This window comes from Humulus lupulus, chromosome 2 (assembly GCF_963169125.1).
Source record: "Humulus lupulus chromosome 2, drHumLupu1.1, whole genome shotgun sequence".
In the NCBI taxonomy this organism is placed as follows: Eukaryota; Viridiplantae; Streptophyta; class Magnoliopsida; order Rosales; family Cannabaceae; genus Humulus; species Humulus lupulus.
The window spans coordinates 244,960,170-245,032,258 of NC_084794.1; the positions used below are offsets into that span (position 1 = coordinate 244,960,170).

At 44.2% G+C, this 72,089-nt stretch overlaps 1 protein-coding gene and 1 non-coding gene across 2 annotated transcripts in view; one reads left to right on the forward strand and one right to left on the reverse strand.

The window, feature by feature from the left end:
* The window catches only part of LOC133815327 (meiotic recombination protein DMC1 homolog), a 2,992-nt gene extending 651 nt beyond the window's left edge, over window positions 1-2,341 (reverse strand). The window contains exons 1-11 of the mRNA XM_062248182.1: window positions 2,187-2,341; window positions 1,977-2,059; window positions 1,540-1,631; window positions 1,378-1,449; window positions 1,230-1,268; window positions 1,035-1,092; window positions 871-916; window positions 695-740; window positions 407-468; window positions 202-268; window positions 27-119 (exon numbers count right to left, since the gene is read on the reverse strand). Coding sequence (XP_062104166.1) covers window positions 27-119; window positions 202-268; window positions 407-468; window positions 695-740; window positions 871-916; window positions 1,035-1,092; window positions 1,230-1,268; window positions 1,378-1,449; window positions 1,540-1,631; window positions 1,977-2,059; window positions 2,187-2,203 — 675 coding nt within the window. The 5' untranslated portion in view covers window positions 2,204-2,341. The remainder of the gene's footprint in view (window positions 1-26; window positions 120-201; window positions 269-406; window positions 469-694; window positions 741-870; window positions 917-1,034; window positions 1,093-1,229; window positions 1,269-1,377; window positions 1,450-1,539; window positions 1,632-1,976; window positions 2,060-2,186) is intronic.
* A 29,325-nt stretch (window positions 2,342-31,666) lies between these two features.
* LOC133820799 (small nucleolar RNA R71) lies at window positions 31,667-31,776 on the forward strand. Its single transcript, XR_009887199.1, has one exon. It is a non-coding gene; the product is annotated as a small nucleolar RNA R71 (small nucleolar RNA).
* The last annotated feature ends 40,313 nt before the right edge of the window (window positions 31,777-72,089 follow it).

Here is a 72,089-nt window from a genome sequence, read left to right on the forward strand (position 1 = left end):
GGCAATACTTTAATTAATATTCTTACCAGAAGTCTGAACGGTTCTTCAGACATTTTAGCAGCCAGACCCAGAAGCAGGTTATACTGATGTTCGTATGTGTATGCACGAGCATAGATGATCTTTGTCATAGAGAAAGTAGACACGATTAGTTCCAAATACTGTACTCCTAGTTATCGATATTATATTGAAATTGAGGCTTACGTTGTCAAGGACAGCTCCTGGGTCCATACCAAATCTTTCGGCAATGGGGATAATCCTGTCGGGTCGGCTGAAGGTGCACGTGGTTGAGAAGAAAACATATAACACTAGTGGCCTGACATAAATAATTATAAACTGAAGAGGAACGAACCATATATTGCGTACTATACTTGAATTGCAAACTGGTAAAAACAACTAAAAAGGATACAAAGTTCCTTCAGTGTCAATGTAGGCAACCTTTCCATTTCCTCCACGCATGTTAGTAGGAAGCTGCAGAGATTATAGCTAGCATAATTAATTTCGTGGTTTTTCATTCTACTGGTTAATTAACCTATACCAAGTTTTACTTATGGCATAGCACTCATCAACCCTCATGATCAACTTTAAAATTTAAACACAACTCCAAGTGTTATTTTCTGAAGAGTTCAGAACATTGTTTTACCATAAATGTAAGACTGGCTACTAAACGACCAAAAAAAACACGAATTTCTAGTACCTGTGTCGAAACACAGAGAGTATGCGCAAGCTGTGTTTTCCCAGACCTGAACCAATGTTAAAAAGATGAAGCTAAAACTATCAATTTTCGTATTAACTAAAAACAGTGATTAATTTCTAGCCAGATAAAAAAGAAAAGCATTTCATTTATGGAAGAACAATGTGCCATGTTCTCACCGAAATTCCCCAAAGGCTTCGGTTATTGATAGCGTTTCGATCCCACCTTCTCACAATTTCGAACATATATATTAATTAATCTTCTCTTTTGCTAACAAAAGCTAAAAATCGTCAAAAATTAAAACTCATACACAGCCATGGAGGGACCAGTAGGGCAAAATTACCTCCTAACAGCTCATCAAGGGCTTGGCTTCCAGTTGTAATGCGAATAACTGACTTTCTCTGCAAGCAAAAACAGTAATCCAAGTTCATTTGGACTCTCAGTTGAGCATAGTTCAAGCTGCAGAATCTAATACGTGCTCACGAAGAAGTTTTTCAGCTTGAGAGAAATTTAGGATGAAAAGATACACTATACTTACCCTGAGCAGAGCATCACTTCCAGTAATGTAACCGAAATTCTGCAAAGAAAAAAACAAGTATATGTGCATAAATTGATTCCTGAGCTATATACCACATAAACTTTAGACGGTAGAAATTATATAGTTCGAGATTTCGAAGAACACTAACCACTATCTTCTCTGCAGCTTCACAGATCTTATCGACTTTAGCCTCAGATAAGCCTTTAATTCCCGTTAAATGCTGCAACAAAGATCATTATGAATTAAGGAAAAAAAAAACGCGCCAAAACACTGACAATTCAAACTATTATAGTTCCGAAAATAACTATACCTTCTTCGTATGCATCATCAAGCCATTGCATGTGTAAATCCCTGCATCTTGAAGCTTCTTCACGTCTCCAGCATTGATTCCTTGAGCGATCACTGCACAGAAGCACGATCTATGAATAGAAATCAACATTTCTTGCCATTTAAGTTTTATAAACAAAATCGCTGAATAGGTAAACCTTGTTCTCTCATAAAATTGGAATTAAAACACACACAAAAACGATATAATTTGAAATTAATGGGGGCAGAGTTATATTGGCTTAAATCCACATCATTGATGAACTAAGGTTGAAATAATCAATTACCGTAGAGCTACAGAAGCGTAGGTTTGTCCATCGATTGACAAATGAGAAATTGCTCACAAGTTCAACTCAAAAATAAGCAACAAAAATAAAAAATCGAACTAGAGTCTAGAGATAGCTTAAGAGTTGAGAAGCTTACGCTTATCGATCGCTTCGAAGAGGTCTTCTTCGTCATCAATATCTTCTCGTTCCACAAGCTGTAACTGGCTCTGTTCTTCGGACCTGATCGTCATCAGAAAAAGAGAGTAACTTAGCAATTAGAATTGCATTAGAGAATCGTAGATCGTCGCCATTAGAGCACCATAAGATCGAAATTGAAAGGATTTTGAAGAAAACAGAGTAGTCTTACTTGAGAGAGGAGATCATCTTCTTCACAGTGAAAGAAATATCTGGAAATTTGAATTCGTACGGATGTATCTGATCTCAGAGTGAGTGTAAGATGAGAATGAGAGAGCATGGCGGTATTTGTTGGGCGGGAAACGGAGAAACGAAGTTCGTTAAGCTGAGATTGAGGAGAGCCTTTTTTGCGTGTCCCTGATAATTTTTTTAAAATTAGTTCATCCAATGGCTCTGATTTTGCCACGTCATTCATCTTCAAAGATATAATTTTGTCAAATATTTAAGTAATATTACCAAATTCTTACAAAAAAAAAAAACAAAACAAAAGATTACTAAGGTTGCTTTGGTAAATTTTTTTGTTTTTAAATTTTTTAAACTAAAAAAATAAAAATATATTTTTGTTTTATGTTTTTTATTTTTATTTATGCTTTTGGTAACTGTTTTTGTTTTTTGTTTTTTTAAAATAAAAATGCCTTTGGTAACTTTTAATTTTATTTTTTGTTTAAAAAATAAAAAACATATTTGGTAAATATATTTTCTTAAATGTTTATTTTTTTTTTATTTTCTAAACTAAAAAATAAAAATATTTGTTGTGACCACTATTTTTTATTTTAAAATAAAAAAGATAAAAAAATTATAGTAAAAAAAGATCACCTCGTTCTTCTCCTATGCTCTGGCATCTTTAGAAACAGTGCTCTGGACACCTCGTTCTCAAACTTCTCAATAGCTTTTGCGTATACTTCTCCACTAATTCCATCAATTTGAATATGTAATGTGATGCAGATGTTGCCATTGATCTCTTTAGTAATTCTATCTTTCGCTTTACAGTTTCATTATATGTTGCCAATGCATTTGCCAAAGCTGATGAGAACTTTGCTCTTTTTATTGATCGAGAGTTCGAAGTGGCTGTTGGTTTACCTCTTCTTTTGCTACCATCCTCATCAAAACCACTTTTTTCATTCCTAGTAGAAGGATTTATCTACGTTGCATCATCATCATCATTATCTTTATCATTAGAAAGACTTTGAGTTGAAGGATGAGCATTGGAACCAGTTGCAATAGTATCACCAAAGATAGTGCATAATTTCTCATAAAACTTACAACTTTTATTTCTAAATCTTTTAGCAGACTTATTAACATACATGAAATGAAATTATATTGATAAAATATACCAATACCTATTAAAATAAAACAAGCATAAAATTCACTTTAAATAATTTTTACCCAAATAAGTTTATCACAAACTTCTTCAGTCGCATTAACTTCTCCAATCACTACATTGTATCTCATACTAGTCTCTTTCAATAAAGACTTAAAATCCTTATGCTTTTGCTTTAATTGATTGTATTGTTCCTTAGTTACATATCACTATAATTTCTTTTTGTTTGTGCACAAAGCTCTTCCTTTATATATTTCCATGATTGCTTTGTAAAGGTTATGGTATTCTTATTTCCCTTTAAAAATTCATCTTCTATAAGTTCAATAAAAATTTCTTCATGCATTTGAGTCCAAACAGAAGCCTCATCATTATTCTCAATAATAAGAACTTCATTATCAACACCTGCCATCTAGGTAAGACTTAAGGATTCAATAAAAATTCTAAATGCAAACACAAGACTATTCCTAAAGAAACAACCATTTCAAGAACAACAATAAGAAACTAGATTTATGTCATATATTTGTTATCTAAAAACTAACATCAGGAACAAACTAGATAAAATATTTAAAATAAACACAACAAAAATAAATTGCAAAGACATGGAAAGCATGAACTTTGAGCCATGGAAAAGGATATGATAGTAAAAAAAGAAAGCAAATAAAATAATATAAGTAAAAGGGAAAATACTAGTTTGGCCCTTACGTTTTTCCTGAATACTCGATCGGTCCCTATATTTTGTTAAATGATTTTTTAGACCATGTGTTTTACAAAACAGATCATAATAGCATCATGGACTTGATTTTGGTCAAAATATTTTTCAATGTGACTAAAATACCCTTATTTTTTATTAATGAATTAAATTATATAAACTAATTAATTATTAAATTAAAAATGAATAAAAATATGATATAAATTTAAAAATAATTAAAAAGTATATATTTTAATTACCCCCTCAAACAATGTCTCTCTCTCTCTCTCTCTCTTTTCTTCTCCCTCATTCCAGCCGGCCCTAATTTCTTCTTCTTCTTGCTTGCTTGGAACCTGCAACCTTCTTCTTCCACGACCTGCAACCTGATACTTGAGCTTTGTCAATCGCAGGAACTCCATCTTGCAGTTTTGGTCAGCCACGATCTGCTGGGGAAACGGCTTGCGACAGGGCTTGTGATAGGCTAGGCGCAAGGCCAACAGGGCTCGAACAAGGCTAGGCAAACAGAGGACAAGATGGGCGATGTCGATAAGGGTTTCGAACAGTGGCGGAGAATGCAATCTACCTGAGTTTTTGATGCTTGAAAGCGGGTTTGAGATGTTCAAATTTGACTGAGTTTGTTTTTCTTCTTTTTGCCTAGGAAAAAAATATGGCTATGTGTTTGTGTTTTAGAAATCTCCTTGTTTGTTTTGTTTTTTATTTTATTTTTTTGTAAATCTTGAATAAATTTGAATTAGATTTTGTATGTAAATCTGGAATAGATTTTTTTCATGAAGAATGTGAAGAAAACATTAGAGCTTTCGAAAATCTGGGTTTACCACTATTGTGGGAGAAGAAAGAATACATTGGGTACAAGTGTTGGTATAAACTTGGCTCTGAGTTTGGATTTATAAATCTGTTGACGCAAATTTATGGGATTTGATATTTGTTGTGGAGAGATTGTTAATGTGTGTATATTATTGATTTGAGAAGAAGAATAAATAACAAATTTATTTTAAATTTTGAAATTTGATGATAAATTAGGAGTTTGACTTTTTTGTTTTTATTTTGATACGATGAAAACGCAAGTCATACACCGTGCTTCTCCAGATTTCATCATATCAAAATAAAAACAAAAAAGTCAAAATCTAATTTTTGTTTCAGATTTTGCTTTTTACTTTGTTTAATTTTTGTTTTAGATTTTTAAATAATTAGGTTTTATTCCTTTAAAAAAATATTTGGAATTAAAAATATTTTTTATTTTAAAATCAATTTATGTTATTTTTTATTTAATATTTATTTTTAAATATTTAATTAATTCATTAATTAATAAAATTTAGGGGCATTTTGGTCATAATAAAAAATAAATTGACCAAAATCTAGCTCAGGTACTTATTTGCGAAACATAAGGTTTGATTTGTCATCTAACAAAACATAGAGTCGATCGAGCATTTTGGCAAAATATATGGGTCAAAATAGTATTTTCCCTAAGTAAAATATTTGCAAATGATTGACTTTTAATTAATTTAACTAGCACCAATAGCCAAGAACCATCACTTTTATGACCAAGATCGGATTATAGACTCCCATTCAATCCAACGTGCATAAATAAATTATGAAACAAAAATAAACCCAGATCAAATCAAACCCACCATAACAGAATAGCAATCTACTTTACCATTTATTTATTTGAAAGGGGTTTAACATTTAGGGTTAAGACTAATGATATGTGCACCCAAAATATGCACAAAAACATTACACACAGTGATGTAGTGAAGTGACACTATTTTTTAAAATAGTGGATCCCAATTTTAATAAATGTGAAAGGTTAAGCTAAACTGCCACGTTACTCTGTGTAATGTTTAGGTGCATATTTTGGGTGCACATATCATTACTATAAGATTAATTGCAGCTAAACAACTTAATTTTTTTTGTTTCTTATAGTTAAATACCTAAATTTTTTTGGTAGCAAAACTACCCAAACTTTAAATTTGTTACACTTAAATACCTAAACTTCATAGTTTATTACACTTAAATACCCAACAGTTAAAAATTTAATATAAGTTAATTTTAAATTATGAAATGTTATCCCCGTTTCCTCCCCACACTCGCGGCTCCGTACATTGAGTCCATGGACCATCGTGAAGGGACCTAAGGCCCAGATCAAGCCAAATAGATGGGGAAGGAGTGAGTCCTGGTGGCCCGAATATAAGTAAGCCCAACATTGTCTCGGAATGTAAGTCGGGACCACAAAGTTGGCACGTTTCATCTTCCCGAACCCCTTGTACGATGTCGTCCGGGGAGCAATAAGGATATTGTTTCCTCCAAGTCTAAAAATGGACCGGAACGGTAGCAGATGAACCCGGGCTCTGGTAAATGGACCGGGACGGTAGGGGATGAACCCGAAATCTGGTAAACGAACCAGGGCTTGGTAAATGGATCGGGATGTTAGTAAACGAACCCGGACTAGGCGACTGGGTTAGGCGTGATACATTGCTCCCGACACTGACATCACCCCGAGAAACACGAAGTTTTGTCCCCACAACTAACCTGCAAAAGAGGTTACATACGGAATGCACGCCGTTATTTCAGAACTGTACTGCCACTACTCTGACGGATCCTATCCCTCAGATCTCCTTAGAGGCCCACGCGAACCAGACTAAAGCTGCGTATTGTTGTCAGTCTTACATTGTGGTTATGCTCAAGCCGGCCCAATGGGCCCTGATTAGTGTATTTAGTTTAATAAAATCATTTGTATTAAGCCTCCATCAGTGAGCAAATAGTGTTTATACCTTTATTGGGCTCGGATTAGTCCGGCCCAAATCCAGAGCACTCAAACTACCTATAAATATGAACAATTGTGCACTATAGAAAGGATCCGATTTTTCTCTTGTAAGCATATACTCTGCTCAAATTCAGAGAAAACTCCATTACTAAAGCTTCTTAAGCTCTAATACAACAGACTCGTGGACTAAGGCTCTTTAACGCCCCAACCATGTAAAATCCCTTGTGTGATTATCTCTAATCCTTTTTTTTTAAGCTCTCTTATTGTTTACCGAGTTTTTCGGAAACGAATACAAACAGAATAATAAAAAGATAAGAACTGTAGAAGTGCTGAAATGTAACTAAACAAACAGTGTTTTTACGTGGTTCAGGCGTTAACAAGCCCTAGTCCACGAGTCGATGTTATTATACTTGGAAAAGGTTACAGTAAGATGGCTGGTGTACAAAACTTCACACACTCACAGTGTTTCTCTCGGGTTCTCTTGAAGAAGATGAAGCTAGAGAGATTTTAGTAGAGTTTTTGCTATGTGATCTGTTGGCCCTCCCTCTTCTTGTAAAATGAAGGGGTCTTTATAGCTAGGGTTTCGGATTAGGGTTTTTCTCTACGTATATGAGTCTTAATTACACCAGCCATAAATAGGGGATACAATTACTGTAGTAGCATGGCTACAAGACTCTATGTGGGTATATTTACGTGAAAGTATGGGGAACACACAAAGTCAGCCGTCTTTTCCAAGTTGTCAGCGGAACAGTAGGCGAAAAGGTACCCTTAGGCGTGCTGGGATGTGCGCGGCTTTGACCTGACGGGCGTGTCAAGCGGGATCCTGTGTCAGGCGGATATCATTCCAAATATGCCTCCTCCAGCATTCGACCGTTTGGTTTTGTTCCGTGCGAGGCACGGAACTGTTTCCGCGGAGACCACTCGAAGAGCTTCTCCTGGAAGGGGCTTCCCCGAAGGATACCCCTTCGGGAGTCCGGGAGAGTTGACGAGTTTCCGTGTTGTGTTTGCTTGGAAGAGTAATCCGGACACTAAACAGGAGAGGCGAAGCCATTCTGTCCATCCGCGAGCTCTGGTCACCTACCGTGAAAGACATCGATAATTCTGCTTCCCCGAGGACATCAATCTAAACGCTATCCGGAAATCTGGATAACATTTACCCCCCAAGGTCACGGAGCTTTGAGAGATCCGGGAGCTTGTACAGTCCTCCGGGTATTTCGGTCTCTTAGATTAGGCGAGGGGCCACCTCCTGTGTTCCCGGAAGGGTTCCTTTTTCCCGCCTGAGTGTTAGTATGAAAAAGAAAGGGAATTTCTTCTGTTTGAACTCAAGTACTCAAGTGCGGCAAGGACCACGTGTCATTCTGGGAATGGTTCTGCGACCAAGACGTGTGCGTGAGGCGACTGGTTGAGTATGCGTGCGTCAGTCATCTGAGTAATGATTTGACGGTTTTTAATGGTACTCCGGGCCCGAGGTGGTGTAATGATGGGAAATAAATACTTTATTCCCATCCGAGGAGTCATAAATAGGATCGTCGCTTCATCTCCAGCCGTTGGATCTGATGCACACGGAATGGGAAGATCGGGACCGTCCATTTGAGGAATTCGAAACGACTTCTTCCCTGCTATAAAAACGAGGGAAAGGACCTTTCTTCCTCTTTACGCTTTCAAATTCTCTATCTTTCGGATTTTCAGATTTCCAAACCTTCGAACTCTCAGGCTTCCCAGCTTCCGTTCCTCCGAACTTGCCACTTCTTTTGGTAAGGATTTGGAAACTTTTTCTTTTGATTTGGCAGTGGGTTTATTCGCCGAAGTTCCTGGTTTGAATCGCCGTTCGTCTTTGCAGCTTTTACTTCTCGCGATCGTGCTGTGCAGTGATCCAGTTACTCCTTCAACATCCAACTACCCGAATATCAGTAAGTATTTCTACTTTGCTCTTTCCTCCCAAACCTTAGGTTGTTGGTAGTTGTTAGAGTAGAGGTTTCTGCCATTATCGCTTATGTGCATGCGTGAATAGGGCTTTGGTAGGCATGTGATTGATGTGAGTCGATAAGTAGCCTTTTTTGCATGCTTTGGCGATTTGCGTTCGGAAAGTCGTTCGTTGTTTTGCTGTTTTAGGGCATAAGCATGAACGCCTTTAGGGTGTCTTTCTTTGGAAAAACACTTCTTTTGGTGGGCTTAGGCTCGGAGTCTGAGTCTGGTTCCTTGCTGCCCCTCAGGTGGCATGGTGCCAATCCCTCGGTAAGCTCGGTGGGAGCCTCTCCAAGCAGTTTTCGGGGAGGGTCTCCCCGACGCCTTTGATACCACTAGGGTATGACAAGGGTGCTGACTGCTTAGAGTGTTTTCTTCTTTCTTTCTTTTGTCCAGTGACGAACATCTCAAAGGAACAACTCCTTGCTGTGGGGGAGGCTGATTCTGCCCAGGAGAAGGGTTCCCCTGTCGCTGGTGCAAAGGGGAAAGGAAAGGCGAAAGTGGTCGCGGCTAGCCCACCGACTTCCAATAGTTCAATCTGGGAGATGGACCAAAAGCCGAACCTTTTCAGGAATTATGGCATGCTGGAGCTGTATTCCTCCGAGGCAGGCCTGAAGAACATCCCAGGTCTGATGTGGCACCGTCTGTCGGTGCTGGGCGAGTCGGCTAGCCAGAGTCACGAGGGCTTTGGTGCCTGGAGCTGGGCACACATAGTGTGTGGGGCGCACTTGCCCCTAAGGAGTTACTTTGCCAATTTCTGTGTGAAGGCGGGGATTGCCCCCTTCCAGTTGATTCCTCCCAGCTACAAGCTCCTAGCGGGGTGGTTCATCTTTTGCAAGTCTCGGAAACTGGAAGCTCCTACCCCGGAGGAGGTGCTGTACTTCTACGGGTTGAAGTCTCAGCCTATGAGGGGTCATTCAGACAAGGTGGGGTTTTACAGGCTGGAAAGGCACCCGGACGTGATGTGCCCCACCTGTCATACCGCGAGGGTTCCAGACCTCCGGGAGTACTGGTTCCTGACGACTGGCTTTCCGCTGAAGAGGGTGCCAGCCCTATCTTTGGACTTCAAAATCCCTGGTAAGTGCTCCTTTCTCTCCTTTTCAACTTTGTTTCTTTGCGTTTGATTTGCCTTTTGGGAGGATCTCTAATGCTTGTTTTTGAATTTTGCAGAAGTCATTCCGCGGACACCTCGCTGTGCGGAGATGATAAGGAGGTCCAAGTTCTACGAAGGGCTTTCTGAGGAAGAGTTGAAAGTGGAGGGACTTGTGACCTCCGAATCTTTGAGGGAGTATGGTCTACTCGCCTCTTTCCAAAACATCGAGCCGGTGAGTGGCAGGGGGCAAAGTCAGGTGTCTGCCGACATCCGGGAGCAGATTGCCTTGGAGCTGTCCAAGGTGATCAACCAAGCAGCCCGGGACGAGAATACTTTATCTCCTAGTTGGGCGGAGAGGTTCCCCGACCCCCAGCCGGAGGAAGAGGAGATCGAGGCCCGCCACGCCGCGGCTTACCCTAACGAAGGGGCTCCGGGGGCTAGCACCTCCGGGAGAGGTAAGACTAGTTTTCGATTGATCCACACCCCCAGCCTGTCTGAGGTTTCCCGGACCTCTCAGATGGGGTTCGATCCTCGCTTCCTTAGGCTAGATCCGTGTAGGATACCTTTTGACAGATATTGCGATAGGGTAGATGAGCTCCTCGGGTGTCTGAGTGACGGTAGTATTCCAGAAGGTGTCATCATGGTTGACCCTTCTTTCCTCAGCATGTCATTCCCGGACTTCAAGGAGTACGGGAGCTTCCTGGAGCAGGAAGCGGTGTTTTGTTTTGCTCGGGGAAGGCCATCCACGTTTCTCGTGCATGGTCGTCCTTTTCAAACTTTTCTTTTTCTTGTTTCTTGTTCCCTGCTGGCGGGCTTGCTTGTGCTTTTATGTTGTTGATTGTCTTGTCTTCCGCTTATCTTCTTTCTCATTGCTTGTTGGTTCGTTAACCTTGCTTTGTACGTTTCTTGCAGAGTATCCCGAAGCCAAGATGTTGGGGAGGGTTACTTTGCTCATTAAGAAGGCTGCCACCAGCCAAGACCCGTCCACGGGGAAAGGACGGAAGACCAAGGCTGGTAGTGGAGGTAAAGCTGCCTCCCCCAAGAAGACAAGTGGCGAGGCGCAAGCGTCTCCGGGGGTAGAGAAGTCTCCTGCTGACGGGCCTGCCGAGACTATGATGGTCTCGAGTAGCAGCAGCGACGGGGAAGGGCTTGTGTTCCCCGTGAAGACAACTGGGGTGAGCAAGCGTCCCGGAGAAGATGCTGAGGGCGCTAAGAAGAAACGCCTTAGACACTCTTCTCCTGGTCGAAGGCAACAACAACAGCAACGACAGAAACCACAACTACAACAACAGCAGCAACAAGAACAACAGAGACAATCACCAGCGTCACAGCAGCAGCAACAACAACATCCAAACCAGCAGCAGCAACAAGGGCAATTACTTCTGCTGCCGCAGCAGCAAAAGCAACAGACCGGGGCCTTAATACCCCGTCTGCCTCCTCCTCCAGCCCAAAGGGGGTCCACCCTTCCGGGGTCTCCTTCTTCTCAGACAACCAACCTTCCTCTGCCTGGCCTGAAGTTCCACTTCCCGCGGAAGCCAACCAGTTTCCCCGCTGCCCTCCTGGAGGGTGTAAGACGGGCCGATAGCTTTTTGAAGAGGCGGTTAGAGGCGGAGAAGGCTGTTACTCAAGGAAGGGCAGATAACTTGTCTGCCGTGAAGAGAGCTGAGCTGGCCGAGGGGGTGAGATCCCTTCACCCGGCCGGAGCGGTTTTGGATGGTCCAGCCTTGGAGAAGAGGCTGGTGCCTAGGCTCGGACGTGCATTGGCGCCGTTCGGAGCTGAGATGATGGAGGACATGGCCCTAAGCTTGTGCGAGCTCAATTCTGAGAAATGGGCCATCAGTAGCAGTAAGGATCCGCTGTTGCTGACACACGCTGTGAAGCAGCAACTGTCCGGGGTAAGCCGTCAGTTGTTTTTTGGGATCATCTGTCTTTTGGTCTGGCTTTAGCTCATTCTGTTGTCTTTCCTTGCAGGCCTCTATGATCGCGGAACGCTCGTTCCGGGAGGTTGGCGCAGTTCTGGTTCAGCTGGAGGAGAGCCAGCTGGCTCGCCAGGCCTTGGAGGCGGAGAAGCAGAAACTGACCCAACAGGCCTTGGAGGCTTCGGAGAAGATTGATCAGGCCCGGCGCGCGGCTGAGGAAGAGGCGGACAAGAAATATCTTGCCAAATATCAAGAGTACCGGGCCAAGGCAGAGAATGAGTTTAGACAGCGGTCGGATGGGATTAAGGCCGAAAACTCCAAGCTCCGGGAAGAGCTGTCCCAAGCCAGGGTGGAGAAGGATACCTTGGAAGCCCGCTTGCAAGCGAAAAATGATCTCGTCCTTAAGCAGCAAGGGGAATATTCCACTCTTCAGAATAAGCTACACGAGGAGGAGCAACTTCACAAGAGGAGCAGGGATCTCGTGTCTATGCTGGAGTTGGGGATCGCCGAGAAGGATAAAGAGATCGGAGCCTTGCAATTTACTGCCAGGGGGCATGTGACTGAGAAGCAATCCGTGCTGAACCAAAACAAGGAGCAGCGCAAGGATATTGATTCTCTTAAGGGAGAGCGGGATGCCTCCAAGGCCGAAATGGAAAAATTGAGGGCTCAACTAACTGTCGCGGAGGCACAGCTGGCAACTTCCGAGGCGGAGCGCTTGAAGGAGAAGGAGGATGCTGAGGTGATACTGAACAGGACGATTAATATATCGCATGTGGTCCTCATGCATCAACTCTGGAAAGTGAACCCGGAGGTATTAGGCTATCTGGGAGATGATGCCGAAGCCATGAGGGAGAAGCTACTCGTGTGGGATCAAGGCCCAGAGGCGTACGTCCAAACTTACAACATTGACGAACGTGCTGGAGCCCCTGAGGCGGGAGATCCCGGAGAGGCGGGGACCTCTGAACCTTCCCGTGACAAAGTTCCGCCTTCCAATGAGCCGACTCCGCCAGCCTCAGTTGAAGCCGATGCCCCCGAAGCCGCGGTCGTGGAAGCTGCAGTTACCCCCAATGCTTGAAGGGGTTTTATCTTTAATTATTTTTCCTTTTGAGTTTTTCATTGCGGACATATTTGCCATAATTATAGCATTCTCCTTTCCTTTCTGCCGAGTTCTTTATTTATCTTTGCGCTTAGGGTAGACTTTTATACGGTAGAAACTGTTGTAGGGGCGTATGAGGTTTTGGTTCCAACGGCCAAAACCTATGCACTTCTTACTTGAAGCTCTAACGGCTGATGTCTTTTCCCACGTAGTTTCTAGGTTACGAAGGTTTCCTGGTTCCAACGGCCAGGCTCCTTTCACCGTATTTTAGCTTTCCTAAGGCAGATAGCCAATCCCGGGACTTGTAGTTATACTGTTCGCTGGGATTGCTAAGGTGAGCCGTTCCATGGTTTGGAACGGGAGTTCTTTTGGTGAGCGTCGCTAGACTTAAGGTTAGATCTTTGCGAAGCAAAACTAACCGTTGTTGCGAACCTCATGGTGGCTGACTTCAGGGACCTGGCACGGAGCCCTGCGAGGCAAGGCTCGTTGCTGTCGGGGAAATCGCCGCGCCCACCAGGTGTGATCCCGGAGCAGGGGCTTTGCGAAGCAAGGCCTGCTGTGAGTGGTGGATCGACCATGTCTGCTCCTGGAGCTGAAACTTGCAATGGTCGAGGAGCTCGCCATGCATTATTTTGTGAGATCCGGAGCTGGAGCCTGCGAAGCAAGGCTTACAACGATCGCGGATCTTGCCATCTTTCGCCTTGCGGGACCCGGAGCTGGAGCTTGCGAAGCAGAGCTCTACAGTGATCACGGATCTTGCCATCTTTTGCCTTACGGGACCCGGAGCTGGAGCTTGCGAAGCAAAGCTCTACAGCGATCGCGGATCTTGCCATCTTTCGCCTTGCGGGACCCGGAGCTGGAGCTTGCGAAGCAGAGCTCTACAGCGATCGCGGATCTTGCCATCTTTCGCCTTGCGGGACCTGGAGCTGGAGCTTGCGAAGCAAAGCTCTACAGCGATCGCAGATCTTGCCCTCTTTCGCCTTGCGGGACCCGGAGCTGGAGCTTGCGAAGCAAAGCTCTACAGCGATCGTGGAGTATTCTGCAAAGGACTTGTCAGGGAGTTGGGGGTGTTTCGGCGTAGCTCTATGAACGTGCCTCAACCCCCAGTCCTGTCCATCGCTGGGCTACACAGGAGATAATTTTCATGATACATAATGGCAGGCATTTCCATGGAAATTTTCACATAAGCACATAATGCACATAGGACACGTAATGCAAGCATGTTCATGGCAACAAATAAACATAAGCTTAACAATTTAAACATTTCAAACAATTTAAAATTTTCAAACACAATGCTAGCACAATAGTGGTGTTCTGTGTACGTTTTGTTCAAGGGGCGTATGGCTATGCCTTAGCCATGTATACCCCCCCAAGTGAGCGTGGGGTCCGGACGTCTCCGGACCGCGTGGTCACTTGTTAAAACGCAGCTTTGAACATAGGGATGAAAAGTGCAGTAAAAGCAGAGTGAATCTCTCCGTGTTTCATTACATTAGCCTACTAGGCGTGAGTTTTACAACAGGGAGGATTATTTCCGCATTTTTCACTTTTGCTAATTTCACCAAGGACTTCCGACTAGATGGTCCGGGGCCTACTGGTAGTAACGGCGGAGGTGCTCCGCGTTCCAGGCGCGCGGGACTTTAGATCCGTCGAGTCTCTTTAAGTGATACGTCCCATGGCCCACTTTTTCTTGGACTTCGTAGGGGCCTTCCCGGTTGGGTCCGAGGACTCCCACTCCCGGATCCTGCGTAGCAGGAAATACTCTCCGTAGGACAAGATCCCCAACTTCGAATGTACGGCTCTTGACTCTCGTGTTTAAAGTGTCGGGCTATCTTGCCTTGGTACATTTTTAGTTGGACCTGCGACTGCTCCCGGAGCTCTTCGATCATGTCCAGGGACTCCTGGAGAAGGGCGTGGTTCCGGGTAGGGTCGTAGGTATCTTGCCTGTGAGAGGGGATCATAGTTTCTACTGGGATGACGGCCTCGCAACCGAAGGTCATGGAATAAGGCGTGTGCCCCGTCGAAGTTCTCTCTGTTGTGCGATAGGCCCAAAGTACTCGCGGAAGTTCTTCCGGCCAGTGAGCCTTGCAGGCTTGGAGTTTTTTCTTCAACGTGGTCTTTAATATTTTGTTTACAGCTTCCACTTGCCCATTAGCCTGGGGTCTGGCGACTGCGGAAAAGCTTTTGATAATTCCATGCGAAGCACAGAAGTTCGTGAAGTGTTCACTGTCAAATTGCTTTCCGTTGTCGGACACAATTTTTCGTGGAAGCCCAAAACGACACACTATATTCCTGATGACAAAGTCCAGTGCTTTTTTAGATGTGACCGTGTTCATAGGTTCAGCTTCAGCCCATTTGGTGAAGTAGTCTACCGCGACTATGGCATACTTCACTCCACCCTTTCCAGTTGGGAGGGAACCTACTAGGTCAATGCCCCAAACGGCGAACGGCCAGGGGCTGGTCATTAGGGTAATTTCTGTAGGCGGCGCTCGCGGAACCTTGGCGTACCTCTGGCACTGCTCACATTTCCTGACATAATCCACACAATCCTTCTTCATGGTGGGCCAGAAGTATCCTTGTCGAAGGATCTTTTTGGAGAGGCTCAGCCTGGAGGTATGATCGCCACAGAAGCCTCCGTGAACCTCATGGATGATGGTGCTGACTTCGGTTCCGGCAACACACCTAAGGAAGGGTATGGACAACCCCCTGCGGTAAAGCTTTCCATCCATAACCACGTATCGGGGAGCTTGATATTGGAGCTTCCTTGCGTCAGCTTTATCAGTGGGGAGCTCTCCGGTGGTGAGAAATCTGAGGATGGGTCCTATCCAGGAGTGGGAATGGTCGATGATGGCGTTTATCCTTCGTGTCTCAGTACTGGGGGCTTCTAAGTGCCCGATGGGGACTAAGCCATACTGTTCAATCTCCGGGTCCGTTGCAAGCTTGGCCAGCGTGTCCGCGAGTGAGTTCTGGTCCCGGGGGACCTGGCGGATTTGGTAGCCTTTGAAATGCTGCAGTAGGTCGCGGGAGAGAGACACGTAGGCAGCCATCCTTTCGCCTTTCGTCTGGTATTCCCCGGATATTTGGTTTACCACAAGTAGGGAGTCGCTGTATACTTCGATTTTTTGGGCTCCGACTTCTCTGGCCAGTCGTAATCCAGCTAACATGGCTTCGTGTTCTGCCTCGTTGTTGGATGCTGGGAACGCGAAACGGATGGCGCTCTGGAGCTGATGCCCTTGGGGAGACATTAGGATGACCCCCGCTCCAGCTCCTTTTTCATTTGAGGCTCCGTCTACATAGACCTTCCATATGGGAAGTTCCGGGACAGGATCTTCCGGGAGGTCATTCATTCCCGAGCATTCCACAATAAAGTCCGCGAGAGCTTGACCTTTTATGGAAACACGTGGTTGGTAGCGGACGTCGAACTGGCTCAGTTCCATGGCCCACTTAAGCAATCTGCCAGAAGACTCGGGCTTCTGCAAGACTTGTCGGAGAGGGTGGTTGGTGAGTACTTTGATGGTGTGCGCCTGGAAATATGGCCTCAGCTTCCGTGAAGCAATCAGCAAGCAGAGGGAGAGTTTCTCGATCATTGAATATCTGGACTCGGCATCCAATAACCTCTTGCTTACGTAATACACAGGGAGCTGGATACGGCCATCTTCCCGGACGAGAGCGGCACTCACTGCGTGCTCAGTCACAGCTAAGTATAAGAACAACGCCTCTCCTTCGACAGGTTTGGACAGAATGGGAGCTCGGGTTAAATGTTCTTTGAGGTGTTGGAAGGCTGCTTCGCATTCGGGGGTCCACTCGAACTTCTTGTTTCCTCGCAACACATTGAAGAAGGGGATACACTTGTCAGTGGCCTTGGATACGAAGCGGCTGAGAGCAGCTATCCTTCCGGTAACGCTATGGACATCCTTATGTTTCCGGGGGGAAGGCATATCTATGAACGCCTTTATTTTCTCAGGGTTGGCTTCCACTCCGCGGGAGCTGACAATGAAACCGAGGAACTTCCCAGACGAGACCCCGAAAGTACATTTCTTTGGATTCAGTTTCATCCCGTACTTTCGGATCACGGCGAAAGCTTCCTCAAGGTCGTCACTGTGGTCCCCGGAGGTCTTGGACTTTACCAACATGTCATCCACGTACACCTCCATGTTCCTCCCCAGTTGGTCCTTGAACATTCTGTTTACTAGACGCTGGTACGTCGCCCCAGCATTCTTCAAACCGAAAGGCATGACCACGTAACAGTAGACACCCTTGTCCGTGAGGAAGCTGGTGTGTTCCTGGTCCGCGACATGCATCTTGATCTGGTTGTATCCGGAGTACGCATCCATGAAGGATAAGAGTTCGTACCCGGAAGTAGCGTCTACCATCTGATCGATTCGCGGAAGAGGGAAACAATCTTTTTGGCAGGCCTTGTTTAGGTCCGTGAAGTCAATGCACATTCTCCAGGACCCATCGGGTTTCGGGACCAGAACTGGGTTGGCCAACCACACGGGATAGTGCGACTCCTGGAGAAAGCCTATGGACATCAACTTGTCCACTTCAGCTTTGACGGCTTCGGCCCTCACTGGGTCCAACGGCCTCCTCTTTTGGCGAATTGGAGTTGCAGATGGGTCTATGTTGAGTGCGTGGCACGCAACATTGGGATTAATCCCCGTCATATCAGCGTGGCACCATGCCAGGATATCCTGATTATCCTTCACAGTGGCCACGATCTTATCTCGAATGACCGACGGCAGGTTTTTCCCCACCTGAAGGACTTTGGTGGGTTCTCCCGGGTTGAGGATCACCTCTTCGACTTCCTCCATCGGCTCTATTGCTTTCTCGATTCCCACTCTTGGGTCGAGTTCGTCAAAGTATGCCTCCTGAGCACCCCCAGTTTCTGGTAATTCTTCCGCCAAAGGAATGGCAGCAAACGTCTCTTGGACCGTGTAGACGGATCGGACTGAGACGTTATAACAGCTCCGTGCACTTCGTTGGTCTCCTCGGAGGGTGCCAATACGCCCATCGTCGCATGGAAACTTCAAACATAAGTGGCGTATCGAGGTTATGGCCCCACAATCGATTAGGACCGGTCGGCCTAAGATGGCATTATACGCCGTGGGGCAGTCGACCACCACGAATGTGCTATGCTTGAAGGCACAAGCGTCGCTTTCTCCTCTGAGGGTGACTGGAAGTTGAATTTTGTCTAATGGCATGAGTGTGTCCCCATTGAACCCTTGAAGCTGGATGGGGCATGGGGCCAGGTCTGTCTCGGTTAATCCGATAGCGTGGAAGGCCGCTTTGAAGAGGATGTTTACGGAGCTTCCGTTATCGACCCAGATCCGTGAGACCTTCTTATTGGCAATCTGGGCTTCCACCACGAGGGGATCGTTGTGGGGGAAGTGCACATGTCGAGCATCGTCCTCCGTGAAGGTGATGGGAAGATCCATCATTCGGGGACGTTGAGCAGGTGATTGAACCAAGGCGCACATCTCCCCGGTGTGTTCTAACTCCCTCAAGTACCTCTTCTGGGAGTTGCGGGTGCTTCCGGCAAGGTGCGGTCCTCCGGAAATGGTGGCTATGTGTCTGTCAACGGATGGCGGAGCAAGGCCGGGTGGATATGGGTTGCCCGGTCCTGGAGCCAACAAGGCAATGGGTGCCGGAGCGGGTGGAGCAGGAAGCGCTGGGAACTGAGACCCGGGAGCTTGGGGGTGACCGGCTCCAGGAGCGCTAGCGGTCCCCCTCTGTCCCGGGGAATATGCAGCTCCGTGAACTACCCCCTGTCTGGGATAGATAATGGGTATCCTCACCCACTGACCGAGGTGTCCCGCTCTTGCCAGGGACTCGATCTCATCCTTCAGCTGAAGGCACTCATTCGTGGTGTGCCCCACGTCTCCGTGGAACTCACACCTCTTATTGGAGTCTCGCGGACGCATTCCTCCGTGAGACACTTTCGGGAGCTTCCTGTAGTTGACCATATTACAGGTCGCCCGATAGACATTCTCTCGCGAGTCTCTCAAACTGGTATATTCCGTGAACTTGGGCTCGTAGTCCTTCCGGGGTTTCTTTGAATGGTCTCCCCGATTGGAGTTTCTTCCGCTTCGTTTGCTCCGCGATTGGCTCAAATTTCGTTCTGGGCCTTCCGCTTGCGGCTGCGGCATGCCCGGAGCGATACTACATCCGGTTTGTACAGCTCCGTACCCAGAGAAATGGGTTTGACTCGGCGTCTGAGCAGACGCAGAAGGCCCATACACACTTGGAGTGAATTGGGCTCCTGGAAGCGTGAGGGCTGGTGCGGGAGCTTGCAAAGCAAAGCTCGGCGCAGTCACGGAAGGCGTTGGAGCCGGGAGAACTCCAAAGGCCTGCTGGTAGGCATCCTCAAGGTTGATGATTCCCTGAGCTTTTGACATGAATTCGGACAGCGTTTCTGCCCGTCTCCTTTGCATTTCCCCCCATAGCAGGGAGCCGACAGTAAGGCCCGATTGAAGGGCGATCAGCTTCATGTCATCTCTGACCTTGGTCTTTGCAGCAGCTTCCATCATTCTCTGAATGAAAGCTTTGAGGTTCTCATTGGGTTGCTGCTTGATGTTGGTTAAGGAACCAACCTCCATGTCGTGGTCGCGGGCAGCAATGAACTGCCTCCTGAATGCGGACTGTAGCTCCTTCCAACTGTGGATTGATCCGGGAGCTAATCTTTTCCACCAGTCCTCCGCGGACTTGGTAAGGGTGAGTGAGAAGCACATGCATTTGGCGTCCTCACTGACACGCACCACTTGCATCATTTTGTTGTATTTAGCTAGGTGGGTACGCGGGTCTGTCCTCCCATCATATAATTCTATGTGAGGCATTTTGAAGTTATCCGGGAGGGACGTTTCCGCGATCCTCCGAATACATGGTTCCGGGTCTTCCTCCTCAGAGTCTGACAGGGCCCCACTTTGCTTCCGGACCAGCTTGGTCAAGGTAGCAATCTGTTCCTCGAGCCTCTTCGTATCACTCTCCGGGAGGTCACGTCCCTGGAGCTTGTCATTAATATGATTTCGGAGGTCATCTCCGCGAGGCCGGGCCTTTTCTCCTTTGGCCTTTTCATACTTGGCCTCCAACCTTCTTCTTAGGTCCACCGTGGACCAGCTATCTTCGGAGTGCGAGTTCGCAGCCCGACCGTCCTGGTTGACGGAATCACTGGGGCGGTTGTTCCTTCCCCTAGGCCAGGGTGCCTTAGCATCGGGCCCTTTAGGCACGGAGTGCCCCCTTGGGGCTGAAGGACGTCTGGGCTTAGGAGCGCCAGAGACCTTCTGCGCGCGCGGGGGGGGGGGGGGGGCAGTCGGCCTGGTGATTCACGCCTTTAGGAGGTGCAGGGGCGTCAGCGCGTACAGGCTCTCCACCTTTTTCTTTGCCCTTGTTAGGGGCGGCTTTGGATGGTCCAGCAGCGGCTGGATCCGGCATAGCGGCATCAGCACCACCTAAAACAGAGGCGTCCTCGTCCGAGTCGCCTAGGTCTCCGAACTTGCTTTGGAGGCGCTCCATCATGCGCTGCATTTTTTCGGAGAGGCGCTCCTGCTCAGCAAGCTTGGCTTTGGTGACCTCCAGTTCTTCGGCTACTTGGACCAGTTCTGGGTCCTTCTCATAGTAGCAGCCGTCCTTGTAATAACCGTCTTGGACATACTCTTCTTCGTCTTCTAAGTATGTCGTATCTTCAGTACTGACCCGATCCTGGCGGGACGTCGGGCCTTCACCTTGGTAGTCCAAGGGTTCGTTTTGTACCGCATCTTCCATCACGGTATCGGGGTTGACCGTAGCATTTTTGTCAACAGCGGATTTTCTCGTAGTCACCATCTCTTTAGCACGAAGTGAATACAAAAAGCGTACACAGAAAAAGAGCTGACTAACAACTTCCTACAGCTCTCAATGAAAGCACCAAAATGTTTACCGAGTTTTTCGGAAACGAATACAAACAGAATAATAAAAAGATAAGAACTGTAGAAGTGCTAAAATGTAACTAAACAAACAATGTTTTTACGTGGTTCAGGCGTTAACAATCCCTAGTCCACGAGTCGATGTTATTATACTTGGAAAAGGTTACAGTAAGATGGCTGGTGTACAAGAACTTCACACACTCACAGTGTTTCTCTCGGGTTCTCTTGAAGAAGATGAAGCTAGAGAGATTTTAGTAGAGTTTTTGCTATGTGATCTATTGGCCCTCCCTCTTCTTGTAAAATGAAGGGGTCTTTATAGCTAGGGTTTCAGATTAGGGTTTTTCTCTACGTATATGAGTCTTAATTACACCAGCCATAAATAGGGGATACAATTACTGTAGTAGCATGGCTACAAGACTCTATGTGGGTATATTTACGTGAAAGTATGGGGAACACACAAAGTCAGCCGTCTTTTCCAAGTTGTCAGCGGAACAGTAGGCGAAAACGTACCCTTAGGCGTGCTGGGATGTGCGCGGCTTTGACCTGACGGGCGTGTCAAGCGGGATCCTGTGTCAGGCGGATATCATTCCAAATATGCCTCCTCCAGGACTCGACCGTTTGGTTTTGTTCCGTGCGAGGCACGGAACTGTTTCCGCGGAGACCACTCGAAGAGCTTCTCCTGGAAGGGGCTTCCCCGAAGGATACCCCTTCGGGAGTCCGGGAGAGTTGACGAGTTTCCGTGTTGTGTTTGCTTGGAAGAGTAATCCGGACACTAAACAGGAGAGGCGAAACCTTTCTGTCCATCCGCGAGCTCTGGTCACCTATCGTGAAAGACATCGATAATTCTGCTTCCCCGAGGACATCAATCTAAACGCTATCCGGAAATCTGGATAACACTTATCTTTTATAATTCTAGTTTCCGAAAAACTCGGTAAACATTTTGGTGCTTTCATTGAGAGCCAAAGAAAGTCTTATTTTTTTTTTTAAAAAATATCAAATATCTGCAACAATGGTGAACACGAGACATATTGCGTTCAATCCTGCTGATCTATAAATTTTGTAAGCAAGTATACGTAGTCGTGTCAAGTAGTAAAGTCTATAAGAACAGAGATCGTCCCACAGAGACTTTTAACCAATTACCAATAATTGTTTTTCACTTTCTATTTTGTGATTAAAATTAAGATGAATACTTCTAAACTATAAACTTAATTTAAATAGCTGGAAACAGAATAATAAATTAACGAATTAAAAATCAATAATAAAAGCCTAGGAATTAATTTCATCAACTTTTCATTCTATTAATTTTACTAATCAGTTCTAAATCTCTTCTTTCTATTATAACAGCTTGTTAACATAATCGATTCCTATTCTTTTTCAAGATATAAGATCTCAGCCTATATGCAGGTTTTCTAAATCTCTGTGATAAACTTAAACATATAGAAGGCATTAAGCATGGAAACCTAATTACTACACAAGTCATACAGGTACTTGCGTCCAATATGCAACCTATGTCTATATAATGATAGCATATTCAATTCTCATCTTTCGAATTTTGAATCAAAACCATTAAATCAAGTAAATAGTGATCAAGTATTTACTAGCATTAAACAAACATCATATAGATTAGAATGGAGAAAAAGTATCAATAGAACATCATAATAAAATTAAATTGAAATTCAAGTGACTACATTAATCCCTAGATAAAAGATTTAGTTCATAGCTAACATAATGAAAATAAAATTCAAATAATTATTCATAGAAAATAACCTAAAGAATTCAGATGAATAAGAAATCTAGAAAGTCATAAACCAGAAAAGAAAACTAATTACAGCAGTCTTTTCTAGATCTAGGGACTGCCTTTTCTAAATCTAGGGTTTATAAAACTAAAAATGCCTCCCAAATTCGCAGAATAATGTCCCTTAAATAGTTTTCCAAGGCTCCCAAGTGAAAAGACCGTTTTGTGCTTCAAAAAGTGGCTAAAAATCTCAAAACCGCGTTGTAGCGCTGTAGCGCTAGGTCTTAGGCGCTATAGCGCTATTGTTAGTGCCAAATTGCCTCAAAAGTTGTTTAACTAGCGTTGTAGCACCAGTAATGTAGCACTGTAGCGCTATTCTTCTGATCCTAATAGCGCTGTAGCGCTTGTTTTGTAGCGTTGGGGCGCTACTGACAGTTTCAACAACTTTCAATGTATCATTTCTAGCGCTGTAGTGCCACTTTGATAGCGTTGTAGCGCTATTGATAGAATCATTACTCGGACATATTCTGCCTGAAAGACGCGATTTTCTCCAAAATAACTCCATTTTCTTCCACTTTCACTTCATTCCACCATCTTAGCATGAAAAACCTGAAACATGAACAAACGAGCATAATTCTACAATAAAATAGCCCTAAACTAATGAAAACCTACCTAAAAACTAGACCCTAAACAAGCCTAAAACTCGTTTATCAAACTCCCCCAAACTAATCCTTTACTCGCCCTTGGGTAAAGAATCTAACTAGACTCAAACCTAAACAAACCAAGTTGACATAACTAACCAATTCCAACACTCAAGACTGCTATGCACATATAATTCTCAAGAAAAACAATCATGCTATTTAAAATATTAATCTATATTTTCAGTCAAAATACTTCACCCTTTCACTGCAATCTATCAACGCCAAAGCTCATTTACTCATAACTCGCAAATAAAATAATTGAACCACTTTATGCACATCAAATTCTCACCAACTAACCACATAACCAAATATTTCCATGTGCCTGCACTACTTACTATTCTCCATTAATATAAACAAATGCACAAATAAGAATCAATAGGACTTTACAAAGGTTATAATAGAAGGCTTAGGTACGGGTAGATAAAAAAATATTTTTAGGTTTAATCATACCACAAGCATTCCAACTAAACAAACTTTCTCAGCAAATTTCAAACCACTCATCCCTTGTTACCCCTTTTTCTTTGTGCAATGATTGAGAAATTTTTTTTCACAATAAACTCCCCCAAACTTTGATTTTTCAATAGACAATTGTCTGGGAGTGTAATCATTTTGCATTATTTTGCACTTCCTTTTTCTTTTCTTTCTTTAACTTTTCTCAATCACAAGGAATTTTCTGAATAACACATGATACATAACATCCCATTACACATTCACTCCCCTCATATAATAGTTTTCATGCTCATGGTATGGGTCAAAAAGAGTAAATGGTAATCCAATTCACAGCTAGGCTCAAAAGAATGTGTTAACAATAAAATAATTATAAGGCTCAAAATGATTAACTAAGGATAAAATTTAATAGGGTTAGCTTGAAAGGCACAACCAGTCCAAAAAATTGCCTATATCATTTTCCCAAATGTGCATTGTTTTAAATTTCATCTCAAATAGTAAGCAAACAGGTTCTAGAATTTTTTCAATCTTTTTCAATCTGCGATCCAAATTCGACATGCATAAAATAATTCAATTATAATATTTGCAATTTATGAGCAATAAATCTCTAATGTCAACAAATCACAGTGAAAAAACAAAGTAATCTAACCAAGCACACAGATTGATTCAGAAGCACATCAACTTTTCCTTTGGATTATACTACATAACAGTCAATCATATTAAAATGGCAACCATCATGAACTTAATTTACACTCTAAAACATGGCTCAATACAACTAACTAAAAAAAATTGAAAAACGCATCAAATAACACTAAAAATAAATCTTTCCCCCAAACTTAAAACCTAACATTGTCCCCAATGTTAAAGTGCATAAAGAATGAGAACAGAGACTTACCTGAACAGCCACGTCAGTATGGCGGTTGTGGCGGCTGGGATGAAGGTCCTTCAAAAGGTTGAGACGGCGGAGGTTGTGGTTCTTGAAATTCAGCAAATGGCGGAGGCGGAGGTGGAGGTGGAGAGAAAAACAGAGAATACGGTGGATACGATGGTGGTGGAGCGAAATAATTATGATCCGCCTCATTTAAAGACCATCGACTCACTGAGTTATTTAAGTGAGCCACATGGTTGACTTCGTACTCGTACCGTTGTCCCATATATTGATTCATCATCTGATGTTTCTGAACCATGTATTGATTTTGTTGGAAAAGATAGTCTAACTTATCATTGACGTTCTGCATTCTAGGGTTAGTACTACCCCCTAGCAACACCGGTTCAGCATCTTCTTCTGCCTCAGCTTCAACACGAAGTTTACCTTTCTTCCTTGTATGTGGCACATAAAGAGTGGGTGTGGGATAATCCTTCATTAAAGTAATAGACAAAGGTTGCTACAATGACTGATAAATATCTGTGACTAACTCAGGCACTCCAGCTTTGTAGCATAACATAGTGATTACAGACCCATGGCCTAAACCTCCAGTGGTATGGCCTTTTTCAATGTACTCAATGTTCTCTTTAATCCACGAGCCCATGTTAACAGTCATTACTGTCATCAGCGCATACATCAAAAGTACTCGATCAGACACATGACTCATTGGCATAAACCGAGCACATACAAAGAAAGCCCAGAATCTGGCCTCAATATTCAACTGACATGAAGCAATACTCTTGGGTAAGGAACCAGATAAATTCCATGGAGCACCCTCAAAACATAACTTCTCCACCACAGCAGCATAATCTATGTGTCCTTTCAAAAATCTTGTATATTCCTCCTCTTGCTCTTTTATATGCGGCACATTAAACACCTTATTAATTGATTCAGCTGTGAAAGGCACCCGCTTGCCTCTAACAAATACTTTATCATTGTGTTTAGCCCTTAAATTTGCATAGAACTCATAAACCAATGATACGTTCGCCTAAGCCAGTTTCGTAACAAAGTTGTCCCACTTCCGAGCTGCTAGATTAGCTCTAACCAACTCAAAAATTTGATGATCAAAGGGTTCAGATTGAAATTCTACTTCTCTTTCAGGAATCAACATTTTTCTCACAAACTTCTCATACCATTCTTGAGCTGAAAAATTTATAAACCTTGTTTCATCAAACTCTTGTTCCGGTGTGTCCTCCCTTTGTTGAGATGTAGAAGCTTTGCCTTTACCTTTATCCTTAGACTTCCCATCCTTACTTTTAGGAGTCAAAGTATCTATACTCTCAACAACACAAAACCCGAAAAAAATATTTCGGCAGCACCTCCCCTTAAATTATATACTTTTCTTCTTCAAAATCACCCTATAAATCCAATATCACCGAACAAAATACCCAATTACCACAGATCATAGCAGCAAAAACCAATTTCTACCCAAAAACAAGCAACATTTGAACCCAACCCCAAATGTGGAAAGAATCTTGAAATGAAAATGAGTGAAAATACTTACTAGCCTTTGAAATGGCCTTTCACGTGCTTGAATGACCAAAGCCCCTTGAAAATTTGAACTTTCTTCAAGAAATTTGAAACTTTGAGAAAATTTGATTTTTAAATTGGGGTTGGTGGAAAGAATCGGATCAATTGGAAAAAAGGCTGAGAAAAGAAAGAAAATTAAGAAGAAAGATGGAAAATATGGTGGGATTTCTGGGAAGAGGCTTTAATGGAGGATAGACGGTGGTTTTGGGGTGTTGGAATAGAGAGAAGTCGAATATGAGAAGAAGAAATGAGGGTTTGGGGAAAAAATTCGAAACCCAGCCCTTTTATAAAAAAATTGAGTCTAAGAGCATTGTAGCGCTACTTATATAGCGTCGTAGCGCTACCTGGGAAATTCTGGGCAATTTCGGGTCTGGAAAGAGCGTTGTAGCGCCACTGGAACATTGTTGTAGCGCTATTTGGCGATTAAAGCTTCCTTTTGGCCCTGGAAGTAGCGTCGTAGCACTTCTTAATAGCGCTGTAGCGCTAGACATTCTTGAAAAAATTTCGAGCCCTCTGGAAATTGCATTGTAGCGCTTCTTTAAGAGCGTTGTTGAGCTACAACTTTCAAAAATAAAATTTTTGAAGCCTTTTCTTGTAGAACCCTTGTGTTTTTCACAGTTTATAAATTACATCAAAAAATTTCCTAATTAAAACTAAAAATAACTAAAAAAAAAATCTCTAAAAACATTGTTCCAAACAAAATAAAAACAAATAACATAAAGTTAAAATAAAAATAAACATAGGAATGCCTCCTAAGAGCGCTGTCTTTAACGTCTTTTAGCCAAACTCTTGTTTTTATTCACTTCAGAGTGGTTCCATTATCACCACAGACTTGCATTTTTCCACTGGTCCTTCCAAATAATGCTTCAATCTTTGACCATTCACCTTAAAGTGCCCCGTCTTCTCACTATGAATTTGCACTGCTCCATATGGAAATTAAGTAACTATTGTGTATGGTCCTGACCATCTCGACCTCAATTTACCGGGGAAGAGCTGAAGTCTAGAATTGAATAGCAGTACTTTGTCTCCCGGTTGAAAATCTTTCCTATGTATGCGCTTATCATGAAAGGCATTCACTTGTCTTTATAAATCCTCGCATTCTCATAAGCTTCATTTCGGAATTCATCGAGCTCGTTCAACTCCATAAGCCTATTTTGTCCTGCCATAAAGAGGTCAATGTTTAACTTTTTCACAACCCAGTAAGCTCTGTGCTCAAGTTCCACTGGTAAGTGGCATGCCTTACCAAACACCAATCGATATGGTGACATACCGATCGGAGTTTTGAATGTTGTACGATAAGCCCAAAGTGAATCGTCAAGTTTTTTCAAACCAATCCTTCCTTGATGTATTTACAGTCTTTTCCAAGATGCTTTTAATCTCCCGATTTGACACTTCGGCTTGACCATTTGCAAGTGGATGGTAGAACAATGCCTTTCGATGATGAACACTGTAACGAGCACAGAGAGCAGTAAAGGACTTGTTGCAAAAATGACTCCCTCTATCACTAATAATTGCTCTTGGAATACCGAACCGGGTAAAAATATTTTTGTGAAGGAATTTAAGTACCTCTTTACCATCACAATTAGGAGTTGTTGCAGCTTCTACCCATTTAGAAACATAATCCACTACAAGCAGAATGTACTTATTATTATAAGATGATGAGAAAAGGTCCCATAAAGCCTATTCCCCACACATCAAACAACTCAACTTCCAAAATACCAGTGATTGGAATTTGATATCTTCTTGATATATTACCGGTTCTTTGACAACGATCACAACTCTTGACAAAGACATTAGCATCTTTAAATAACATAGGCCAATAAAACCCACATTGCAGAACTTTTGATGTTGTTCTTGTTCCTCTGAAATGACTGCCACAATGCAAAGTATGACAATGAGTAAGAATGGAAAGCATTTCTTCTTCTGGGACACATCTTCTAATCACTTGGTCAGCACAATGAAGAAAAAGAATGGGCTCATCCCAATAATAATGCTTAACTTCCGAATAGAACTTTTTAAGTTGCTGCCTTGACATGTCAGGAGGCACAACCTTCACTACCAAATAATTAACATAATTTGCAAACCACGGTAGCTTTTCTTCTCCATCAATAAAAAATAAATGTTCATCCGGAAAGTTGTCATCAATTTGTACAATTTTCTTATTAGGATCCTCTTCTAATTCCAATCAAGATAGATGGTCTGTAACTAAATTTTTTGTCCCCTTTTTATCACGAATTTCCATGTCAAACTCTTGCAATAATAGGACTAATCCAATCAAGTGAGGTTTTGCATCCTTCTTGGTCATAAGGTACTTAATAGCAGAATGGTCTGTGTAGACAATAACCTTATTACCAATTAAATATGGTATGAACTTATCAAACGCAAAAATAATTGCAAGTAGTTCCTTCTCAGTAGTTGCATAGTTTAATTGAGCATCATTCAAGGTCCTACTAGCATAATAAATTGTTTGGAAAACCTTGTCAACTCGCTACTCCATAACTGCTCCAACTACATAATCACTCGCATCACACATCAATTCAAAGGGAAGTTCCCAATTGGGTGGTACCACAATCGGTGCAGTGATCAATTTCTCTTTCAAAGTATTGAAGGCTCTTTGACAATCAGCATCAAAATTAAATTGTACTCCATTCATTAATAATGCAAACAGGGGTTTAGAAATCTTGGAGAAATCTTTAATAAATCTCCTATAAAATCCAGCGTGGCCAAGAAAACTCCAAACACCCTTAACTGAAATTGGAGGAGGCAATTTCTCAATAGTTGAAACCTTCGTACGATCTACTTCTACGCCATTTCTGGAAATCTTATAGCCCAAAACAATTCCTTCACTCACCATAAAGTGACATTTTTCCCAATTCAGGACCAAATTAGATTCTTCGCATCTCTTTAACACCTTCTCCAAATTCTGTAGACACATATCAAATGATGGGCCAAAGACCGAGAAATCATCCATAAATATTTCAATGCTCTTCTCCACCATATCAGAAAATAATGACATCATGCCTCTCTGAAAAGTAGCAGGAGCATTGCATAAACCAAATGGCATTCTACGAAAAGAAAATGTACCATAAGTACAAGTAAAAGTTGTTTTCTCTTGATCTTCGGGAGCAATAGGTATTTGGTGATAACCAGAACAACCATCTAAAAAACAATAGAAGTGGTGGCCCAACAGTCTATCAAGCATTTGATCAACGAAAGGCAGTGGGAAGTGATCTTTCCTTGTTGCCTTATTTAGTTTTATGTAGTCAATAAAAATTCTCCACCCCGTCACTGTACGAGTTGGAGTTAACTCATTGTTCTCATTTTTGACTATTGTCAATCCCCCTTTTTTCAGAACCACTTGTACTGGGCTTACCCACGAACTATCCGAGATTGGATAAATAACACCAACATCTAACCACTTCAAAATTTCTTTTCGAACCACCTCCTTCATAGCAGGATTTAGCCTCCTTTGAGCATCAATACTAGCCTTACTGTCCTCCTCCATAAGAATACGGTGCATAACAGTAGATGGGCTAATTCCTTTTATATCAGCTAAAGTCCAGCCAATGGCCAATTTATGAGCTCAAAGTACTCTTAATAATTTTTCCTCTTCAACATTGGATAATGAAGCAGAAATAATAACAGGAAGAGTATCATTCTTACCCAAATAAGTGTATTTAAGATGATCCGGTAAAGTTTTCAATTCAAGTACTGGTGGTTTCTTTATAGATGGTAGTGGTCTCTCAGGCCTGTGTCCAAGTTCCTCATATTTCTTCTTATAAATAGGTCCAGCAGAGTTTAGCCAATTTACATATTCCATAACCTCAATACCATAACAGTCTTCCCCTCCTTGCGCAGTAAGGCTCATCTCAAGTGGATCTTTAACACTTTGTCTCTTTGACATTTGTTCCTCAATTACATTTACACTAAAACAACTATCACTTGCTCTAGGATACTTCAAAGTTTGGAACACATTAAATACAACCTCGTCACCTTGCAACCTTAGCCTTAATTCTCCATTTTGAACATCTATCAAGGCTTGACCAGTGGCTAAAAATGGTCTTCCCAAAATAATTAGAACATCTTCATCTTCCTCCATATCAAGAACAATAAAATCAACGGGAAAGATGAATTTGTCCACTTTGACAAGAGCATCTTCAATAATACCTCGGGGGTGTGTCAATGAACGGTCAGCTAGTTGTAGAGTAACCGTAGTTTGCCTAGCTTCCCCCAAACTGAGTCATCGAAATACAGACAGTGGCATTAGATTAATGCTTGCACCTAGATCACATAAAGCCCTCTCACAATGATAATTCCCAATGGTGCAAGGTATAGTGAAGCTGCCCGGATCTCTAGTCTTTTGAGGAAGTTTCTTTTGAATTATGGCACTACACTCTTCTGTCAAAGCCACAGTTTTATAATCCTCTATTTTTCTCTTATTAGATAATATCTCCTTCATAAACTTCACATAACTAGGCATTTTTTCAAGAGCTTCTGCAAATGGAATGTTGATGTGAAGTTTCTTAAATACTTCAAGAAATTTGGAGAATTGCTTGTCAAGATTTGCCTTTCGGAACCACTGAAGGTAAGGAATCTTGGGTGTCGACTCGGTGTATTTTGGCGTCTCTTTCTTTGGAAGGTCTTCAGTAACCTCCTCTTGTATTGGACTAGGTACAGGTTGATCTTCAATCTTTTTACCCTTGTTTTCTACTGTAGGTCCCTCATACTTAGTCCCACTCCTCAAAGTGACTGCTTGACATTGCTCTTTAGGATTCACAACAGTTGAACTAGGTAAAGCCCCTTGATTACGATCTGCCATTAACTTTGCAAGTTGGCCAACTTGTGTTTCTAAGCTCCAAATAGAGGTTCTGGTTTCTGTCATAAATTGGCTCAATGAATTAGCAGATACCTCTGGTTTAGTCATTTGAGGCGGTGGTTGTTGATGAGGTGGCATTTGTGGCCTTTGAGTATCATAAAAGGGCCTTGGGTTTAGCCCATAAGATGGTCTATGTGGAGGATATTAAGGTGGATTTGGATGATACTCTGGTTGGTGCCCTTGATTATTACTCCATGACAAATTAGGATGGTTCTTGTATGCTGGAGTATAATTGTTAGTGTATGGGTTATTATTAGGTTGCCTTGGGAAATTGCCTATGGCTTGAACCTATTCAAGTGGGATATCATCAATCGAATAAGAACTCGCCACTGGACATTGCTAAAAATGATGAGGACCTCCACATGTGTCACAACTGATAGGAGCAGGATGTAGTTGCATCGCTTGAGCTGAGCTGTTGTTTTGTTGTTGTATTTGTTTCATTAGAGAAGCAATTTGAGCAGTGAACATAACAATAGGATCAACTTCTAGAACTCCTGCCACCTTCTTATTTTCTCGCTCAGATGACCAATTATAAATATTCATGGCCATCTCGTCTAAAATCTCATAAGCTTTGCTAGCGCTTTTGCTCATAAATGCTCCACCTGCTGCTGCATCTATGATAGTCCTTGTGTTTCCCCTCAGTCCATTATAGAAAGTGTGCACCAACATCCATTTCACTATACCATGATGTGGACATTTTTGCAACAACTCTTTAAACCTCTCCCAAGCGTCATATAAAGATTCCCCCTCAAATTGACAAAAATTAATTTTTTCACCTCTAATCCGTGTTGATTTAGCAGGAGGAAAGTACTTAGCGAGAAATTTTTGAGCAAGGTCTTCCCATGTCAGAATGGAATTGGCTTGTAGAGAAATCAACCAACTTTTAGTCCTGTCTCTCAATGAAAATGGAAATAGCCTCAAACGAATTGCATCATTACTTACCCCGTTCATTTTGAAAGTATCGCATAACTCCAAAAAGTTGGTAATATGGAGGTTTGGATCCTCATTAGGTATCCCCCCAAACTGAACACAATTCTTAACCATTTGAATAATTGAGGGCTTGATCTCTAAATTATTCGCCTCCACAATAGGTGGGCGAATACTAGAATGTACCCCTGTAACAGTAGGGAGTACATAATCCCTCAGAGGTAAGTCTGCCTCAGCTGCAGCATTCCCCGCATTACCCTGATTCAGATTATTATTAGCAACATTGTTGACATTTTGGGCCATCTTTTCAAGTCTTTTCTGTTTTCTTTCTCTTTTGCAGGTCTTTTCAATCTCAGGATCAACAGGTTCTAGTATTTTCGACCCCTTATGTCGCATAAAAATATGTCACCTGAAATTGAGAAATTTAAAAGCAACTTGATTTAGAAAACGTTAAATGAAAACCAAAGTAGATTGAAAAACAATTATATTTGATATTGATTATTAGTCCCTGGCAACGACAACAACAACTTGATCTATAAATTATGTACTCAAGTATACGTAGTCATGTCAAGTAGTAAAGTCTGAAAGAATAGAGATCGTTCCACATAGACTTTTAACCAATTACCAATAATTGTTTTTCGCTTTCTATTTGGTGATTAAAATTAAGATGAATAATTCTAAACTGTAAACTTAATTTAAATAGCTGGAAATAGAATAATACATAAACGAATTAAAAATCAATAATAAAAGCCTAGGAATTAATGTCATAAACTTTTCATTCTATTAATTTTACTAATCAGTTCTAAATCTCTTCTTTCTATTCTAATAGCAGGTTAACATAATTGATTCCTATTCTTTTTCAAGATATAAGATCTCAACCTATATGCAGGTTTTCTACATCTCTGTGATAAACTTAAACATATAAAAGGCATTAAGCATGGAAACCTAATTACTACACAAGTCATATAGGTACTTTCGTCCAATATGCAACCTATGTCTATATAATGATAGCATATTCAATTCTCATCTTTCAAATTTTGAATCAAAACCATTAAATCAAGTAAATAGTGATCAAGTATTTACCAGCATTAAACAAACATCATATAGATTAGAATAGAGAATAAGTATCAATAGAACATCATAATAAAATTAAATTGAAATTCAAGTGACTACATTAATCCCTAGATAAAAGATTTAGTTCATAGCTAACATAATGAAAATAAAGTTCAAATAATTATTCATAGAAAATAACCTAAAGAATTCAGATGAATAAGAAATCTAGAAAGTCATAAACCAGAAAGGAAAACTAATTACATCAGTCTTTTCTAGATCTAGGGTTTATAAAACTAAAACTGCCTCCAAAATTCGCAGAATAATGTCCCTTAAATAGTTTTCCAAGGTTCCCAAGTGAAAAGACCGTTTTGTCCTTCAAAAAGTGGCTAAAAATCTCAAAATTGCGTCGATAGCGCTGTAGCGCTATTGTCAGTGCCAAATTGCCTCAAAAGTTGTTTCACTAGCGCTGTAGCGCCAGTAATGTAGCGTTGTAGTGCTATTCTTCTGATCTTGATAGCGTTGTAGTGCTGGGGCACTACTAACAGTTTCAACAACTTTCAATGTATCATTTCTAGTGCTGTAGCACCACTTGATAGCGTTGTAGCGCTATTGATAGAATCATTACTCGGACATATTCTGCCCGAAAGACGCGATTTTCTCCAAAAAAAACTCCATTTTCTTCCACTTTCACTTCATTCCACTCGTTTCACCATCTTAGCATGAAAAACCTAAAACATGAACAAATGAGCATAATTCTACAATAAAATAGCCCTAAACTAATGAAAACCTACCTAAAAACTAGACCTTAAGGCTCTTTAACGCCCCAATCACGTAAAATCCCTTGTGTGATTAACTCTAATCCTTTCATTTGAAGCTTTCTTATCTTTTATAATTCTAGTTTCCGAAAAACTCAGTAAACATTTTGGTGCTTTCATTGAGAGCCGAAAAAAGTATTTAAAAAAAAAAAAAAAAGATATCAAATATCTGGAACAATGGTGAGCACGAGACATACTACGATCGATCCTGCTCACCAAGAACAAGGCAATGGAGAGCCACTGCCAAATCAACCTCTCCCTCAAAACTAACCTGAGGATACACCTTATCAAATGTCCCAGCCTGACGAGTCCCAGAACTATTAAGATGGGGCAGATTACGAGGAAGGTTACTATGAGGAAGATGAGGAAAATGAAGGGGGATACCATGATCACGAAGCTGAGGATCCTGCGATCCCTGGAGAAGAAATGGACCCCGACCAGGAGGACCCAGAGGTGATCATTTGAGACAACAAGTCCTGGATCAAGAGGCCAGGATAGCTTAACAGAAAGAAGCCACTCGCCACATGCAAGAATCCCTCCTGGCCTTGCAGGCTTTTATTGCTGCCCAAGGATTGGCAGCCAATCCTATATCTGTTCCGCCTCCAAGAACACGGCTGTCGGCCCCACCACTTAGGACTGGCGTGCCCGAGAATACGAGGCCAATCCCTCCTCTGGGACAAGATCCCAGAGTCGGCCCATCTAACCCAGCTCAAAAAAAAGGGAAAGCCAAAGCGGCTGACCCTGTGGGAAAAGCAAACCCCCAAATGGAAACCCCTCTCGTTCCAGAAACCAAGGCCAACCCAGGGTCGCTCCCTAGGAAAGAAAAGATGCATCCCATCCCAGGATAGGATCATCCGATCGATCCACAAGGGATGCGCCTGCAGGGTACCAGCACCCGGGTTGTCCCTAGACAAATCGGATGGGAGCAGCGTTTCCACCCCAGTGCCTCCGTGAATAAAGATCACCGAAGGCGCCAGCGTGCTGATGAGCCAGAAGCTGTTAGTTCAAGGGACGACATGTTCTGGATAGACCTGCGCGATGGTCTAAACGCCCGAAAGGAGCGGGCCCGCAAGGAGAAGATCTGCCCTAGAGGGGGAGACCTGAGGAGCAACCTCAATGATAGGAGGAATGAGAGGGTCCCCCTAGATGATGGAATGGCCAGACAGTTCATGGAGTAGCTGGCTACGTTAAAGAAAGTCACGGACTGTCTAGTCTGTAAACCAGAGGGAGGAGGTTTCGATTCTGAAGAAGAGGAAAAGGAACCATGCACTAAACACATCCTGGATGTGGTGCTCCCTAAGGAGTTAAAAATGTCGAATCTGCCTGCTTATACCGGGAACACAGACCCCAGGGACCATTTTTCTTGCTACAATTGGTTAATGAGCGTAGCCATGTCTATGACAACGACAAATGCCTCTGTTTTTAGATTACTCTAGATGGACCCGCAGAAGAATGGTGGAAAAGGCTCAAGCCTGGATCTATCCAATCCTGGTCCGGACTACAGTCGGCGTTCCGCAAGCAGTTCGTGGCCGCCATGAGGATGGACATGCAAATCGTGCCCTTGCCAACATTAAACAGCTCCCCACATAGACTCTGAGGGCCTACATCCAGCGCTTCACGGAAAAAGCCTAAAAAATGAAGGTGGACGATGGGCAGCGCCTGGTGGCCCTCCAGTCTGGGATCCGAGATGGGTCCCCTCTCTGGGACGACATGCAGCGTAGTAAGGCGAGCACCCTTGAAGAATTCATAAGGAGGGCACAAGGCTTTATCAACTGGGAGGAGGCCCGAATCCAGGCATACGGATGGCAGCCAACTCCCTAGCCAAGTGCACAAACTTTTCCCGGGTACGAGATGTAGTATCCGGTCCCTCATTATCCAACACTCCCGGTGGTGCCAGGGTCAACAGGTACTCCGGGAATGACCTTCGTATGCTCAACGGTCTACGATCCTACTTCCTCAGGATACGCGCCGGCCAAGTCCACCCCATTTTCTGGATATGGGATGGAACCAGTCGGGTACAGTGTTGCTCCAGGCGGGGCCCAGCCATCCATGATGGGGGGGACGGAGGCAAGCGTAAACCCCTCCTAGTGGAAGAGATCGGGGAAAGGATAGAACCGGTCCGAGCCCTCTAAAAAGGGCAAGAAGGGCTACGAGCCCCAATATTCAGAGTACACCAACTTAGTGGATACCAGGGAGAACATATACCTAGCCACGAAGAGGACGGTTCATTACCGAAAACCCACCCCTATGTTCAAAGGGGAAAATAACTCAAGGGACACCAGCAAGAAGTGTGTGTATCACAAAGATGTGGGTCACTCGACCGAGGAGTGTCATCAGCTGAAGGACGAGATTGAGAATTTAATCAAGCTGGGACATCTCCACCAGTGGGTCAGAATGCCCATGGGTGTTCCGGGACTGCCAGCGGCTCCCAAACAACCCGTGATCCTGGGTGCATCTGGATCGTACCAACCTCCCCAGGGAGGATACGCGACAAGCCTGGGAGCATAGGCCCCTCAGGGGGCTTCAATGGTGCAGACACCCAGACCCGGGATGCCTTTACCCTCCAGAACTGCGCCCCCATGAATAGATGGTCACGTAGCTACCATCTCGGGAGGGCCGCACCTGGGGGGACCATCCCGGAACGATCAAAAGCAGTATCTCAGCGAGCTTGACCATGACCAAGAGGTATGCGCCTTGGTCCAAACCTCGGCTCAACGCCCGAAGTTGATGAATTTACGCATCACCTTCACTAGAGAAGACGCCCGGAACGTCCATTTCCCGCATCATGACTCTCTATTCATCGATGCCCAAATCACCAACAAAATGGTGTCCCGAGTGTTGGTGGATGACGGAAGCTCTGTCAATATTTTGTTCAAGCCAGCCTTCGTCGCGATTGGCTTGACTGAGGCAGATCTGGCCTCATGCCCAGCTCAGATCTACGGGTTCAATGGAGATTCAATACTCCCAATGGGGAAGATCCAGTTGCCCGTGATGTTGGGGAATGAGATCTAGGGCTCTTTCAAATTCTGTATGTTCGTAGTGGTGGACTGTCCCACTGCCTACAACATCGTCTTTGGTTGGCCCGTACTGGTAACCTTCGATGCCATCACCTCCATCCACCACCTCTGTATGAAGTTCCCCTGCGACAACAGAAGGGTAGGAATGGTCTGGGGAGACCAAAAGAGCGCCTAGAAGTGTTACCACATATCCGCCCGACCAATTTATATGGTCCGCAAAGAACCTCTTGAGGAGGAAGATGTTGATCCAGTCCCGCATCCTCCCCCGGCACGAAGGGTGTTCCAAGAAGAAGACGAACTGGATCTGCGGATAGAGGCAGACCGCGCACTGGAGCCCATGGAAGAAATTGAAGAGGTGTGCATCAACAACACTGACCCGACCAAGGTAATCCAAGTCAGGAAGAGCCTGAATGCAGAGTTTCGGGCTGCCATCTTCGCCCGAGTGAAAGAGAACCAGGACGTCCTGGCCTAGTTACACTCGAATATAATTGGGATAGATCGTAACATCATCTGCCACGCCCTCAACATCAACGAGGGTGCGACTCCGGTCTGGCAGAAATAGAGACCCTTGGGGGCAGAGAGGGCAGAGGCCTTCAAGTTAGAAGTTGAGAAGTTATCTTCGATCAACTTCATTCGGGAAGCCTTGTATCCTGTCTGGCTAGCCAATCCAGTGCTTGTGCCCAAGCCGAACGGGACGTGGAGAACTTGCATCGACTTCATGGACCTCAACAAGGCCTGCCCCAAAGACTGTTTCCCTCTACCTCAGATCGACCAAATGGTAGATGCAACGTCTGGATATGAGATATTGAGCTTCATGGATGCTTATTCTGGCTATAACCAGATCTCAATGCACGTAGCAGACCAGGAACACACCAACTTCCAGACAGACATGGGGGTGTACTGCTACATCGTCATGCCCTTCGGGCTACCAGAGCCACGTATCAAAGGCACGTCAGCAGAATGTTCCAACCCCAACTAGGAAGGAATATGGATGTAGCATCCCAAATTTACTAATAAGGCTTAGGGGCTTGATTAGCGTGCCTGGAGGGTTATAATTGATTTAATTACGCTAATATGTGAATTTAATGATTATGTGATTAGAAATGCACGTGTTAGGTGAATTAAATATGCATATGGGCCCCATTTGGCTATGAGGGGCATATTTATAATTTGAATCCATTGAGGGTGTGAATTTGTGCTTTGTGCGGTGTTTCCGGCATGAGAGGATTCTGTCCCGCGGTGTTAGCAGAGAGTCATGAATTTGGTGTTTAGTTGTGAAACTGGTAACTACTAGTAACCTGAGAATTAGTGTTGTTACTGAAATATTAAGTAAAAGGTGGTATTTTTGCAAAGAGTGAAAGGACTAGGTTGCCCTTGAGGTTTAGGAAGGAAGTGTGCCAGAAGGAGGGGTAGAATGGTCATTTGGGCTCTAAATGAGATAAACCACAGCTGAAGTTAATCTTTACGTTCTAGACTTCTCAAGAGTACTCCATGGTCATTTTGGTTTAAGGTTTGAAGAAGGAAAGGAGAGCTCAAGATTAGGCAACTGGATTTTTGAGGAATTGGGAGTAGAATCAAGCTGTGGAGGAGGATTAACAGCTACCAAGCCTTAGGAAATTCAAAATCTAAGAAGAGGTAAGAGCTTCATTTTCTGGTTTTGTGTATTGTTTGATGTTCTTGAGAGTTTTGGACTTTTGATTTCTAAATTCAGGTTTTGGGATAAGTTTTGAGGAACTTAGGTTTGGGGATTTGAGGACTAGATCTTGGAGTGGCATTAGAGGCAACTTAGGGTCGAATTCTTATCCAAAGGTAAGGTTCCATCAAGTTTTGAAAAAAATTCAGGTTTGGTTTAAGTTTTTGAAGAATTTAAAACCACTTATAGAAATTGAGTTTAGGTGTGGGTTTGGATTGGGTTTTGATGCATATATATTGTGTATGTGGTGTTATTTGGAGTTTTGGGACCCTTTGGGACTTGGGTCCACTTGGGGCATGGCTTGGGTAAGTTTTGGCTTGGGGAAAAATGGTGGAAAACCCAGTTTTTTGGGTTGGCGTAGGAGCGTCGCAGCCCTATTCTTTTGAGTCGCGGCACTGGGATGATTTAGGACATGGATCCCCTACTGGGGGCCACAGTGCCTGTAAGGCTGTGCCGCGATGCTAGGCCATTTTCAGGGCCTTGAATTTTATGTTTTTAGGGTTTAGGCCCAGGGGGCTCGAGGGACGATTTCACCACCCCGTATGGGGAAATGGGAGGTACCAAGAGCACGAGATTGGTTACAGGGATTAATTATAAAATCGGGTAGTAACGAGAACGTTACTTGTGGTGTCTGACTAGGTTACCGATTGGACTCAGGAGAGGATCGTTCTCGGAGGTCGTGATTGCTTGCTTGACTGCTAGCACCCGGATTAAAGGTAAGAGAACTGTTTGTACCCGTAGAGCTATGTGGTGTGTTGTAATGTATGTGTTGCTTATAATTGTTATGCCAAACATGTGAATGTGACTGGTCGACAAGAGCCGGGAGTGGCAAGAGCTGGGAGCGGAAAAATCCAGGAGAGGCAAAAACTAGGAGCGGCAAGAACTAGAGCGGCAAGAGCTGGGAGCGGCAAAAGCCAGGAGAGGCAAAAGCTGGGAGCAGCAAAAGCTAAGAGAGGCAAGAGTTAGGAGCAGCAAAAGCCGGGAGAGGCAAAAGCAAGGACCGGCAAGTGGCCAAGATCGGCGTCAAGCATGCTAAATGCAGGCCGCTAGGGCAAAATCCTTTAAGGGTGTTGTATACACCCGTTCGGTTAAGACCGCAGACCTAGTGCCTGGAAGCCCACCATGAGTGGAGGAGACCACTGCTGTGATATTGTACTGCTAAGATGTTGTACTATTTTACTTATGTGTTGATATATTGCTATGATGCTATGTTGATGTACTTATGTGCTATTATACTATTATGATGTGATGTTGTTGTGCTGTTGTGCCATTGCGTATTCTAATAACAGTTTGTAGATTGTTTATTGCCATGAATTAAGTATTTATCTATTGAGACAAATTATAGTATGTTGTGCTTTGAGGTTCTCTTGTTGGGCCTCGGCTCACGGGTGCTCTGATGGACCCAAAACATGTATGTTTTAAAAATTTATACTCGCAAGTGCACGAATTGTATATAGAATATAGTGCTCGTGTAAGCAAGGATGTCGAACCCAAAGGAGTTGTCTAAAATCGAAAAGAAAACTATTTTAAACCAAAATTAATAAATTCTAACCTAGCGCCAAAGATTGATGGGATTTTTGTATAATGAAAATAAAATAAAAGACAATAATAAAGAAATTAAAGACAATGTATAAACATAAATTAATAGTAGAAATCAAGATGGTAAAAGAAGATTATTAAGGTATTAGAATCCACAAAATATAAGTTCAATAATATTTATAAGTACATTGATTCCCAAGTTTTAGTGATAGTTAAAATAAATCAAACTATCATTTTCCAAATAGATTTATAATTTTAAGCACAAATTACTTCTAAAAAGATAGGATTTTTCTTCACTTTTCAAAAAGTATAATTTCAAAGCATTTAGTGTAAATCAATCTAATGAAATAACAAATAAATCAATGAATATTATTTATAAGGCAAAACATAATATTTTTGTTCTAAGCATTGGATGTGTACAATTTAATGACACATCTTACACAAAGAATATTATGTTTTTGCACTAATGAAGAACAAAATGTAAATATGATCTAACAATAAAAAATACAAGATATTTAAGATGAAAGAAAATATTTGAAGAAGAAAATTCATAAACTTTATTGCACAAAATGGGAAATCAACATACAAAATAAACACTATCTAGTTACATATTGTTCCATCATCACCTTAATAATCTTAAAAAGATTAGAAATTCATAACTAAAATAGCAAATACAAACTAAAAATTACAAACATAAATAGGAAAATTTGGAGGATGAACCCCCAAATTTTTCCTCTATAAACTCATAGAAAAATTAACCAAAAAGAAGAAAAAGATGAAGAGAATAGAAAGGTCTTGAAAGTGTAGAATTTGTGTAGTGTAACCTCTCCCAAAATAAGCATTTAAATCCCTTATTTATAGCCAAAAAATGAGTATTAAAATAATCAATTTAAATTGATTAAATTAATAATAATATGGCAAATAGGGGTAAATTGTAGGGTGTAATGATGATGTTTTTGGGTAAAATGTGTGGAAAAGTTTGGGTAAAAAAAATGGTATTTTGGGACATTGTGGGACAAGGGGACAATTTGACAATTTGTGGGCTCAAAAAAAGGAAAAGAAGCTTGGTGGCAGGCCAAAGAGGTTGTTGGAGGCAGCTAGGTTATGGCAGTAGGCGTGGGCCTTGGGCTGGCTGAGGACTTCGGTTGGGAGTTTTAGCTACTGGGCGTTGCTGGCAGGGGACTTGTTGTGCTACAGGTGGCTGAGGAAGGAAACGGGCTGGCTGGAGGCATTGCTGGGGAAGGGCCTGGTTTGCTGAAGGAGTCAGGCGGGCCTGGAGGGAGCTGGTGAGGTGGAGTGCAGCTGGGCCGAACTTGGCAATGGAGCAGGTGGTCCTGAGTGAGCTGGGCCGGATCTGGGCGAATTGGGCTGTGAGCAGCTGGGTAATGGGGATCCTCGGGCCGTTTTATGGCATTTTAAAAATGTCATATTTCCTTTCTTTCATTCCCTTACTTTTCAAAAGCCCAAAAATACAACATATCTCCTATAAAAAAAATATAAATTAAATTAAAACTAAATATTTTCAATAATCAAATATACAACATAAGTTCCATGAAAATATTCATTAAAACTTAATTTATATTTAACATTTAAGTTCAATAATACAACATTTTTTTACCTCAAATTAAACAACAATAATTCAAATAATTAACTACAACATTTTACAACAAAATAACTATAAAAACACACAAAAATATATAAAATCAAAATAAGATTAATAAATTCAAAATTACTTAAAAACTTAATAAATCAATTAAAAACTTAAGAATTAAGCAACAATTAGCACATAAAAAGTGGTCAAATAACTCTATTTTGTAGAGTTATCATGCTCTGTGGTGCAGGTAAGGGCAAGGAAAAGATCGATCAACCACGAGTTAGAGGGCATGGAGCGGTGCGTACATGTTTGGCCTACCTGGCTACCACGGCTGAGGTATTTTGAGGAGTTGGTTATAAATGTTGATTTTGTTGCTTAGGCCGACTGTAAAGTTACTTTTTGAGTTGTAAATATATTTCTAAGTAGTATTTTTTTGGGATCCCAATGTAACCTTTTTCATGATTTAAAGGAATGATCAATCTTTTACACCAAAATCTTATTTAAACGAGTTTACATTTTAATTAACTACACTTTTTGGTCTAATACCTCGATTAGCGAGCTAGTGGCACATTTTAAAATCACATGGTAACGACTCTAGGGAAGTAGGGTGTTACAACTTGATATCAGAGCGTGCCAAGGTTTATGGTTCCTGGAAAATTGACTGAAAATGTACGCTCGTTGCCAGAGACAAGCTCGGCTCAGGGTTGGTTGGTATAGAGCGAAATATTTGCCTAATTGCTTATTTGAATGGCCTTATTTGCTTGTTACATAGGGAGCATGAGTAATATATATATATTTGTGCTTGATATTCTTATTATTGTCTGGACTTGCTCGGGAGTGGTACCGAAAGGGATTACCATAGATGAGGGAATGAGTGATTGACTGCAAATAGATTTAGAAGTTATGCATCAGAGACAGTCAAGGGGTGCATGCATTGTTAATGCTGGGGTTGCGGATAGTAGCCGGGGCCAGAATCCTCCATCTGTCCCCGGGGATTGGCAGCAGGTGTTCGATGATATGCAAGCTAGATTACTAAAGCAGGAGGAAGAGATTATGTGGTTGAGACAGTGGGTTCCACCTAGAAACGTCACTCAGTGTGTTTCTACGACATTGGCATCAGTTCTAATTCTGCCTGAGGGTGGAAACATGTGGGAATTATTGTATGAAAGATTCCAAAGGCTTTATCCTCCAGTTTTTGAAGGGGGTTTAGATCCGTTCAAAGCTGAACAGTGGATAGGCATGGTTAGCTCCATCCTCGACTATATAGGAGCAGAAGGAAATGATAGAGTGGTTTGTGCCACGTACATGCTACGGGAGGATGCCCAAATGTGGTGGGAGGTGGTATCCCAGACCTGGAATGTTGTAATGATGGGTTGGGAGGAGTTCAGACAATTGTTCAATGAGAGGTACTATGGTGACGCAGTTCGAATTCCGAAGACCAATGAGTTTATGAATTTGGTTCAAGGCGGTAAGATGGTGACAGAATATGTTAACGAATTTGATGGGTTAGCCAAGTTCGCATTTGATTTGGTACCGATAAATGTACCTGAAAGGAATGATCCATTCAAGGGCTGAACCCTGGGATGGCCCATAAAGTTAGGGTCGCCCCAGTTCATGAGATTTCCACATATGCTATGGCGGTAGGGAAGGCCCTTGCCATAGAGGATGTAGGAGGTGCGATATGGAGCAAGGGTGCCATGGGGCAGGAAACTTAGGCAAGGGTACCCCCATTTGTAAGAACAGGTAGGGGTGGAGGACCCAGTAATCACAAAAGAAAGACCCCTGATAGTTCTACCATTGTTGGTCCTGATGTGAGGGGTCATGATGCTCAAGGCAGTCGCCAGGGCGGCAATGAGGACTGGAGAAGTTATCTAGTGTGTGTTAGGTGCAGGAGACGCCATTTGGGAAAATTTCAAGTGAAGACATGTTTTCTATGTGGAATAGCTGGGCACATCATGAAGCGTTGTCCGGAATCGAAGACAGAAGAATACAGAAGTACAAATAGCTCGACCTCGGCTTGAGTGTCTGCCTGAAGGCAGCTAGAGCCTGAAGTTGGTTCCTCGGAAATGATAGGTTGGCCTCCTAGTTCTTGTTCTTTATATTGTATTGACTGAATTTGGTGCTACATACCTTGTAATAGGGATATAGACATGGGATACCTATCGAATGACTAGAATGTTGTGGGGCTTGAGATTTTGTGTTTGATAAAAGTTGGTAATTTCCAAGGAATGAAACAGAGTAGTACAGGTTGAAAATTCGTAGTCAGAATCGGTTGGGATTGTTATATGATGGCCTTAGTGTAGTCCTAAGTATGGATTAGTTGGCTGATAAGGGACAACCATGGACTGCAAGAGAGAGTGGTGACTTTTGAGTGTAAGAGGAGGGGACTCGACTGTGACTTTGAAATGTCTAACCGTAGTGGTAGGTACCACTAGGGTTATGTGTTAGGAGTGTGCCCTAAAAGCATGTAAAGACATTTGTTTATTCTGTGAATAAATAAATACAACGGTTTATTATTATTGTCATATTTAGATTGTTAAATTATTAGGTACCACTAGGGTTATGTGTTAGGAGTGTGTCCTAAAAGCATGTAAAGACATTTGTTTATTCTGTGAATAAATAAATACAATGGTTTATTATTATTGTCATATTTAGATTGTTAAATTATTGTTTGAATAATTTTGTAAATATCAGAAAAATTCCATATTCATTATTGAGGATGTGATCTTGTATTAGTACGAGAGAATTAAGATCACATGAATGAATAAAAATAGTCAACAACAACAAATTAAAGTTATGGAATTCTTTAATTGGAGTTGTAAGTACGGTTTACTGAGTATCATAATGATACAAATAATCTAGATTCAGATTATTGATGTGGAAAGACATCTCGGTAAAGGTGCTTTATATAATATGATTATATATTAAATGGAACGATATGAATTAGATACTTTATCCAAAAACCATTTAATAATAAAGACTTGTAATTCGTATCATAATTGATGATCATTTATAGATCAACCTAAATCCTGAGTTTTCATGAACTCTTGTTCATGTTTATTAAATATTTTGATTCATTCGTTAAGGTCTCTTCAAAGAATGAGGCTAATGACTTTTGTTTTGGAGATTTAATATCATGGATGGCTGGGAACATGTATCAACAATACGGAATCTAATCTTTCCTAACGAATCGTATATTAGTTCCCTTAAGGGTTAATTCTGGAACTGAATGATTTTGAGCTCAAATCTATAATTAGATTATAGATTAATTATTCACTGGTGAATTAATGGTACTTAAGGAATAAAAAGTAAATTAGAAAGGTTAAATGGTAATTCTTCCATTCTAATTTATGAACTAATTAATTAGAGGGTTGAACTATTGTAAGATGGTTACATCAATGGACGACTTAAGAAAAAGATTTCTGTAAAAGTATATCTATAACATAAAGAGTGCAATTCTGAATTTATAGTGGAGTAATATCAGAATTTATAAATTAACTAATTAAAGAGTTTAATTATTTAGTTTCAATTTATTGGAGCTTAATGTTATAGGTCCATGGTCCCCAAAATGGCTCAAACAATCACTGTCAAAGGCAAACACAAAAAATGGGCAAAAATGACTTATGTGATAAGTAAAATATTTTTCTATGTATCAAACATAATTATTGTTTAATTATGTGTAATTAATTAATTAAGAATTAATTAATTATTTGATTTAACAAAAAATATAATTAATTTTGAATTAATTTATTTTTGGGATTTTTTGGTATTTAAATAATAATAAAAATTGGGAAAAATCACATGCCATCACAGGCATGGCACACGTGTGGCACAGTGCACAGGCACTGTGCTACACGCATAAAAGAGTGTACTCAGTCTCTTGATTCCACAATTTTAGTTATTTAAATATTAAATAAATAATGAGATATTTTAATATGATTAAAATATTATTATTTAAACAAAAATATGATAACTGATCAATTATTTTGAATTTTTTTAAAATAACAAATATTTTAATATATGAGATATATTAAATATAGGATATCAGTTTTTCACAGAACGTAACTTTTCAAGGATAGAAAAATATCTAGGAATCTCTCTCAGAGAAAGAGAACAGTGACAAAAACTAAAGTCATTGTTCTTCACAAAACCTAGGTCCAAACTTTATCAGATCTCATGTGTTGAGAACATCTGATAAATAGTTTATTGCCTATTATTTGCATAGCGAGCCCACACTCGTTCTTTGTGTGCCTGAGAACATTTTGGAAGATCTTGGTGTGAGATCTCAAGGAATTTAGCCATACGAAAAGATAGCAGCTAGGAAGGACCTGAGGTAATTTTTCTATTCTTGTCCTTGATTCAATATGTATATGTATGTGAAGAAGTAGATCTAGAAATCTTATGGGATTAATCTGACAATTTGATTGTTGTTCCGCTGCGCATAATCTCTGATTTGATCAATAAAAACCAACATTATGTTAGGTAGATTAGAGGGAAATTGGATGGGTCAATGGAATTTCAAATGGGTGTACAAGGATTTGTCAAGATTGCTGTCATGATTAGGAAATGCAACGTACTATGGGAAAAGGCAAAAATAGAACTAGCACCAGAAACACCGTGAAGAATGACGCTAATTGAGCAGCCAAAATTAAAGGTTCTGTCAAGGGAGTTTCTTAACTTAAAAATGATCAGACGGAGCATCTTACAATAGGGCATGTTAACATCATGGGTTAAGGAGAAGGCCAAGTTTGCAAGAGTACATACTATATATGGAAGCCAAACAAGGTAATTGTTAAGCAAGAATATCCATTGCTAAGAATGAAGGATTTATTTGGGTAAGTCATATGTAACTCGGTCAGGAATGATTTGGAGTACTTCTAGTTAAGAACAGAATATAAGAAATCCCTGAATTGTTATCGCCGAGGCTGAGGAAGCGAAGATTACAGGTAAAATTCCAGAAAGAATAAGCTTTGAGTTCTCCAAGTGATAGTTAAGGTTACCTTATGGGAAGTGATGGGATTGCGCATGAATCAGCTAGGATTGAGACCACAAGGCAATTGTTAAAGAGACACTTTAGGGGATTAGAAATACAGTGAGACGGGTGAGGCACCACGACTTCTGTCTGAGACGTCCTTGGGGATTGTTATACCCTTGATAGAAGTAATATAGAAATCTAAAGTTTGTTTAAATGGATAGTGGTGTGATGGATTTCCAGAGATGGGAATAAGGGGGTTGATCGGCACGTCGTGGCATGAGGGTATGCACAGGATAGACGAGTAGAGGAGGACGACACGATGGGCACCGTCCTTGCTCGAAATGTGGGATGTTAGTGTAGTGTATCAAGGATTAGGGTGCGCCCGTATACACATTAGAGGAGTGATCATCTGTACCCTATAACAGATATAGGGATAAGGACTTAGATGTTCTACATGGGATGTCAAGTTGACAAGTGGTGCTGGTTAGCCACAGTTAGGGTGGAGAAATGATCGAGACTAACCCGAAGCCTGAGATTGATGAGTAACAGATACACCTCTAGGAATAAATAGTTAAACACCTGAAGAAGGTTTTGTAGGAATGGTTAAGAATTCCACCACCTTAGCACAGATAAGTTAAGATATGTGAATTGGGTGAGTGATTCGATGGGTGCTGGTATTGAAAATAAGACACGGGACGAGCTTTGGGTTACTTCTTTACAACTATTGTATCCAGGAAGTTGAATACTGGGAGGCACATGACTTGATATTTTAATAAGTGAGAAATGATAGTTAGAAGCCAAAAGGGTTATTATGACTTTAGGATATCCTAAGGTTAGTATGACGAAATATAGTTATGGACCATAAAGGTGGATCACCTCGGTTTGTAGGTGAGGTGAGTAGATGCAAAAATTTGTGACCAAACCTATTGGATTAACACACTATGGTTGGTGTGAGCGAGATGTCAAAGAGGGAGTGTGTAAGGAAGAAGATCATATCTACCCACTGGACACCAAAGTCGACAATGTTAGATTGAGACCCTTAGGTTCCCATGTTCGGGATGAGGGTCATAGAAGGTGATGAGTTTGAGGATGAAACCTAGAATTAAGGGTTACAGTTTTACATGGCTCTCTTGAAAGAGTAACCCAGGGTTTGAGTGTTTACTTTATTTAAGGGTATAGAGTTTGCAAATTTGAGTACGGGAACATAGGATTCCAAGACTAGGGACTTTGTACTTCTCTGAATATTGTGGATTAAGTAGGGTAAAGGAGTTTGGGAAAGGAAAAAAAAATTGACCCTAGATTGGGATAGATCTACAAGATCCTAATAAGGACTGGCCTAGGGGCCTACAACTTAGCCTTACCCCAGCATGGGTGGGTAAAGGCTCATGAGATATTATCGGTGCCAATATTAAGGGGAGAAGTGTGAGTACTACCCCTGATCAGGCGAAGAGGTCCTGGAGGTTCATAGGAACTTGTTGTACAAGGGAAAGCTAGTGAAACTCTGGACACAAGAGATAGAGACGTACAACTTAGACCGTCCTTCTTGTGATAATATTGCAAGTAGTGGCAAGGTAAAGAACCTGGTTCTAGGGTTATAGCCAGGGTTACGAAATTGTTATCCTGAAATGTTTGAATAAATTTTGAGGATGAAATTTCTATAAAGAGTGGATAGTTGTAGCATCCCAAATTTACTAATAAGGCTTAGAGCCTTGATTAGCGTGCCTGTAGGGAAATAATTGATTTAATTATGCTAATATGTGAATTTAATGATTATGTGATTAGAAATGCATGTGTTAGGTGAATTAAATATGCATGTGGGCCCCATTTGGCTATTAGGAGCATATTTCTAATTTGAACCCACTGAGGGTGTGAATTTGCGCTTTGTACGGTGTTTCCAGCATGAGAGGATCCTGTCCCGCGGTGTTAGCAGAGAGTCACGAATTTGGTGTTTAGTTGTGAAATGGGTAATTACTAGTAACCTGAGAATTAGTGTTGTTACTGAAATATTAAGTAAAAGGTGGTATTTTTACAAAGAGTGAAAGGACTAGGTTGCCCTTGAGGTTTAGGAAGGAAGTGTGCTAGAAGGAGGGGTAGAATGGTCATTTGGGCTCTAAATGAGATAAACCACAGCTGAAGTTAATCTTTACATTCTAGACTTCTCAAGAGTATTCTATGGTCATTTTGGTTTAAGGTTTGAAGAAGGAAAGGAGAGCTCAAGATTAGGCAACTGGATTTTTGAGGAATTGGGAGTAGAATCAAGATGTCGAGGAGGATTAACAGCTACCAAGCCTTAGGAAATTCGAAATCTAAGAAGAGGTAAGAGCTTCCTTTTCTAGTGTTGTGTATTGTTTGATGTTGTTGAGAGTTTTGGACTTTGATTTTTGAATTTGGGTTTTGGGATAAGTTTTGCGGAACTTAGGCATGGGGATTTGAGGACTGGAGCTTGGAGTGGCATTGGAGGCAACTTAGGGTTGAATTCTGATCCAAAGGTAAGGTTCCATCAAGTTTTGAAAAAAATCTAGTTTGGTTTAAGTTTTTGTAGAATTTTAAACCACTGATTGAAATTGAGTTTAGGTGTGGGTTTGGGTTGGGTTTTGATGCATATATGTTGTTTATGTGGTGTTATTTGGAGTTTTGGGACCCTTTGGGACTTGGGTAAACTTGGGGCATGGCTGTGGTGAGTTTTGGCTCGGGAAAAAATGGTGGAAAAACCCAGTTTTTTGGGTTCGCGTAGGAGCGCCGCAGCGCCTGTAAGGTTGTGCCGCGGCGCTAGGCCATTTTCAGGGCCTTGAATTTTATGTTTTTAGGGTTTAGGCCCAAGGGGCTTGGGGGACGATTTCACCACCCCGTATGGGGAAACAGGAGGTCCCGAGAGCACGGGATTGGTTCCGGGGATTAATTATAAAATCGGGTAGTAACGAGAACGTTACTTGTGATGTGTGACTAGGTTACCTCTGAGACTCAGGAGAGGATCGTTCTCAGAGGTCATGATTTCTTGCTTGACTGCTAGCACCCGGATTAAAGGTAAGAGAATTGTTTGTACCCGTAGAGCTACGTGGTGTGTTGTAATGTATGTGTTGCTTATAATTGTTATGCCAAACATGTGAATGTGACTGATCGGCAAGAGCCGAGAGTGGCAAGAGTCAGGAGCGACAAAAGCCGGGAGAGGCAACATCCGAGAGCAACAAGAGCCGGGAGAGGCAAAAGCCAGGAGAGGCAAGAGTCGAGAGTGGAAAAAGTCAGGATAGGCAAGATCCGGGAGCGGCAAGAGCCAAGAGCGGCAAGAGCCGAGAGAGGCAATGGGCCAGGATCGGCGTCAAGCATGCTAAATGCAGGCCGCTAGGGAAAAATCCCTTAAGGGTGTTGTATACACCCGTTGGGTTAAGACCGTAGACCTAGTGCCTGGAAGCCCACCATGAGTGGAGGAGACTGCTGTTGTGATACTGTACTGCTAAGATGGTTTGCTATTGTGCTTATGTGTTGATATATTGCTATGATGCTATGTTGATGTGCTTATGTGCTATTATACTGCTATGATGTGATGTTGTTGTGCTGTCGTGCCATTGCATATTCTAATAACAATTTGTAGATTGTTTATTGCCCTGAATTAAGAATTTATCTGTTGAGACAAATTTTAGTATGTTATGCTTTGAGGTTCTCTTGCTGGGCCTCGGCTCACGGGTGCTCTATGGTGCAGGTAAGGGCAAGGAAAATCTCGATCAACCATGAGTGAGAGGGCATGGAGCAGTGCGTACATGTTTAGCCTAGCTGGCCGCCACGGCTGGGGTATTTTGAGGAGCTGATTATGAATGTTGAGTTGTAAATATGTTTCTAAATAGTATTTTTTTTGGGATCCCAATGTAACCCTTTTCATGATTTAAAGGAATGACCGACCTTTTACACCAAAATCTTATTTAAACAAGTTTACATTTTAACTAACTACACGTTTTGGTCTAATACCTCGATTAGCGATCTAGTGGCACATTTTAAAATCACATGGTAACGGCTCTAGGGAAGTAGGGCGTTACAATGGAGGTCTACATAGATGATATGCTGGTCAAGTCCAAGACCTCCGGAGGACACGCTGATGATCTGGAAGAAGCGTTTGCCATCTTTCGGAAGTATAGGATGAAGCTGAACCCCAAGAAGTGCGCTTTTGGTGTGGCATCCGGGAAGTTCCTGGGCTTCATAGTAAGCTCCCAGGGGATAGAGGCCAGCCCGGAAAAGGTCAAAGCATTGATCGATATGCCTTCTCCACGGAAGCACAAAGACATTCAAAGCTTGACGGGACGAATAGCCGCCCTGAGCTGTTTTGTCTCGAAAGCCACGGACAAATGCATCCTGTTCTTCAACATCCTTCGGGGAAGCCAAAGGTTCAAATGATTGGCTGAATGTGAATAAGCTTTCCAGAGACTGAAAGAGCATTTTTTCCGAGCGCCAATATTAGCAAAGTTGGTGGATGGGGAGTTGTTGTACCTCTATTTAGGTGTGTCTGAACATGCCATCAGTGTCGCGCTCGTACGGGAAGAAGAGAGGGCCCAGCTCCCGGTCTATTATGTAAGCAAAATGTTGTTGGGTGCGGAGTCCAGATACCCACTAATTGAAAAATTGACATTTTGCTTACTAATTGCATCCCGGAAACTTAGGCCTTACTTTCAGGCCCGCGCCATAAGAGTACTAACTAACCATCCCTTACGGCAAGTGTTACAAAAACCCAAATCATCGGGGAGACTCCTGAAGTGGGCCATAGAACTGAGTCAATTCCACATTGCATATGTCTTCAGGATATCAATCAAGGGGCAGGCTCTGACCGACTTTATCATGGAGTGCACCGGGATCACTGAAGATGACGATCCCCTCGACCCTGCAGCACCCTTATGAAAGTTCTTCGTAGACGGGGCCGGGATCATCTTAGTATCACCCAAGGACACCAGTTACAAAGTGCCCTACGTTTCCAGTTCGATGCATCGAACAACGAGGCCAAGCACGAGGCCATGTTGGCCGAATTGCGTCTGGCCCGGGATGTAGGGTCATCAAGTCTGGAAGTCTATAGCGACTCCCAATTGGATGTCAGACAAATCTCGGGGGAATACCAAACATAGGGAGAAAAGATGGCTGCTTATGTGACACAAGCTCAAGAGCTGCTCTAGCCTTTTAAGAAGTATTCCATCCGCCATATCCCCTGGGAACGAAATGTGTTTGCAGCACATTGGCAAAACTTGCCACGAATGTCGAGGCAGGGCTTTTTGGGCTCGTCCCGATCAACCATCTTCTCGGACCAAGTATTCAAGCCCCCATGATTAATGCCATAGACTATTCCACGTCCTGGATGGGACCTATCATCCACTATCTAACAATCGGGGGGTTGCCCTCGGACAGGGCAACGACCAGAAAGCTCCAGTACCAAGCCCTCAGATACATCATGATGGAAGGTAAACTCTATCACAGAGGGCTATCCATGCCATACCTCCGATGCGTATCCGAGACCGAAATGAGTGCAATCATGCACGAGGTGCACGAAGGCTTCTGCGGAGATCACATAGCTGAACTCAGCTTGTCCAAGAAAATCTTAAGGCAAGGATATTTCTGGACGATAATGATGAAGGATTGTGTCAATTACATCCGCAAGTGTGAACAATGCCAAAGGTACCTGAAGATCCTGCGAGCCACTCCAACGAAAATAACCTTGATGACCAGTCCCTGGCCTTTCGCAGTGTGGGGTATTGACTTAGTAGGGTCGCTGCTGACCGGGAAGGGTGGTGTGAAGTACGCCATCATGGTCGTCAATTATTACACTAAGTGGGTCGAGGTAGAACCCATGAACACCATCACCTTAAAAAAGGCCCTGGACTTTGTCATCAACAACATTGTGTGCCAATATGGCCTCCCTCACAAGATCGTGTCCGACAACGGGAAGCAATTTGACAGCACCCACTTCACTAACTTATGTGAAAGGTGTGGCATCATCAAAAGCTTCTCCACAGTTGCAAGGCCTCAAGAAAATGGGCAAACAGAGGATGTGAACAAGATTTTGAAGGGAACATTGAAGAAAAAGCTTCAAGCCTGCAAACGCAAGTGGCCGGAAGAGTTGCCCCGCATACTATGGGCATACCAGACCACCAAAAGAACGTCTATCGGGCATACTCCCTACTCCATGGTGTACGGATGCGAAGCAGTCATCCCAGTAGAAACAGCTATCCCGTCTCATCGACAGGACACGTATGATCCCATCCAGAACCACGCCTTACTACAAGAATCTTTGGACCTCATTGAAGAGATCCGAGAAGAATCCCAAGTTCAACTGAAGATGTATCAAGGAAAGATCGCCAGGCACTTTAACTCTAAAGTTAAGAGCCAAAGGTTTGAAACTGGTGATCTGGTCCTAAGAAGAGTCTTCCCTGCAACCCAAGATCTGGGAATGGGGGTCCTGGGCCCAAACTAGGAAGGACCGTATGAAATCCAACACGAAGTATGTCCGGGAATGTATCGCTTAAGGTGACTTGATGGAACAGAGGTCCCAAGGGCCTGGAACGCAGAACACCTCCATAAGTACTATCAATAGTCTAAAGGACGTGTTTCTATTTTTAATTTTTCTTTTAAACAATGTATGCCTAGGGAGATTTCTTATTTAATGAAAATGATGTGTACAAAACATCATAAAGAAATATTGTAAAGAAATGAAATTTTGTGTTCGTCTTCACAAACAAGTGACCCAAGACTACAGTCTTTGCTCACTTGTGGGTATAACCATCCGTACGACAAAGTCCGGGAACAAAAAAAAACAAAACAGGATGCAAAACGCAAAGTGTAGTCTAATCCGGATCATACAGACTGGGGGTAGTGAAACCCAACTCCCAACAAAAGGACGCAAGGCTCAGGCCTAGTCTCAACCCGGACATACATGGTCTGGGGGGTACAGGACCCAATAAGACTTAAGGTTCAGGCATAGTCCTAGTCCGGATGTACATGGTCCGGAGGTATAGTACCCAGTAGGACATGCGAGTCAGGCCCAATCATAACTTGGAAATACATGGTTCGGGATATGAAATATCTAAAAATCGGTTGACCATACATGGTCCCAAATAACCAAATACTTGTCCACGTCTTCTCTGTAATGGCCCAGAACCATTGGAACGTGAGTCCTAGGTATAAGTTATCTAAAATTAGTCTTATAAATGGCCCAGGCCATGGGAACCTGACCCATAGGTTCAAAATAAGTTAATCAACTAATCTCTTATGCCCCAGGCCGTTGGAACTTGAACACCAGAATCAGGACAAATAAATTTGGTGACAATTATTAACTCCCTAGTGGCCCAGGCCATTGGAACCTGGACAGCAGGGTTAAGGCGAGTTAATAAGTTAAAGTCTAAAAAGAGATCTCTGATGATCCAAGTCGTTGAAGTCCGTATTATAAAATTGGGATAATTCACTCCAGGTCATAAAGACCTAAACACGGGTCCCCAGATAAGATAAACGTTTTCTAAAACTTTTCCCCAATGGTCTCGGTCATTGGAACCAGGACCGAACATTTGACTCATTCATGCAGGGTGGTAAAACACTTAGTGAAACTTTAACGGATGGAACAAGAAAAACTTGTGCACGAAATAAAATAGATACACATATAAATTGTCTTGGACGCACCCGCATCCATAAATATTTTACAAAAAAAAGAGAGAAGCCACGAAAAACAAGTTAAAGGCCCCGCCCTAAGCTTCGCCCTGTTCTAATGCCTCTGGAGCTTGTCCATCTGCTTCATCCTCGACCACGAGCTCCGCGTCAACTTTCTCCTTAGCCTTGAACTCAGCTCTCTTCACGGTGGGATCAGGGTAAACCAGGAGATTCATGTTCTTGTCCTAGAGCCAAGCCATGTAGATAGCCTCGTCGAAGGTGGCCTCCAGCAAGGAATCTGCCTGTTCTTTCTCTCAGCGAGCCTCCTCATGCCTTTTCACCTCCAGCTGAAGCAGGCCGTCCAAGGCCTGGACCTGGGACTCAAGAGCGGTGATCTTCTCCCGATCCTAGCGAGACTAGGCCTCGGCTGCCTCCAGGAGGATCTTAGATGATGCCTCAGAGCCCCGAACACGAAGAAGTTCTGCCTCCAGGCTATCCACCAACTTTTTGTGGTCAGCTTCCTTCCTGGATAGAGTTTCTTCGAGTTGGAACCGAGTTCGGGTGACCTCCTTGCGGTCTATCTTGGCTTGAGCAACTTCCTTGGCCAGGGCCTCCACCCAAGCGACCTCCTTGGTCAAGGCCTCCCTGGCAGCTTCCCGCTGGTTCATAGCCCCCTCCAATTCTAGCTGGCCCGTCTCCATCTTCATCGCCATCTCCACCACTAAATCAGCATTTCGATGGGCTAGCAAGGTATCCTGGAACAAATCAAAGTTAGAAAACATACAGGTTAAAAATATGAAAAGCAGAGGAAGATATGGACATATAACTTACAGCGGTGGCCTGGTGACGGATAGCCTGGGAGATGAACAAGGTGTCCTGGTTGGCCAAGGTGGTGTACCATTTCAGTTGAAGGTTGGACATGGTAGTCCCAACCTACTCCAACAGATCTGCGGCAAACGGGGTCGTGTCCTGCCCCAGTTTTGGGCAAAATCCAGTCTCAGCAACGAGTCGATCCACGATCGGCTGAGGGGCACTGAAAGCAGTCGGGCGCTTGGCAAACTCCACCTTGCGTCGAATCGTCAAGGCCCGGTAGACCTCCTCCCTTCTATCCCAACCATCTTCCCAGGCCCGGGATACCATCCTCAATCTCTCCTCCCGGAGGACCATGTCCCCCTCCTCAGGGAGAGCAGGAATGACGGGGAGCATGGGAACCTCCGGGAGTTCCCGGGTGGCAAGCTGGCTTTCCCTGGAAGAGCTCTCCTCAGCCAAGGAAAGGTCCATCGTCTTAGCCCTCTTGGCCTGGTTTGCAGACCTATCAGTACCCGAGTCCACAACCCTTTTCTCCGACCCCCGACTCGCTAGGGGCTCGTGCTCCAAGTCAATGATCGGAAGACGAGCAAGCGAAGACGAGACGGCTTCAGTACGTACCGTCATGAGAGGGGACACGGCTGGAGCTTCCCGACAGCATCCAGCTCCGGCATCAAGCCCCCAAGAACCAAGTCCAGAACCTTGTTCTTGGGCACACCTTTAGTGGATTTCTTCGCCGATGCCCTGGCCTTGGCCGCCAGGGCCTCCATGGCCTGTTTTAACTTGGCCACGGGATTGGACATGTTAGAATCTTCTGAAAAAGACAAACAAAAAGAAAGTCAGCAAAATATTCAAGTGAGGAATTAGTCTAAGTTCCTCTGGGACGAACCCTTATCTAGAACTCGGGCTCGACTCAACTCTCTTAAAGCGAAGGAATGGATTCGGTCCCCCATGTCGTCCAGGTCCAAGAAGTTACCATATTGAAGGAACCCGAACGAGTACATGAGGGTCTCCAGGTCTAAGATAATGAGGGGTGAAGGTCCCATTTCTCTGACGGCCCGAACAGGTGGCCTCGGTAAACTTGCCTATCCCTAACTAAGTCCCCAAAATGGGGAGCATAAGTAAAAAGCAAAGGCGAATTACCTTGCCCCAATGTACTAGCCCCATGAACCCCCACATTTGACCGGGCCTTGTTAAAAAGGGCCTCCAGCTCCTCAGAGGGAGCTCTCTTTGTCTGTTGGGCCTGCTCCTTCTTCCTCACCGCGTCTGCCCAGGTAGCGGCCTCCACAGCCTCGATGTGAACGAGGGCCAGCTCCTCCCTCAAAATGGGGTCCCTCTCACATTGAATTCCCCGGAGGCTAGGGGCCGTGATCGTCTGATTGGCCGCCAACATCCCGATCGTCCGTAGATTTGCGGTGTTTATGTATTCTCCCACATTCAAATCCTCTGCGCTCAAATTGGCATAATACTTTTTCTGATCTAGGATCGACTGAGTGAGAGGAGTCTGGGCATATGGTCCTGTTATCCAGAAACGTAAGTTGAAAGCGGATAACAAAAATAACGAAAAGGATTGAAGAGGAAGACTACTTACCCACGCACTGGAAGTCTAGCACCAACGTGGGGTTTCAATCCAAAAGGAACCAGGATGTCATGAACCAGTAGTGTTTGACATCCGGAGGGTGCTTCTGGACGCTGTTAGGGGCGGGATATGTAACGCCCTGGTTACCCCAGAACAGTTACGGTGAACGGTGAACCGGAAATTTGACCCGCTACCCGAGTCCTTTGGTTAAAAACATGATCTAAGCGTTAATATCAGGTTAAGGTGAAAAACCAGCAAAAAGGAAAGGGTACATTTCACTAAGTAAATAAACTTCTCATGAGCCTTTCAAAATATTTACAAGTGGTTCGTAATACAAAAGAGTCGCTACAGTTCCAAATTTACAATCCCCGCCGGCCTAAGCGGCAAAAATAGGGTGAACCGCTAGTCCCTCTGAGAACTCCTTGACCGTGGTGGTCAAGCGGCCTTGTATGTACATCACATCGCCCAAGCTCTCCGTTCAAGGCTGGCCAAGCTTTTCCTTTCCTTTACCTGCACCACATAGCACCCATGAGCCAAGGCCCAGCAAGAAAACATAATAAAACATGATATAATGTCAACAACGATCATAATAACCATTCAGGACTATCCGTCCAACAAATAAGTGACAATAGCCAAAAGTCACAATAATGAGCATTGCTCCCTCTAGCCGTGTGACGATAGGGTCACCAGGGCTTAACTGATAGGTGATACTTTCATAAGTTCGACCAGGACAGGTGCATGGTGATTAGTCGCCAACATAACCTTCCTCACGACTCTAGAGTCGAAGCTATGGACAACGTCCCTTAGCCACATGACTAACGGTCACCGGGGTCGTATACCTTGGCTAAAGACATCTGGTCGTAGACCAGGCAAGCGCTTATAAGTTCATCGACCTTAGGGCCGGTCCCGAATTAATGCCATAGAGCCATTCAATGCGTGATCATCGACTTTAGAGTCGGTCCCTGACTAGTCAGTGTCTCAGACAGGTGATCAGCATTCATTAGCATTTAATATGCAATCCACGTTCATATATATCAACCAACATGCCTCAATGTCAAACCATGCATGTCATATACCTGTACAGGGTGCAACTGTATCCATACACTGTTTTCTTACCTCAAGTTCGAGCGAGAAGTATGATAAAGACGACCCCTGAGAACAATCGATCTTTTAGTTCCTTAGCGGTTACCTAATCACAACCAATTATAACCTCCATTAATGAGAATCCACAATAATAGGGTCTTAACCTAAGCACCACCCTCGGGACCTCGAAACATGCCCACACGGTGAGTAGATTCGATCCCGGGCCTTAAGGATTGAAACCCCAAGTCAAAAACCCTTAAAAACACTCAAAACGGGGTTTGGAAGGAACAGGGTAGCGCTACAGCGCTATACTCAGAAACTCCCAAGCACCAGAAAGCCTCCTGAGGAGCGCTATAGCGCCCTAGGGTGGGCGCTCTAGCGCTACCTCCAGGCCCAAACACCCCTGAACCGACCTTCTTCAACTTCTTCGATTCTAACTCAATTCCCAAGCTTCCAAAGCCTATTCTTGATGCCAAATAAACCCAAGAATCATCCTAACACACCCCAAACATCACAAGCATGGGAACCCTAGCCAAAACTCCCAACAAAAACCATGAATTCGCCCTAGAAAACTCAGCTGCAAAACTAAACCAAAACAGAGCAAACCAGAGAAACCATGGTTAGAAACTTACCCAAAGCTTGGCTTATGATGGCCTTCAATGGTGGAACACACTCCCAAACTCCCAAGGCTTGCTTCCTAAGCTTGAATCCTCAAAATTGGTTCAAAAACCACAAAGAACAGTGAGGTGAAGAAGGTACGGGAGAACTCTAAAGTGTACTCTGTTTTTCCATCACTTTTCTCAGCCAACAAGGGTTATATCTATCCTAGGGGTGAAATGTCCATTTTACCCCTAGGTCATTTAATACTTTCTAGAGGCACCCAAGGGCATTTTAGTACTTCCCTCCTATCTCGTTAATCATAATTAATGCTCTCCAATTCCCGCTATTCTCAATAATCTCAAACACCAATAATTCACATCCCTTTACCCTTTATCTCCCAGTAACGCTCTAATCACCACAATCACCCCGAGACTCAACCCAAGTCCCGACACTTAATCCCGTTGTGACTAAACCGCTAATCAATATTCTACGATCGTCTCATGTCCAATAGCTCGAACAAACCCACATCATAATGTGGTCTCAACATATGTCATTGACATGCATACAATTAACATTATATTATAATATAATTCTCATAAACATGCATAAACACATTTAATGGCGTAATTAAACAATTATGGCCCTCCCGGCCTACTAACCCGGCCGTTAACCATAATAGGGAATCTGGGGCATTACAGGATAATTGCCGCGAGGCTTCAGTCTATAGAAGCCATCCTGGGTCTTATCCTTGGCGTTGAGTTGCGGCTCCAGCTTGTAGAAGTACAACACCTCTGCTGGGGTAGGATCCGAGATCTCCTTCGCCACACAAAAAATGTGCCATCCCGGAAGAAGTTTATAAACTTAGGGCAAGAGCTGGAAGGGCGCGATCCCCACAAATTTTAGGAACTGTGTGAAGTAGTTGTGGAGCGGAAGAGTGGCCCCCGCACTAATATGGCCTATGCTCCAGGCCACGAATTTGCCCACGCTGGTGTGAGCCTTTTCCTCCTTCCTGGCCAGGCAACTGTAAAAGATCCCGAGAGTTGATTCCACTCCTATATGCCTCTCCAAAACGTCCAGCATTCAGTAGTTCTAGAATTCATTCTTCTCCCTGTCCATCTCCCATGTGTTGCCACTTGGGGGTTTGTGTCCTTCCAGGACAAAGGGGGCCGACTGAACGTACTCTTCCGGGTGGAGAGTAACGCTGAGACTCATATTTGTTGATCTGGGTACAAAAGAAAAAGAAGCAAACGACTAAGCAGTTAGCACCAAAACCCAAAAAGGTTGGTTAAGGTTCGGGGGCTCTCCTAAGAACTGCTTGGAGGAGTCCCCTTTGGATTAGATCGATCAGGGATCACTGAAGATCCCTGGAATTCTAATCGGGAACAAAGAGGAAGAATTTTTTCTAAGTTTTCCCTAGGCGACCTATTACCGCTTGTTCGAAGACAATCCGGACTTGGGAGGATCTGGGACGACCCAGATAGTTTTGTTCTACTAACCTAATATGCCTAGAACCACCCTAAACGGTGGCCCCGGCTTTAACAACCCTATAGCCACAAATGTGACCGCAAAACAACAAGCACGAGAAAAATGAAATAGAAGGTTCAGGGAACTTATTGTAAAGTGTTGATCGTGGAGAGTATAACGTTTCCGGCGACAGGGATGACAAAAATCACGGTCTTGAATAGGCGGAGATGACACACAATTTCGTCTAACGATCGAGCCGAGGTCGTACTTTGAAGTGAGGCACGGAAATAAGACGCGTCAAAAAGAGGCGACGACGGAAACAGAGTAGTCAACGGAGAATTTCATCGGCGAGCTCAGACATAAAAAGTTCTCTTTATGGTTTTGGTTGTTCGCGTAAAATTTGCAAATGAAAATCTGGGGCTATTTATAAGAACCAAAAGCATGTTTTTGATCCAACGGTTCAGAATGACTCCCCACATCTGACGGTCCCGGATTACGCAGGGGCTTTAATTAGCCCACTCGAGTATCGGATCGCGGGTTCCCCAAGTCGTGATCCGCGCCATCCCGATCCAACGGTCCAAAGGAAAGACATTTCAAAATTTATCCCATCCAACGGTCCCCAATAATATAGGAATATTAAAGGATCCATTCGTACAGATGGGATGCTTCAGAATTTATGCTGACGTCTTGTTGCCAACATGATAACCCAGAGATTTTCTCCGAACCTGTCAGGCGCGAGTACTATTGACGCACCAGTTATAGGGAAACACGTGCGTGTAGCATGATGAAGTTGAAAGGACGAGGGTCACCCAAACGGCCTTGAAGTAAATGAACTTGGGCTCTGTTAAATGAACCAGGGTCCTGGTAAATGGACCGGGATGTTGGTAAACGGACTGGGCCTTTGAGATTTGATCAGGGATACTGATACAAATGCTTTGTATACAAGTTTCCAGCAGGCAATCCCCCACAAAAATGAACTTGTTTCCTAAGGAACAAACCGGGATATCGAGAATTGATTCGGGAAATGAAGCAAGCCTCCACTGCGCGAACATAGATAAAGGCTTGGGGGTAAATGTTATCCGTGTTTCCTCCCCACACTCGTGACTCCATACATTGAGTCCATGGGTCATCCTGAAGGGACCTAAGGCCCAGATCAAGCCCAATAGATGGGGAAGGAGTGAGTCCTGGTGGCCCGAATATCAGTAAGCCCAACATTGTCCCAGAATGTAAGTCGGGACCACGAAATTGGCACGTTTCATCTTCCTGGACCCCATGTACGATGTCGTCCAGGGAGCGATAAGGATTTTGTTTCCTCCAAGTCTAAAAATGGATTGGGACGATAGCAGATGAACTGGGGCTCTGGTAAGCGAACCAGGGTCCTGGTAAATGGACCGAGATGATAGGGGATGAACCCGGGTTCTGGTAAATGAACCAGGGTCTTGGTAAATGGATCAGGATGTTAGTAAACGAACCTGGACCAGGGGACTGGGTTGGGCGTGATAAATTGTTCACGACATTGACATCACCCCGAAAAACACGGAGTTTTGTCCCCACAACTAAACTGCAGAAGAGGTTACATACGAAATGTATGTCGTTATTTCAGAACCGTACTACCACTACTCTGACGGCTCCTGTCCCTCGAATCTCCTTAGAAGCCCATGCGAACCAGACTGAAGCTACGTACTGTTGTCAGTCTTTGTTGACGCGGTTCTTTGCCAACAGGTAATTAAGAAATGAAGAGAAAGGGATTAGTGCTAAATGTGAACCGAAACAGATATAAGATCTTAGAAAAAGAAAGAGGTGACACAATACACGTTTTTTGAGTGGTTCAAAGGTTAAAATCCTTCTACTCCACTAGTCAGTATTATTGCTTTATACTGGATATTTGATTACAGGGCCTTTTCTACAATAGAGAATCCAACCCTTATTAAGTCCCAGGGTCTCCATATTTATAGGAGAAGGCATCTGGGAGTTGGTAAGAAGGTCATCCCGTGACCCTCTTATCTATCACATCAACTCTGTGACATTCATGATTAATTTCTAAACCTGACACATAAGTATGGTCAAATCGATAGGTAAGGAGATAATGGGCCGCACAGCCCAACCCAGTCGTGGGTGTCTGAATACGCACGTTCCTGCTGCGTGTCCGAGAAGTTAGGGGCATATCAGACACGTGATGTCTGATATATGCACGATTACCTTGCGTGTGTTGACTTTACAAAGGGTCATAGCCTTCATACTCAGTTCGTACCGCGAGCTGGATACTTAACTCGACCATAGGCCTTCAGAATCCGTGGTCAAGTCTTGTGCAATCTTGGCGAACCCTTGAGTTTCCTCGAGCTAAGGAGGTACGACCTAATGACAGAAGCTCCGGTCTGTGGGACGTCCACGAGATAATTATGATTAGGCCGCAGCTCGGCTCGCTAATCAGCCCGTGGGAAAAACAGGGCGTACATCTGCCCCCCAAGCCCCTGCTCGTGGTATGCCACGTTGGGTAAGACCACAGTAGGGGCTTTTTGGCTTCCCCATGAACTCTTCATATTCCACCTCTTACGCAGGCGCCTGATACGTGGAACATCGTGGTTGGTGACGGTACGTTTTACGAGAACCGCATTTAATGGCCTAGCCTATGCTCAGCCGTCGTTCCGTATTTCGAGTGGAGGGCCTCAGATCACTCATCAGGGCCATCCAACGGCCCTCTACACGTGACCCTTCATGTATATAAAAAGGGGTGGCCACCCTACGCACGGGCCACCCTTTCATTTGAAATTTTTCCGAATTTCTCTTCTTCTTCTCTCTTCATTTCAGACGAGAAAACCCTCTTCTCTGTGACTGCTATACTCAGCGTTCAAGAGGCTCAGACGCAAGGATTTCTTCAAAACTTTGGAAGTCGATACTCTGACGAAGCTTTCACCCAGGCAATACCTTCATCCACCTCCCAGTCAAACACTATAAGTTTCCTGACCATGTGTGTTTTGAAAATATATTTCACTGTAGCTTAGGTAAATATTTTACTGTAGCCGCATGAATGGTTGTATTGGGTTTTTTGGATATGGAGGGTGAAAGCCCCTTTTTAGGCTAGGGTATCTTTGATGTAGGAAATCATTTAAGAGTATGGTTTACAGGATGCTTTTTCTGGGGAAAATTTCTGGGTAGGAGTTTTGGAACTTTTGGGTGCAAAACCGGGTTGCTTAGGGAACACGCTTCACAGGCGGTTTTGCAATTTTTGCCTACTGAAACTTTCCCCCCAAGGCAAATTCTATCCTGACCCTCCTGACACACGAATTCCGAGTAATCGGGGATCTGTTGGGAGCACAGGCGCGTGTTCATCGAACCGCGTGGTCCCACTCTCCACGGGCTGGGCTTACCTCAGCTCATGCAAATAACATTTTTTTTTTTTCACGCTTGGGTCGCCTTTTCTGAAATGTTTTCTTTTGTTCGTTAGGCGACCAGATGGCACCGAAAAGGAATGCTCCCAAGAAGACCGTCAGCAGCTTGGCCTCACAGAAGGACAAAGGAAAGGCGGTGATGCCGGACTCCCCAATCCCCAACTTTGGGCCGGCGGTGGAGCAGGAGGTCGAGGTTGCCCCCGATGCCTTCTTTGAGGCGGAGAGGATCATCTCAAAGGTCACTGACCAGACGAAGATCAACAAAATCTTTCTCTCCCACAACATCGCCCTGGGGAGAGCATCCGTGGTGGCCCGATCTACCGCAGAGGGCGATCGGAGCTGTGCGCCGCTCGATAAGTCGTTCGCGTCCTGGAGCGGCGAACATTTTAAGGCGGGGGCCTTCCTCCCGCTGGATCAGTATTTTGCTGATTTCCTTAATTACGTGGGGTTGGCCCCATTTCAACTCCCCCCCCCCCCCCCCCCAACTCCTACCGCTTGCTGGCGGGGTTGAAATACTTGTTTCAGAAGCACGAGTGGGAGGTCCCCACTCCTGCGGGCATCTTATACTTTTTCTGCCTCAAGGCCAGCCCGGATCAGCGGGGGCGAGGTGACGGGTTTTACTACTTAACCCGATTTCCCAATACGGCTACGGTCATCGAGCTGCCCAGCCACCCCAACGACTTCAAGGACCAGTTCTTCATGTCGACGGGGTTCAGAAACTGCGAGCTCCACTACTTCAATCGCCCTCGTAAGTGTGTGTTTTTTTTTATCCTTAGCTCGGAAGTTAAGTGTCGTTTTTGCTCCTCCCACATCCTTTTCTGACTTAGACCAATCATGCAGCCATCTTCGTGAGGACAGAGAAATATGTGACCCTCAGGGCCCAATATGAGACACTAGCAGGCTTGCCCCCTAGTGAGAAAGATTACCGCGCGCTCGTAACGGACGAGACGATGGTGGCCTGCAAGCTGATTTTCCCAAATTAGACTTTAAACCTCAGGAGGCCCCGGGGGCTTCCCCCAGCTCGCGACACCAGACCCATCATTGTGGAGGAGGTCGCGGAAGACGAGGATGAGGAGGACGAGGGCGACGAAGTTCCCCTCGTGAGGAATAGGAAGCGGACCTTGGAGGTCGTCCCGGGGACGGGCAAGGAGAGGATCCAATCCGGAGCAGCCGTGGGTCCTTCTGGCCAAGGTAACCCTTATATGTTTAGGATTCTAGATAGGGCCACAGCAGGCCCCCAGCTGGCTAGGTTCAATCCTAGGCAGCTCTTCCATCGTCACCGAAGTGATCCGAACCTGAACACAACCCTGCTCCATTGCGTCGACCGGCTTGTGCTGGACTACCAAGATAGCCGGCCTAGGGGTACCGTAGTAGTAGACAACACCCTAGCCTTTAGGTCGATCCTATTCGAGGAATATGGGACCAACCTTCGCACATGGCCATCACTCCGGAGGGGTGTCGTAGCCCTGGGGATTAGGCAATATGTAGAGGAATCTAGCCCTGAGTCAGACCCGGACCCAGAACTTGCGCCAGCTCGGGAAGTAATCGACTTAGATTCTTCTTCTAGCTTGGGGGGTAGGATTCCCTTAGTACACATACTTGAATTTTTCTTTACCCCTTCGCTTTTGTTTTTGCATGATCATTAATTCTCGTACTAACCATGTTTTTACTTTGGCAGAAGAGATGTCTCAGCCCGAGGAGAGCCTGCGAGGTGTGGTCTTCGGAGGGAACGCCGCCGCTGGGCCAAGGACGAAGAGGCTCCGGACGTCCAAGAACGCCGCCGGGACCCCCACCAAGTCCCCTGCGAAGGAGAAGGATCAAGCCCCAGCTGCACAGGTCGCGGGAGCGGTCCTTCCTGCTGCAGGGGGAAGCAATATGCCTCCACCGGCTCTGCGAGCTCCACTCGCTGCCCGGGACGCAGGAACGGAGGTCGGGACTTCGGCCATCGTACCCTCCGATGTACGCATCCCAGTCAATCCCCAGGACCTAGAGAAGATCCCCGAGGCCTTTCGGGGAACGGTGTATGAGTCGGCAAACTACGCCGTCAGCCACATATACAAGTTCACCGAGAAGGAGCTCCGGGCCATCGAGACAATGAGCCCGGTGGGCGTGCTGGAGTCTTCATTAGGCATGGCCATGACGGTAGGCTAACCTTACCCTTTTTGTGGTTTTTTACATTGTCATATTTTGCCCTGTTTTTTTTTTCTAAGGCAATTGTCTTTCCGTCTTCACAGAGCATTGTCTCCCTTCATCGGAGCATCATCAGGACCAAAACTCAGCTCGGGGACATGAGGGACGAGCATCAGACTACCCTGCAAGCGGCCAAGGATGCCCTGGCGGCCTCGCAGGTAGAGCTGGAGAAAACTCATTCGAAGGTCCAAGAGCTCGAGACCTCCCTTGCCACCTCGAGGACGGACCTAGACGCCGCGAAGACTGAGGTCCAGGTCGCCCAAGCTGCCCTAGAGGCCGAGTGGACAACTTCGGAAAAGTCCATGGAAGATCTGTTCTACCACTGCTGGGCCTACAATCCAGATGCGGACTTCTCCTTCATGTCAGCGAGCCTCTGGGAGTGCTTGCTGGTGAAGTTCCAAGCTCGCCTTGATAAAGAGGCGCCCTCGGAGACCGGGGATGGTTCTGGCGCAGCTGAGCAAGGCGAGACGGCGACCTCCAAGGGCCCACCTGGCGGAGCTTAGGGAATTTCTTTTCTTGTGCCCCCCAATATATTTTAGATAATTTTTATGTAACCTTTGCATGAGGTGCTTTCACCTCGAGACAATTTGCTTTAACGCTTTTAATTGATCTTCTCTTTTTTTCCTTTACGCATTTCAGTTACAATTTCTTGAAAAACTTAGTTTATGCTGATCTTTATCCATATCTCGAGCTCTTTAAGAAGAACAACGATCAAGAGATTTAAATCAACTTCTAAGTTTTATGACCCGGTTAGGACCAGGAACTTAATTTGAAAACTTAGTTCGTGTTAACTTTTATCCATATCTCGAGCTCTTTAAGAAGAACAACGATCAATAGATTTAAATCAACTTCTAAGTTTTATGACCCGGTTAGGACCAGGAACTTAATTTGAAAACTTAGTTCGTGTTAACTTTTATCCATATCTCGAGCTCTTTAAGAAGAACAACGATCAATATATTTAAATCAACTTCTAAGTTTTATGACCCGGTTAGGACCAGGAACTTAATTTGAAAACTTAATTCGTGTTAACTTTTATCCATATCTCGAGCTCTTTAAGAAGAACAACGATCAATAGATTTAAATCAACTTCTAAGTTTTATGAACCGATTAGGACCAGGAACTTAATTTGAAAACTTAGTTCGTGTTAACTTATATCCATATCTCGAGCTCTTTAAGAAGAATAACGATCAATAGATTTAAATCAACTTCTAAGTTTTATGACCCGGTTATGACCAGGATAGGACTTAGTTGGCGTTAACCCTTATCAATATCTCACATTTTTTAAGAAAACAACGGTCAATCGATATGAATCAACTTCTAAGTCATTAAGGAGACCTGGTTATATCCAGGTACCATATGCCCCCCAAGTAACTGGGAAAGGGTCTTTCGTGGTTACTTTAGATTACACTTGCAAACATACATAAAAGCTGATTCTCATTAATACATAAAAAGTGGCCTTCCAAGCCTTACAGGTGAATCATTGATAATATTTCTTTAAGTGGATGGCGTTCCAAGTCCGCGGGACCGCCCCTCCATCAAGTTGAGCTAACTTATAAGTTTCCTCCTGAATGATTTCGATGACCTGGTATGGTCCTTCCCAGTTTGGTCCCAAAACTCCATCTTTGGGATCTTTCCCGGCCAGAAAAACTCTCCTTAGGACCAGGTCAACAACGCTAAAGGCGCGTTTTTTGACTTTGGAATTGAAATAGCAAGTGATCTTTTGCTGATAGTGGGCGAGCTGGAGTTGTGAATCTTCTCGCCTTTCATCAACTAGGTCAAGGGAATTGCAAAGGAGCTCATGGTTTCGATCTTGGTCGTAAGACTGGATTCTATGCGAAAGCACCTTAATTTCCACGGGGAGGACCGCCTCACTCCCAAAGGTTAGGGAAAAGGGAGTATGACCCGTAGGAGTCCGATGTGAGGTCTGGTACGCCCATAGGACCTGGGGGAGCTGTTCTGGCCAGACCCCCTTTGCTTCGTCTAATCTCTTCTTGAGGCTCGTCTTTAGGGTCTTGTTAACAGCTTCGACCTGGCCATTAGCCTGAGGATAGGCCACGGAGGAGAAACTTTTTACGATTCCGTATCTTTCACAAAACTCGGTGAACAGGTCGCTGTTGAACTGGGTGCCGTTGTTGGAAACGATCTTCTTGGGCAGGCCAAATCGATAGATGATGCTTTTAACCACGAAGTCCAGCACCTTTTTGGACGTTATCGTTGCCAAAGGTTCTGCCTCAGCCCACTTAGTGAAGTAGTCGATGGCTACCACGGCGTAACGGGCCCCGCCTTTTCCAGTGGGGAGGGCGCCAACCAAGTCTATCCCCCAAACGGCAAACAGCCATGGGGACGAGATCATCTTCAGCTCGACTGGAGGGGCTCGGGTAACTGCGGAGAATCGTTGGCACTTGTTGCACTTCTTCACATATGAGATCGAGTCTTTGGACAGAGTTGGCTAGTAATATCCCTGCCTCAGGACTTTTAAGGCCAAGCTCTGCCCCTCAGTGTGGTCTCCGCAAAATCCTTCGTGCACTTCCTACAGGATGGCCTTTGCTTTGCCTGGAAGAACACACCGGAGGAGAGGTAGGGAGTGCCCACGTTGGTACAACACCCCATCGACTATCGCATACCGAGGAGCTTGATACAGGACTCGTCGTGCATCGTTACGTCCTTCAGGTAGCTTGCCTTCGACGAGATATTCAATGATGGGGGTCATCCAGGTCGACCTGGCATCGATCATCTCGACCTCCATCCTGACATCCTCTATGCTTGGTTTCTCCAAGAATTCGACTGGTACTAGCCCCAATGTCTCCGTTTCCCCAAAGGTGGCGAGCTTGGCAAGAGCATCTGCATTAACGTTCTGCTCCTGAGGTATCTACTCGATCGAGCCTCGTTCAAACGCGGAAAGCTCAGATTTCACCTTTGCCAGATAGGAGGCCATCTTGGGTCCCCGTGCTTGATATTCGCCCAAAACCTAGTTTACCACGAGCTGGGAGTCACTGAAGCACTGGACGGAGCTCGCCTTCAACTCCTGGGCTATCCTCAGTCCTGCCAACAAAGCTTAGTATTCGGCTTCGTTGTTGGAGGCTTTGAATCCGAATCTCAATGCCGAGTGGAATCTATGTCCCTCGGGGGATATCAAAATGATTCCAGCTCTGGAGCCGTTCTCGTTGGATGAACCATCTACAAAGACCCTCCACGAAGCATGAGGCGAGCTTATTTGGGGTGAACTTTCTGCAGAATCCTCCTGGAATCCCCTGCATTCCGCCATGAAATCGGCCAGGGCCTGACTTTTTATAGCAGTTCGCGGAGTGTATAGTATCTCGAACTGACTGAGTTCGATGGTCCACTTTAACAAACGCCCCGATGCTTCAGGTTTTTGCAAAACCTGCCTTAAAGGTTGATCTGTCATGACGTGAATCGAGTGGGACTGGAAGCACGGCCTGAGCTTTTGCGAGGCCGTGATAAGGCAGAACGCCAATTTCTCCATCAGTGGGTATCGGGATTCAGCCCCGAGAAGTCTCTTGCTGATGTAGTAGACTGGTTTCTGAACTTGGTTCTCCTTTCATACCAGTACGGCACTAGCTGCGTGCTCAGTGACAGCCAGGTAGAGAAAAAGAGGCTCTCTTGCCTTGGGTTTGGACAGCACGGGCGGCTCAGCCACATGTGCCTTCAGGTCGAGGAATGCGCTTTCGCATTCTACTGTCCATTCAAACTTTTTGTTTCCTCGGAGCAGGTTGTAGAAGGGCAAACACTTGTCGGTGGACTTGGAAATAAACCTGTTGAGGGCCGCCATTCTTCCTGTCAGGCCTTGGACATCCTTTCGCGACCTGGGCGAAGGAAGCTCAAGCAGTGATCTGATCTTGTCGGGGTTCGCCTCGATTCCTCGGGTATTGACTATGAACCCCAGGAATTTCCCTGACGCGACTCCAAAAGTGCATTTCTGTGGATTGAGCCTCATGCCATATTCCCGTAGGATCTTAAAACATTCTTCCAGGTCGGGAACATGATTATCGGCAGTCTTCGACTTGACTAGCATGTCATCAACGTACACTTCCATGATTTTTCCGATCTGGTCCGCGAACATTCTATTTACTAGCCTCTGGTAGGTAGCTCCGGCGTTCTTCAGACTGAACGACATGACCTTGTAACAATAGACGTTCATCGGGGTCATGAAGCTGGTGTGTTCCTGGTCCGCCGGATTCATCGCGATCTGATTGTAGCCTAAGTACGCGTCCATAAAGGACATGAGCTCGTGCCCTGCCGTGGCATCCACCAACTGGTCGATCCTGGGCAATGGAAAGCAATCCTTGGGGCAAGCTTTATTCAGGTCGGAGAAATCGATGCAGGTCCGCCATTTCCCGTTAGGCTTCGGGACCAGCACGGGGTTGGAAACCCATATTGGAAACTTGGCTTCACGGATAAAGCCGCATTTCTTGAGCCGGGATACCTCTTCCTCTAGGGCTTTAGCTCGAGTTGTTCCTAAACGCCTTTGCTTCTGGGACTTGGCAGGAACGCCTTTATCCAGATGAAGTGTGTGCATGATGACACTTGGGCTAATTCCCACCATGTCCTCATGCAACCATGCGAATACGTCCAAGTTATCCTGTAGAAACGTAGTCAGCTCTGCCTTCCTCTTGCTACAGAGGTTTTTCCCGAGCTTGACCTTCCGACAAGGGTCTTACGGATCGATACTCACCTCCTCGAGCTCCTCAATAGCCTGGAGCTCAGATCTATCCTCGCCTATTCGGGGGTCAATGTCCTCACTTAAGACGACATTTTCCCCCTCGGCGCTTTGAGGTTTTTCAATCTCAGGATCAGCTAAGGGTTCCTGAGATTCCTCTTCACCTTGAACGGCCATCGCTAGCTGCCCGGGTTTAGATTTTCCCTTCATGGAAATGCTGTAGCATTCCCTGGCAGCGAGATGATCGCCATGGATAGTGCAGATTCCCGTTGAAGTAGGGAACTTCATCGTGAGGTGGCGAATGGACGTGACGGCCTCGAAAGCTATGAGCGTAGGTCGGCCCAAAATAGCGTTGTAGGCAGCGGAGCAGTCAATGACCACGAACTCGAGGAGTTTGGAGACTGTCCGAGACCCTTCACCTAGGGTGATCACTAACTCGATTGTCCCAATCGCTGTTGATCCTTCTCCCGAAAAACCATACAACATCATGGAGGTTGCCTTCAGCTCGGCGACAGTCAAACCCATCTTCTCTAAGGTGGATCGGAATAGGAGGTTCACCGAACTCCCATTGTCTACCAGTACCCTCCTCACTCTTCGGTTGGCGAGCTGGACGGCTACGACCAGAGGATCATTGTGAGGGAACTGGACATGGCCCGCATCTTCCTCCGTAAAAATGATTGGTTGCCTTTCCAATCACTAGTGCTTTGACTGACGTTGTTCCGGGATAAACTCCACTCCGTTATGAGCCTTTAGTTCGTTCACGTATCTCTTCTAGGCACCTCTGCTCGTGCCGGCCATGTGCGGACCTCCAGAGATGGTCGATATCTCCCCCCCTACCACAGGGGGAGGGACATCCTGATCTAACCGAGATCAGGGCTGACTGGTCGGGACTTCCGGAGCAGGTCGGTTTGCTGGACCCCTGTTCCATGCGTATTGTGCCAAGGGGCCGGCTCGGATGAGAGTCTCGATCTCGTCTTTTAGATGTCTGCAATCGTCGGTATTGTGGCTGACGTCGTTATGAAAACGACAAAACTTAGAAGTGTCTCTCTTCCCCTTGTGGTGCTTTAATGGCTCCGACCTCTTCCAAGGGACTCGAATAGAGTTGGCTAGGAAGATATTCTCCCTAGACTGGGTTAGCTCGGTATAAGTCGCGAAGAAGGGCTTAAACTTGTCTATGGATTTGTTCTTCTTTTGGCCGTGCGGACTGTTTTCGCCATTTCCCTTTCTTTTGCCTCCACCAGGCTGGTTGTTCTGTGTGACGTTTTGGGTCGCTACCACGACCTCCGTCCCCACTCCAGCGGGCTGCTCGGGGACCTGGCTGGTTCCCACAGCTGAAGCTTCGACTTCCTCCAAGTTTATCCATTCTTGGGCCCTGTTAAGGAATTCGTTAACCGAGCTGACTCCCTTCCTTTGTATATCCTTCCAGAGGTCTCCTCCAATGAGGATTCCAGTTCTCATTGCCATGAGCTTGGAGCTATCATCCGCGTCTCTGGCTCGAGCAGCAACGTTCGCGAATCTGCTCAGATAGGCCTTCAGAGTCTCACCGGGCTGATGCCTCACGTTAGCCAGGGAGTCGGCCTGAACACGGGCGGCCTGGGAGGCTCGAAATGCCCTTTTGAAGTCAGCTGAGAAGGTCTTCCAGGAACTGATTGACTGTCTTTTACTTTGCTTGAACCACTGCCTGGCAGGTCCAGTCAGTGTGGAAGGGAAGATTAAACATCTCAGCTCGGGGCCAATGTTGTGGGCCATCATCAGGGTGTTGAACATCCCTAGATGGTCCGATGGGTCTCCGTCCCCATTGAGCTTTGACAAGTGAGGCATACGGAAACCAGATGGGTACGCCGTTGCTGCTATACTGGGGGCGAAGAGTTCCATCTCGTCCCCTGAATCATATTCGTCTTTTTCTTTTTCTGATAGGAGCTTCCTTATCAGCTCCTCCATCTGAGTCAAGCGCTCGAGGGTTTGGTCCTGATGTCCTTGGTTATTCCGGGGCTGTTCAACAGCTCCGGACCCATTGTACATATTTGGTGGGTTATTGCCCCTCCTATCTTGAGATAGGTTATTTAGGACATTCCCTCCGTTACGTACTTC